This window comes from Salvelinus sp. IW2-2015, linkage group LG4q.1:29, assembly GCF_002910315.2.
Source record: "Salvelinus sp. IW2-2015 linkage group LG4q.1:29, ASM291031v2, whole genome shotgun sequence".
Lineage (NCBI taxonomy): Eukaryota > Metazoa > Chordata > Actinopteri > Salmoniformes > Salmonidae > Salvelinus > Salvelinus sp. IW2-2015.
The window spans coordinates 55,858,345-55,930,433 of record NC_036842.1 but is presented as its reverse complement, the minus strand read 5'-3'; the positions used below and the strand labels follow the sequence as shown (position 1 = coordinate 55,930,433).

The following is a 72,089-nucleotide window of genomic DNA, read 5'->3' as shown; positions in this document are numbered from 1 at the left end:
ACTTTGGGTAGTAATTGAGAGAAAAGAGGGAAAGAAATGGCTAAAGCAGCAACTGGAGGAATGCAGAGGTAAAAAGATGTGGTTTAGCTTTCCATGACGGAATAGGGATTCATTTTTTCTGACCAGATCTTTGAGGTCTGTATAACAACACAGGGCGAGACCCAGATGCAGACACAGGAAGCAGATGGTTCGAGTCTCTGATATTTATTAAAATACTTTGTAATTGGCAGGCAATAGGCAGGTGGAGGACAGGCAGAAGTTCATTAACCAGGTCCGAGTCTGAAAGGTCAGGCAGGCGGGATCAGTGTCAGGGCAGGCAGAACAGGTCGGAACCGGGAGGGCTAAAAAACAGAGATTAGGAAAAACAAGAGCACAGAAAACACCCTGGTAGGCTCCAACACCATCATTAAGATTGCCGATTACACAACAGCGGTAGGCCTGATCACTGACAACGACGAGACAGCCTATAGGGAGGAGGTCAGAGACCTGACCGTGTGGTGCAAGGACAACAACCTCTCCCTCAATGTGATCAAGACAAAGGAGATGATTGTGGACTACAGGAAAAGGCGGACCGAGCACGCCCCCATTCTCATCGACGGGGCTGTAGTGGAGCATGTTGAGAGCTTCAAGTTCCTTGGCGTCCACATCACCAACAAACTAACATGGTCCAAGCACACCAAGACAGTCATGAAGAGGGCACAACAAAACTTATTCCCCTCAGGAGACTCGAAAGATTTGGCATTAGTCCTCAGATCGTCAAAAGGTTATACAGCTGCACCATCGAGAGCATCCTGACGGGTTGCTTCACCGCCTGGTATGGCAACTGCTCGGTCTCCGACTGCAAGGCACTACAGAGGGTAATGAGTATGGCCCAGTACATCACTGGGGCCAAGCTTCCTGTCATCCAGGACCTCTATACCAAGCGGTGTCAAAGGAAGGCCCTAAAAATTGTCAAAGACTCCAGCCAGTCTAGTCTTAGACTGTTCTCTCTGCTACCACACGGCAAGAGGTACACGAGCGCCAAGTCTAGGTCCAAGAGGCTTCTAAACAGCTTTTACCCCCAAGCCATAAGACTCATGAACATCTAACATCTAATCAAATGGTTACCCAACTATTTGCATTGCACCCCCCCCCCCTCTTTTACGCTGCTGCTACGCTCTGTTATTATCTATGCATAGTCACTTTAATAACTCTAACTACATGTACATATTACCTCAATTACCTTGACTAACCGGTGCCCCCGCACATTGACTCTGTACCGGTATCCCCTGTATATAGCCTCGCTATTGTTATTTTACTGCTGCTCTTGAATTATTTGTAACTTTGTTTTCTTTTTTTTTGTTGGTATTTTTCTTAAAACTGCATTGTTGGTTAAGGGCTTGTAAGTAAGCATTTCACTGTAAGGTCTACACCTGTTGTATTCGGCGCATGTGACAAATACAATTTGATTTGATTTGAAATACACTGGGGATAGTGTGGAAGATGAGCGACACCTGGAGTGGGGTGGAGACAAGCACAAAGGCAGATGAAACAGATCAGGGTGGAGATGAGTCAAGCACAAAGACAGGTGAAACCGATCAAGGTGTGACAGTCTGTTGCCCTCAAAGTCTTCACTAAACTACCAATGCATAGTTCCACGAGTCTCCACGCATACATGTTACTTTTATCTCTTATTCTTATCCATATTTTCTGAAACTGCATTGTCGGTTAGGGGCTCGTCAGTAAGCATTTCACTGTAAGGTTTACTACACCTGTTGTATTCGGCGCATGTGACTAATAAAATTTGATTTGATTTGATTTGACATACCTCTAAATAGCCAAAGGAAAACATAAGAGGTGTTTGCTACCAACGCTAATTGCTACAACCAAGAACAATCAACATCTCCTCCACCAACTCCTCTTTCTTGATAACCACTACATTAGCACACTGACGGTGCGTTAGGCTGTGGTCAAATGAAGTAACATGTTTGCTATTCTGTGTCAATTACTTCTCTTCACCATTATGTCATAATTCTGACTCTGATGGCATACGATGGACAGAATGAATCTCCGCAGTAAAAGTGAAGAGGTCATGGAATGTTATCCCATGAGCCTCTTTTCCACAATATTGACAAGAACAAGTACATTGTGTCAAATGGAACCCGCTTATGTGTTGGTACAGGCAGCTGATTTCTTAGGACTGAAAACAAACCTATTGGATGCCTTCACCATTTGCATGTAAAACAAAATGAAGCAAAGTGGAGTGGACCACCAGGACAGACAAAGAAAGCAAGGAGCGAGACAAACAGGAGACTTTAACTACCACCACCACCTCAGAGATGTTTTTAGTAGCCGCCAGCTTGGGCCCAACCTTTTTATCTCTTATGCTATATTTGGCTCTAGGGTTAGGGCTCTGTGTCCTTGCAGTTCTCACCTCCTGGCCCTGTCGGCCCGATGAGGCTCCAGGTGCCTCTTGTCTTGTCGGTGTGTCTCTCTGCTCTGTGTGTGTTCCTCTGCTATCCTAACCCTGCCGTGGGAGAGAGACGACACAAGAAGATCAAACACTAGAGCATCTTAGGAAAATATTGTGCTGCTGTGATCTTAGCTGAGGTCTGTCGTTCTGCTCACCCAGCCAGAAGCTGACCAGGGCCACCACTGTTGGGGACAGGGCTCTGCTTGACGAGAGCCACCTCTGTTGGGAAGGGAACCCTGCCGGTCGGTCGGGACCAATGGACTGGAGGGTTTCCGATGGGTTGTTCAACATGGATGGTCGCTGGGCATGCTTGATTAATGTAAAGTTGAGGCTGCAAATAAATAAAAGGTTGTATCAGGAATTTGGTGTCGAATTGAGACTGGAATCATCAGAGATGTATCACAAGATGGAAAAAGAGTAGAGCTGTGTCAATAATGGATTGTGGGTTCRATTCCCGTGTCCACCCATACGTAAAAGGTATGCATGCTTTGGATAAAAGTATCTGCYMAATCTAATCTAATCAAAYTTTATTTGTCCAATGCGCCGAATACAGGTGTAGACCTTACCGTGAAATGCTTACTTACAAGCCCTTAACCAACAATGCAGTTTTAAGAAAATATTTACTAAATAAACTAAAGTAAAAAATATATAATAATAACAATAACGAGGCTATATACAGGGGGTACCGGTTCCGAGACAATGTTCTTTTTATTTTATTTTATTATTTAGCCTTTATTTAACTAGGCAAGTCAGTTATGAACAAATTCTTATTTACAATGATGGCCTACCAAATGTGCGGGGGTACACGTTAGTTGAGGTAATTTTTACATGTAGGTAGGGGTAAAGTGACTATGCTTAGATAATAAACAGCGAGTAGCTGCAGTGTAAAAACAAAGGGGGGAGAGGTGTSAATGCAAATAGTCCGGGTGGCCATTTGATTAATTGTTCAGCAGTCTTATGGCTTGGGGGTAGAAGTTCCACTTAAGGAGCCTTTTGGACTCAGACTTGGTGCTCCGGTACCGTTTGCCGTGCGGTAGCAGAGTGAACAGTCTATGACTTGGGTGACTTGAGTATTTGACCATTTTTTGGAYCGCGCATGATGTGAATACATGTCCTGGTAATCCGTCTGGCCCCGCGGCCTTGTGAATGTTGACCTGTTTAAAGGTCTTGATTACATCGGCAACGGAAAGTGTGATCACACAGTTGTCCAGAACAGCGGGTGCTCTCAAGCATTCTTGAGTGTTTCTTGCCTCGAAGCGAGCATAAAAGGCATTTAGCCTGCCTGATAGGCGTGCGTCACAGGGCAGCTCGCAGCTGGGTTTCCCTTTGTAGTCCGTAATAGTTTGCATGGCGTGTAAATGGTGTGAATTTATATTATTGTATAATAATAGCATGACAACAATAATCAGGAGTTTCTCATGGTTAGATGAAGCTCCTGTTTTGATCATGAATTCACAATATTTCTGAAAAATGGTGTGTTATCCAACTGACACATGACTTTGGGACGTTTGACCCACACATCGTGTTGACGGTTGTGGCTGTTGGTGTCAYATGTGCTCCCTCTCCGGCCACTAGGTCACCAGGCTGCTCGTTATGGTGCACATCTGTCACCATCGTTACGTGCACCTGCCCATCATCAGACTCACCTGGACTCCATCACCTCCCTGATTACCTTCCCTATATATGTCCCTCCCTTTGGTTCCTTCTCCAAGCGTTATTGTTTCTGTTTCTGTTTCATGTCTGTGCRCTGTTCGTGTGTTCTTGTTTAGTATTATGTTACATTTATTTATTAAAACACTCACTCCCTGACCTTGCTTCCCGACTCTCAGCGCACTCGTGACAGTTGGGTCACCGCTGACTCTTGTTTTAAGGGGTTAGCATAGGTAGGACCACATAGGGAGTCTGGCTTATCATCACACRCACACACACAATTATTTTAGATGGCTCTGTCCCTAAGATGCAGGGTAATATGACTCACATGAGAATTGATCAGTCAGTCACTGCCAATAGGGAATGAGTTCTGAGTGAATGTTTGGTATGTGTTCATCTACCCATGTCATGAACTCAAGAACACCACATTCTCACCCGCTCGCATGCACGCACCGCACCCTGTCACGCACATACACGTATGCACACACACACACACACACACACACACCACACACACACACCACACACACACACACACCACACACACACACACACACACACACACACACACACACACACACACACACACACACACACACACACACACACACACACACACACACACACCACACACATACTTAGCTAGATAGTAGCAGCCTCTGGAGGTCATGTCTGGGTGGGCTGCTGCTGCAAAAGGTGTGCTCTCGTAACGTCTTATTTTTAGAGGGGCTCCTCTTCAAAGAAAGTGTTTACAGGAGGTGCAGCACGAGACACCCCAGGGACAGCAGAACACACACACACACAAACACGCTGGGGGTTTAGACAGTGCCCAGAGTCCAGTGAGACAGCCGCTCACCACTGAGAGAGGAGCTCTTAAGCAGGGTTTGGTTTCACACCAGTATCTCATAGAGTTACACTGCCCTTTAAAAGGCTAGATGACCTCTGACTCCCCTCTTATACCTGACACTCGCCAGGACACAGCGAATTATCCCAATACCCCATGTTGTCTCACAAGACGTCTTCATGTCCTTGCTGAGCGTCAGCTGAAAGACACAATTCCCCTATAGGACAAATCAAGACAATGATGTGTTCCACACAAATTGTGTCTATAAGTTTCAAGTCACAGTAGAGACCTGGTGGGTGAAATCCCAATTCATTCATAGTAAGTCCATTGGTAGGCCATGGACTCAATGCTAAAGATGATCTTTGTGTTTCTGGAAGTCACCCCTGGTTGATAAATTACCGAAGTCCTCATCATCAAATCAAATCACATTGTATTTGTCACATGTGCCGTGAAATGCAGTTCAAGAAATAGAGTTAAGAAAATATTTACTACTAAATAAGCTAAAGTAAAAAAGAAAAGAAAAAGTAACACATCAAAATAACAATGACGAAGCCATATACAGGGGTACCGATACTGAGTCAATGTGCGGGGGTACAGGTTAGTCGAGGTAATTTGTACATGTAGGTAGGGGTAAAGTGACTATGCATAGATAACAAACAGCGAGTAGCAGCTGYGTAAAAACAAGTTGGGGGGGTCAATGTAAATAGTCCAGGTGGCCATTTGAATAATTGTTCAGCAGTCTTATGGTTTGGGGGTAGATGTTGTTAAGGAGCCTTTTGGACCTAGACTTGGCGCTCCAGTACTGTGTGCCATACGGTAGCAGAGAGAACAGTCTATGACTAGGGTGGCTAGAGTCTTTGACAATTTTTGGGGCCTTCCTCTGGCACCGCCTAGTATATAGGTCCTGGATGGCAGGAAGCTTGGCCCCAGTGATGTAGTGGGCCGCACGTACTAMCCTCTGTAGCGCCTTRTGGTCGGATCCCGAGCAGTTGCCATACCAGGCGGTGATGCAACCAGTCAGGATGCTCTCGATGGTGCAGCTGTATAACTTTTTGAGGATCTGGGGACCCATGCCAAATCTTTTCAGGGGAAAAGGTATTGTCGTGCACTCTTCACGACTGTCTTGGTGTGCTTGGATCKTGATAGTTTGTTGGTGATGTGGACACCGAGGAACTTGAAACTCTCGACCCGCTCCACTACAGCCCCGTTGATGTGAATGGTGGCGTGTTCGGTCATCATGCTGTGGCAGATATGACTGCAACAGTACACTGMTGTACCAGTGATGAAGGGTGTGGATGGAGAACACCTAATATATCACTGGTACACGCAGGCCATCTGATAACCTTTACACATGACACCTAGGTCATCATCACTATCCACTGAATGTGTGTGTGACAGAGACACAGAGAGAGAGAGATTGAGAGAGAGATGAAACTTCATCTACAGAGAGGGTCTGCCAAATAAAAGCCCAACACACTACAGCTTACCACAGGCCTCATCAGGTGATGATGACGCATATCATTAAAACAAATGGCTAAGGCAGGGTTCTTGATATGTCTCCTTTGATCACATAGGCATGTCCTGATGGTGTGGCCAGTGGCCACTCATGCCGGTTATCTGCTGTAAACATCTCTCTACAAAACTGAAGTGAGACACTGGAGTGAGAGACATCAAGTGATACACATAAATACATACTGTCACACCCTGATCTGTTTCACCTGTCTTTGTGCTTGTCTCCACCCCCCTCCAGGTGTCGCCCATCTTCCCCATTATCCCCAGTGTATTTATACCTGTGGTCTCTGTTTGTCTGTTGCCAGTTAGTTTTGTTCTTCAAGCCTACCAGCATTTTCGCCTTGCTCCTGTCTTTTTCTAGTTCCTGTTTTCTAGTTTTCCCAATTTTGACCATTCTGCTTGCCCTGACCCTGAGTCTGCCAACTGTTCTGAACCTTGTCACACCACCCTGGATTATTGACCTCTGCCTGCCCTGACCCCGAAACTGCCTGTCGTTCTGTACCTTAAGGACTCTGATCTGGATTACTGACCTCTGCCTGCCCTTGACCTGTCGTTTTGCCTGSCCCCTGTTCTAATAATAAACGTTTGTTACTTCGACACAGTCTGCATCTGGGTCTTCTCCTGAAACGTAATAAATACACTATGTCCACTCCTGGGGGTCTGTCTTTACATAGAATTTCATACTGACCTGTTCCGTTGATTTTTCCACAAAAAATAACCACCATGTCACTAAACCACCCTAAATGTAACTCTGCATCATCATCATTCATTACAGTTGAATTCGTGCAGAAGGGGGGGATGCTCTCTAGCTACAGTATGTTCGGTGCTTCATTGCTTTCATTACCCTTCATTACCCTCACAGGACCAAAAGTACCACACTGGGCTATATCTGTCTCCCTAATGAGGGGAGAGCATTCCAGGGGCTTTCTGGGTAATCATAGTGTCTGGCACAAAGCCATCCGTCCGGCGTCCCACTAGGCTCTTTGCACCCCTCCATAGACCTATCTCCTTACCACACTTTGAGCAACAACATTTTTCAAGACTGAGTGGAATGCATCGGTCGTGTCAGTCGAACTGACAACCTCAACCAGCAAAAACTACAAAAGCCCCATGAAAGTTTGAAGACTACTCTGCAAAAACAGTTCAAGTGCACATAACGATAGCCTGTTTGAGGCAGGTACTGGGATCAGGTACCTGCAATGAAATAAGGGCTCCAACAAAAAGCTCAGATTTCCTGTGTTTCATGATCATTCATTGTATTTACCTTGTCTCTGTCTCCCCTCCATCTACAGACATCAATTAGCGTAGAAGTGACCTGAGATGAGGGGAGGGCTGTTGATTACGATGCATAGTATGGTTATTAGACAGCTGCTGGCCCTGGTAAAAAAAAACATGCCTTCTTTATCTGTTTCCCAGATGTGTACTGCCCACTGAAATTACTGTAGCTAGAGAGCCCCCCTCTCTCTCTCTGCCTTACCAATGTGCTCAGTAAATGAAACATGGCAACATGTCCAGGCATAGTCTGGTCTCAGATCTGTTTGGGCTGTCTTGCCAGTGACCGTAGGTGTTTGCAAGACATTAGAAACAGATATGGGACCAGGCTGCCAAGGCATTCTAACTTTCATAATATGGTAGGTAGAGAAAGAGCAATATATGGCAAAATAGTTAAATAGACTTGCCATAGCTTTGCTGTCTTATTATGAAAACTGCACTGGAACTACAGTATACCTTAGGTATKAGGCAAGTGCTTGACCATTGTTATATTTTGAGTCTTGTGATGAGAGACAGGAATTCAAATTGAAATACTAAATTTCAGCAAAGGTTCTGGCGTCGATGATGAGTGTTAACCCTGGATTGCTGATGCTGTGTATTGGCCAATGAGAGGCTTTGAAGCCACCAGTCGACCATATTGGCACTCCCCAGAAGAAGCAGTCCTCCATAGGAATGAATGGAATTCTACAATATTTCAATAAGTTGATTCAAGCACAAAATGTCATGTATTTTAAGTATTGTTTTGTTGTCATGGGGACAGTAACATTATATATWTTTTWTTWTTTTATTAAACTTTAAGGAAAATGTTTGTATATACTGTTTTTTTGTCATTTAAAAATGTAATGTTTAGCTCACATAATATAATTTAAAGTATGCATGAAGGTGCCTGTAATAGAATAAACATTTAATAAATGCATTTCTATAGCTTCCAAAATATTTTTTACAACGGTGGAGGAGTGCCAAGATGGAGGCGTGGTGGCTTCAAAACAGTGCCCCCTGTCAGTTRTCTAGTGTATATATAAATGATTGGCTAATGCATTGAGACTGAACCTGGGCCATTAGACCCTTATTCTCCATGACACTGTGGATCAACAACAACATCGCCCTCCCTCAGCCACTTCATGTGCTCTTAGCAAATTGTCTGACCTGCTGTATAACTATGCTAAATCCGAATTATTAATAGTGGGTGATCTTAATCTGGATTGGTTGATGCCAGTATCTGATAGGTTGAAAGATGTGTACTGAGCTAAATCTAACTAATCTGATAACTAAATAAACTCRCCCCAACTTTAAACACCCTGAAAAATAGACCGTTTTAGATATTATTCTAACAAATGCCCCTCATAAGTTTACAGACAATGGCACATTTTCTAATGAGTTCAGTGACCATTGTCCCATTGCCTGCATAAGAGATGTTAAGCTACTTAAATCTAACTCACGCATTATTATAAGAGACATTTTAGGAATTTTAATGAGCAACATATTTTGTCTAAACTGCGGTTGAGTGACTGGTGGGTTGCATCAACCATCACTGACTCGGATCAGGCCGTTCATTATTTTATTTCCCTGTTTAACTCTGTTGCAGATAAACTTGTGCCATTCAAAAGGCAAAGTGTAAAAGACAGATGTAATCCTTGGTTCACACATTGTCTGRGAAATTATAGGAAATAGATGTAGCTTGGGTTAAAAGGCTGACCGACTGATTCTACGTCTGATTGGCAGTCCTTCAGATGTTTGAGAAATAGATTTCTATCTCTGGTTAGAAAAGCKAAATAAAAAAAATTCTTGACTTGTGTGTCAGAGATTGGCGGTAATCCAGCAAATATCAGGAACGTAGTCAAATCTTTTAAACAAAACTCCACCCCCTATTTGCCCCAGATGGTTTTGGCARCCTCTAGCCCCATACTAGACAAAATTGACATTTGTGGTACTTTTAATAATAAGTTTGCTAGCCACCTGTTTGAAAGGATAGTCTCTGAAAATGCATCTAATTCCACTAGAGGGAGTACTTTAGTCACCTCAGAACAGATTACAGAGAATGATGCACTAACAGACTCACATACTTTATTTTAATTTCAACCATGTCTATGATGTACTAAGTGCTTTGCTAAAGATTGATATAAAAAAATTCATAGGGGCTGAATCACTTGATCCCTTGTTACTACAGCTCTCTGCCCTACTTATTGCAGAACTATTTACCTATATTTTTTTCTTGACAATTGTTTCTGGTGTTTTCCCTAAGATCTGGAAAGTGGCACATCCTCCCCCTAGTTAAAGGAGGAGATCTTTCTGACTTAGATAACTACCATCCAATTTGCCTTTCTAAAGTTTTTGAATCCCTAGCCAACTCTCAGCCAATAACTGTTTTAACTTCTCACTCTATTCTTAATGTGCACCAATCTGGTTTCAGACATGAACACCGTTTCAGCTGCTACACTTGTTTTAGATTATGTGTTAAATTGCTTAGATCTAAAAATCATTGTGCTGCCTTATTTATAGACCTTTCCAAGGCCTTCGACACTGTAGGACCATCACATTCTCATTCAAAGGTTGACTGAAATAGGCYTGGATCAGGCTTCTTGCAAGTGGTTTGAGAATTATCTGTCTGACAGGACAAAATGTTGTGATTGAAGTATTTTCCTGGATATTACAAAACGTGTGCCACAAGGGTCAGTATTAGGACCTGTCCTCTTTACTTGTTTATGTAAATAATATTGGCATATCTGTTAAAACTTGTAATATTTATCTGTATGCAGACAACACTGTTTGCCATTGCCATTGCCAATGTATGCCACTGCCCCAACTATTGACCAGGCTGTGTTAGAGCTGCAATCTGACCTTGTTGCCTTACATGAAGCTCAAGACTAAATAAACGCATGTTGTTCTTTAATTCTCGCAAAAATGTTTAAAGTGGACTACATATTTATTAATTGGATGGTTCTCACATCGATCAGGTTCCCACCTATAAATATCTGGGCCTGAGCTAGTTAAAAAAATTCAGATTTAAAGTGGGCTTCTTTAAAAGAAATATATCTTGCCTCTGCCTAAATAGCAGGAAGCAGATTGTAGTGTCAACTTTCCTGCCAGTTCTTGACTATGATGACACCATTTACCAGATTGCAGCAGCCACTACTCTCAAAACTTTGGATGCTGTCTACCATAGCATCTTTCGCTTTATCACAGGTGACAGTTTTAATACTCACCACTGCATCCTGTATCGAAAAGTTGRCTGGTCCTCATTGAAGTGGTGGCACTAGGGCAGTTTAGGACTCTGGTGTTACATGAATTTTTTGAGGTTTGCAGTTTTTTTGATTGCTTGTGATGCTTTATTTGTTCAATTTTTTTTGTTGTAAATGTAACTTTTTATTCTTCTTGTTTATTTGTGAATGTTCATTTTTCTTGATTGTGAAAATGTTTTTACTCAGGGTAYCATTATAAATGAGACCATGGTCTCAATTGGGCTCCCCTGAATAAATACAGTAAAAGTTAAATACAAAATATAAATAGTCCACTGGCAACAGTGAATGAGCAATAGAGCAGGACTAGAAAAAATCTGCAAAATGTATGATCATATAATCTACAATTATAGGCATATGGCAAAACATATCAAGATTTGTTGCTGTTACTTTCATTATGAAGACAAAAAAGCACAGCCATTTTCATAAACTTCAGACAGTTTTAATGTAGTGCTTATTCCACTGCTATAAACAAAAGTGATAAGAGCGTGATATCATATTGCCAACCTCTGTTCAGCAATACAAGATGACAAGCATTACACACATGCGTTAGGCCTGTTGTTGTTGTACCTAGGCCCCCCCACCCCCCAAGCCACAGTGTTCAGTCAGTCCAGGCCAGCTCTGCTCTGGGCTGTTTGGATAACTTAATGAAGGGGGAGGGAGTTGTCTAGCCACACTGCGCCATCCCAGACAATAAGTATTATGGACAATCCTGTCAATCCGAGGGAAAGCCAGGCAACTACATCACTAGACCCTCTCCATTGCCAGACTACCAGACTTTAGAGCAGAGGTTAACTAAGACAAACATAACATAGAGTGGCTCCTGGTTGGCACCTCTATAAATTGTAGATTTCAGGAGGTAATCCCCATGCTGCTGCAACACACCCAGGACACCTGGGCTCTTATGTCCAGGGCTATGACCCATGTGTGTGTGTGTGTGTGTGTGTGTGTGTGTGTGTGTGTGTGTGTGGTGTGTGTGTGTGTGTGTGTGTGTTGTGTGTGTGGTGTGTGTGGTGTGTGTGTGTGTGTGTGTGTGTGTGTGGTGGTGTGTGTGGGTGTGTGTGTGTGTGTGTGTGGTGTGTGCCTTCCCACACCACCATTGTCCAAGGTGAGTGGGATCGGGTTGGTTGCCCTGACTGCAGTTTAAATGGTAATCTATGTGTAATGCAATCTGTGGTCAGGGCTTCCTAGGCACAATGCTGCTGTTGTAGTGGTGGCCCAACAGGGTAACCCGCCCAGCAGTCTTTATGGCAGGCAACAGGTGTGAGGACAGACACCCGCCTGTCAGTCTAGCCAAACACTAGGTCAGCACTCCTGTCCTGACTGTGTTTATAGTGTTTGTTGTAGGACAGTGTGTGTGAGCGGGGATGTACACAACATGGTCAAAAGTATGTGGACATCCCTTTAAATKAGTGGATTTGTCTATTTCAGCCACACCCATTGCTGACAGGTGTATAAAATTGAGCACACCGCCAAGCAATCTCCATAGACAAACATTGGCATTAGAATGGCCCGTACTGAAGAGCTCAGTGACTTGCAACATGGTACCGTCATAGGATGCCACTTTCCTGGTAGCCTAGTGGTTAGAGCATTGGGCCAGTAACCGAAAGGTTGCTGGATCAAATCCCCGAGCTGACAAGGTCAAAATCTGTCGTTCTGTCCCTGAGCAAGGCAGTTAACCACTGTTCCCCGCGTGCAGCCCCCTGCACCTCTCTGAGTCAGAGGGGTTGGGTTAAATGCGGAAGACATATTTCAGTTGAAGGTATTCAGTTGTACAACTGACTAGTATCCCCCTTTCCAACAAGTCAGTTTGTCACATTCTGCCCTGCTAGAGTTGCCCCTGTCAACAGTAAGTGCTGTTATTGTGAAGTGGAAACAAAATTGTCTGTCCTAGGTTGCAACACTCACTATCGAATTCCAAACTGCCTATGGAAGCAACGTCAGCACAATAACTGTTAGTCGGGAGCTTCATGAAATGGGTTTCCATGGTCAAGTAGCCGCACACAAGCCTAAGATCACAATGTGCAATGCCAAGTGTCGGCTGGAGTGGTGTATAGCTCACTGCCATTGGACTCTGGAGTAGTGGAAACGTGTTCTCTGGAGTGATGAATCACGTTTCACCATCTGGCAGTCCGATGGACGAATCTGGGTTTGGCGGTCGCCAGGAGAACGCTACCTGCCCTAATGCATAGTGCCAACTGTAAAGTTTGGTGGAGGAGGAATAATGGTCTGGGGTTGTTTTTCATGGTTCGGGCTAGGCCCCTGAGTTCCAAGATCTAGTGGAAAGCCTTCCCAGAAGAGTGGAGGCTGTTATAGCAGCAAAGGGGACTCCATATTAATGCACATGATTTTGGAATGAGATGTTTGATGAGCAGGTGTCCACAACGTTTGGCCAGTCTGGTGTGTGTGTTGTGTGGTGGTGTGTGGTGGTGTGTGTGTGTGTGTGTTGTGTGTTGTGTGTGTTGTTGTGTGTGTGTGTGGTGGTGTGTGTGTGTGTGTGTGTGTGTGTGCCCCCACACAATCTGCATTGGAAAATATGTACAGCATTAGTCTTTCTGTAACATTACTTTGAGGTTAGAGTAACCAACTTAAAGCGATCGATAAGAAACAGTAAAGTTAGAGTAAGCAGAGATGAATGACAGATTACAAATAGGATGATGTATAGGAATGGTAAAATGGCTATTGGATACAGTGGAGAACTACAAATTGTAAATCTGGTGAGGTATGGGAAGTGTCATTGTTTTTGAGTACGGCCCTGTGTTTGTACACAGAGTTCAGCTGGACATGAATAATGACACAAGTGTCCACATAGTGCCCTTGAGTGTCTGTCAACAGCTGCGTTCCAAACCAGTGTGTGARCAGACCAAATAAACAGTGACAAAGAGGGGTGGGGGGACCCTGCCGGGATGTAGGTTAAAGGACAATCCCCAGCGGGGTCTGTAACAATAGAACATCGCCATAGGAACGATTAATGCAGTAGTTAAAACACGTAAATTAAACAATTCCTTTTTAGTTTTTTAGTAYATCAGCACATATTGTAAAGCGTATTGTACCCTTTAATCAAAATCATGCCATTCTATCTTTTTCATTCTATTCTTTCAGATTGATATAATTTACACTGATTCAAAGTATTTCCTGGAGGCCTTGGAGACTGTATGTCCAAATGGCACCCTATTCCATATATAGTGCTCTACTTATAACCAGACCCCTATGGGGAATGGTCAAAAGAATAGTGCAGTACATAGGGAATAGGAGGCCATTTGGGACAGCCCCTTGTCTCTTTCCTGGAGCGTGGCTGTAATTTGTTACACTTAAGTCCAGCCGTGGTGATTATCTGTGTGTTTGTGGGCCGTAGGGGTCATGGTCCTGTTGACCTCAAACCAGCCCTGAGACTGGGTGTTCCTCTTTCTTCCCTACTGGCCGAGCAGGTCCCCGAGGAGCGACTAGCCCCACAAGTCACTCATCTGTGAGAGGCAGCGGTGGCACAGGGCGCTGCTGAAACACGAGATGGGGGAAGGAGATGAGGAGGAGGGGTGAAGAGGGGTAGAGAGGAGAGAAAAGGAGAGAAGGGGAGTTGAAGGAAATGAGGGAGATGCAGTAGAAGGGAGAAGAGGGGCAGGGGAGTCCCAGATGAAAAATTATCTCTGTAACATGGAAGATATGAATGCAGTCACAGTCACTACTTGTGGATCAACATACATGAAAGCGTAAAGTAAATAGTATGGGGATCAAATTTAAATTTGGCCAGTGTCCAGKGGGTAGGGYCCTGGCACAACTGGCTGATTATGAGTTGCTTCTACCATTGTCATAAAATCCAGTAACAACACAGCACTTAAAACAAAACATTTACATTGATGTTTTTGACTATTTGTCTGTCAAGAAAAGGCTACCTGTCATTTATTCATTTAAAGGGATAGTTCTCTCAAATTACAAAATAACATATTGGTTTCCTTACCCCATAAGCAGTCTATGGACAAGGCATGATGACATGCTTTGGTTTAGTTTACCTGGCACTGTTTTCTAATGTTAATGTTTTAGCATTAGTGGMACAAATCCCATGCAAGTCATGGTACCTATAAAAAAAAATGCGSATCATGTCCAAAGCATCCTAAAGTATCTGAAGTTGACTGTGTAGCTCAACAAAGTCAGTTATAGGTCATTTGGATATTATGCACAAAAAATGATCATATACAGTTGAAGTCGGAAGTTTACATACACTTAGGTTGGAGTCATTAAAACTCGTTTTTCAACCACTCCACAAATTTCTTGTTAACAAACTATAATTTTGGGCAAGTTGGTTAGGACATCTACTTTGTGCATGACACAAGTAATTTTTCCAACAATTGTTTACAGACAGATTATTTCACTTAAATTCACTGCATCACAATTCCAGTGGGTCAGAAGTTTACATAACTAAGTTGACTGTGCCTTTAAACAGCTTGGAAAATTCCAGAAAATGATGTCATGGCTTTAGAAGCTTCTGATAGGCTAATTGCATCAGTTGAGTCAATTGGAGGTGTACCTGTGGATGTATTTCAAGGCCTACCTTCAAACTCAGTGCCTCTGTGCTTGACATCATGGGAAAATCAAAAGAAATCAGCCAAGACCTCAGAAAAAAATTTGTAGACCTCCACAAGTCTGGTTCATCCTTGGGAGCAATTTCCAAACGCCTGAAGGTACCACGTTCATCTGTACAAACAATAGTATGCAAGTTCAAACACGGTTGCAACTGCACATGGGGCCAAAGATGTACTTTTTGGAGAAATGTCCTCTGGTCTGATTAAACAAAAATAGAACTGTTTGGCCATAATGACCATCATTATGTTTGGAGAAAAAAAGGGAGGATTGCAAGCCGAAGAACACAATCAAACCGTGAAGCACGGGGGTGGCAGCGTCATGTTGTGGGGGTGCTTTGCTGCAGGAGGGACTGGTGCACTTCACAAAATAGATGGCTTCATGAGAAAGGAAAATTGTGGATATATTGAAGTCAACATCTCAAGACATCAGTCAGGAAGTTAAAGCTTGGTCACAAATGAGTCTTCCAAATGGAAATGAACCCAAGCATACTTCCAAAGTTGTGGCAAAATGGCTTTTAAGGTCAACAAAGTCAAGGTATTGGAGTTGCCATCACAAAGCCCTGACCTCAATCCCATAGAGAATTTGTGGCAGAACTGAAAAAGGTTTGTAGGCCTATCTCGTACAGCTGACTCACACCAGCTCTGTCAGGAGGAATGGGCCAAAATTCACCCAACTATTTGTGGGAAGCTTGTTGAAGGCTACCTGAAATGTTTGACCCAAGTAAAAACATTTAAAGGCAATGCTAACAAATACGATTTGAGTGTATGTAACTTCTGACCCACTGGGAATGTGATGAAAGAAATAAAAGCTGAAATAAATCGTTCTCTCAACTATTATTCTGACATTTCACATTCTTAAAATAAAGTGGTGATCCTAACTGACCCTAAGACAGGGAATTTTTACTAGGATTAAAATGTCAGGAATTGTGACAAACTGAGTTTCCAAATTCAACTGTAGGTACCATGACATTAGGAAACAGTGCCAGGAAACTTAACCAAAGCATGGATTGCTGTCATACCWTGTCAATAGAATTACAGGTTAAGGAATCCAATAATGCCCTTTTGTAATTATYCCTAAGCAAGTGATTCTGTTCAATGCAAATTGTACTATTTTATTCTCTATTCTGTTCTATTTTATTGTGACTAGCAGAAATTATTTTTTGACACCCAATTGTGACGCACTGACCAACAGCCCATCCCTTGAATCAAAATGAAGGATTTCGATAGTATGATCACAGTTGGCTTGAGCTACAATTCATGTTCATGCATTAGTCACTGTTCTTGCTGACATGCTCTCTTTCTAACAATGTTCACTCATCGTTGTTTMATTGTAGCCTACTATTCGTAATTGACGTCGCTCTTCACTTTGATATAGGGCGGTGTGTCGTTCACGCGCACCGGATGAACTTGAGAGGCTGAACGGGAAACGATTTCTCCGTTTCTATTATCCTACACCCCCGCAACCAAAGACTGTATACAACACTTATAGTGTAAGTAGTTGTTTATATTAGGATATATTAATTAAGTATTACACATGCTATCACAAGTGTATGTGAAGGTTTGGGGAGCAGAAAGTGTGTCGTTCAATCGAGATCAGTAGCGATCTACTTTATTTCAGTTGCGCAACAACGGTTGTTGTTACAATCTAACCACCGTCGGGACTTTTTGAACATGGCTGAACCAAGCGGCAAAAGATTGAAGACCAACCTGCCTAACTGTAAAACTCACCGAGCTTTTCTCGGGAGCAGAGTGAAACAGAATCTCCCAGCGGTCGTTGAGGAGAGTTTGTGCGGAGTATCTACATTTATTATGGAGGTCGCTTACATACTTGATGCACTGGTAAGGGCGACCCGACCATCTAGCAATAGGCTGCAACTGCAACTTACTTTTTTACAAAATTCTATCAGGGTAAATTGAGATGGAGAGACAGGGGAGTAGGAAGGGAGATGGAGAGACAGGGTAGAGGTGGAGGGAAGATGGAGACAGGGGAGTAGGATGGAAAACGGGAGATGTAGGGAAGATGGAGAGACACGGGGAAGAAAGAAAGAGGAGGGAGAGGAAAACAAATGGACATCATGAGTTGATTACGTTTACCAAGTAGCCTATGAGAGTCACAATATAAATAAAGTTGTATGCCCTCCAATACAGCAATATATGTCAATAACCGATTTGTACGTGGATCACTCTTACTGGAGGTATTCTGTATTGACTCTTCCAGGCCAAGATATTTGAGCAGGATGACATTGCCTTGCCAAGAGTGGCAGCGTTCTTCCACGAGCAGTCTGTGCACGAGCAGGCGAAGGCTGAGGCCATGCTGGACTACCTGTCAGACAGAGGGGGACAGTACTGCAGTAAAGACATCCAGGTAAAGCTGCCCACTCATAGAAATATAATGAACCTCCAGTACACCCATTATAGCATAATTGACCCAAATGGAGACGCCCATTCTACATATTCTAATTCTGTGTGCCCACTGCCAGCGGAGAGGTGATGGGCTCCTAACTCTAGGCACTAAAGCAGGGTTTCCACTAGTTTCCCCAGCCACAAAGTCAAAATTATATTGGAAAACTTTTTGGTCTCAATTTAAGGTTAGGCATAAGTTTAGCAATGTGGTGAGAGTTGAGGTTAGGGTGGAGAATCAGATTTTAAGAAGAAAATGGTAGAAATAGGCAGGGTTTATGACTTTGTGTCTGTGGTAACTAGTGATGACCCTAAAGCAGGGCATGGAGTGTTGGCATGTTTAGACCATGATAGAACGTTAGTGATATGGACACCAAGGAACTTTCTAACTTAGCTGGTTCATTGTTGCCCATGCAAGGAAGTTAGGCTAGCAAGCATTTTAGCCAGCTAGCTTAGTCTAGGACATCAAAAACTACAAGCGTGTGTAGCCTACTATTCGTAATTGACGTCATAGACTGTTTTGCCAACATGAAAGAGAGATGGATGGCATTGGCGTTCATCTACTCTACAAGTAGGGTGAGTCAAAAACATGTTTTTTCCTAATTGCGCACGCACACAGAAATCAGTACCATGGAGAGCCACATGATATTTATTTCATGTTGCTTGGACTGAATTGTTTTTGGTATCTTTTAAGTTTGTTTTCACTGTATTAGACAAAGCATATACTGTATAATCTAGTTGATTTGAGGATGTTTAAGTTGAAATAGTGCTGGAATAGCGGAGGCAGTGCTCCTGTTTCTTTGTGCTGACTTGCTGTGGTTCTAAATCAGTAGTTGCTTAGTAAACTGTCAAACATTAACTTGCTTGAGCATGTTGTTAACAACAGGTGAAAATGTTTGTTACATACAATATTTGCTTTGTCTACTTCACCGGATGTTGCTTTCCGGTTTTGTGATGAATCAAAACACCTATGTGAGAATGCTGACTAGAGCTCCATGTTCAACACCATAGTGCCCTGATGTATTCGGCGTATGTGACAAATACAATTTGGATTGAATCAAATGTGTGTGTGGTTGAATTTATTCCTGCAAGTTTCTGGACATTTCTGGGGGGAATGGCCCTAGCCCTCACCCTCTGATCCAACAGGTCCCAGACGTGCTCAATGGGATTGAGATCCGGGCTCTTCGCTGGCCATGGCAGAACACTGACATTCCTGTCATGCAGGAAATCACGCACAGAATGAGCAGTATGGCTGGTGGCATTGTCATGCTGGAGGGTCATGTCAGAATGAGCCTGCAGGAAGGGTACCACATGAGGGAGGAGGATGTCTTCCCTGTAACGCACAGCGTTGAGATTGCCTGCAATGACAACAAGCTCTGTCCAATTGTGCGTTCCTGGTGTAACTCGGCAGTGGTTATTGCCATCCTGTACCTGTCCCGCAGGTGTGATGTTCGGTTGTACCAATCCTGTGCAGGTGTTGTTACATGTGTTTTGCCACGATCAGCTGTCCGTCCTGTCTCCCTGAAGCGCTGTCTTAGGCGTCTCACAGTACGGACATTGCAACTTATTGCCCTGGCCACATCTGCAGTCCTCATGCCTCCTTGCAGCATGCTTAAGGCACGTTCACGCAGATGAGCAGGGACCCTGGACATCTTTTTTTTTTTTTTTTTTCAGAGTCAGTAGAAAGGCCTCTTTAGTGTTCTAAGTTTTCATAACTGTGACCTTAATTGCCTACCGTCTGTAAGCTGTTAGTGTCTTATCGACTGTTCCACAGGTGCATGTTCATTAATTGTTTATGGTTAATTTAACAAGCATGGGAAACAGTGTTTAAACCCTTTACAATGAAGATCTGTGAAGTTATTTGGATTTTTACAAATTATCTTTGAAAGACAGGGTCCTGAAAAAGGGACGTTTCTTTTTTTGCTGAGTTTATGAACTAGGGCTGATAGAGTTAATGTGTTTTTAAAATTTCTGTGCATCAATTTTTTGCATTCAAAATCCAGAAAATATCCAAAATACATAATAAATTGTGCTTCATCAATCTACCTGATTTTGATGACTGTTGGACAAAATCAAGATGTCAATTTTCTTGTAATGCTTTTTGTAGAAAAATCTTAATTTACAGCTCAATTTTAGCAAWTTCAAAATTTGCGATTAATCGTGATTAATCATGGCAAATCCTGTGATTAACTCAATGTTTTGAGTGTGATACAATTACTGTAGTAACTCTGAGCAAATACATAGATCAGGATCTACAAGTCCCTACTCTGCACTAATGCAACATGCAACTATACAGTATATGAATGGTTTAAAGCATCAAACACACCAAGGATACTGTTCTTAGCAGCTCTGCCGAAAGTGTCTGCAGTCAACTTTTTGTTGTTGACATAGCACAGCTCAACTGGCGATATGCCTTGTTAAAATACTCCAGACCACAAGTTGGCAGTACCTTTCTTAAGATATGTTTGGCTTGTGCCTGTTGTAGATAACTAAGGTTAGGTAACTAGCAAGCTCATTTCCAATGGGAACAAATGAGTCATAGTGGGCAAAACAAGCAAGTAGGGGGGGCAGAGCCAACCATGAGCTAGCAAGAGCCTATTGGTGTGTTCTGGCATGTATTTTAGTAAAGTCTACAAAACTTAGTCCACTCTGTTCGTAACAGATTCTAGTTTTGGGAACTGAAAACTGTATTGAGAACATTTGCATAATGTCGGGCAAAATCCATCTCGTTCCATCTTCCCCCATTGCCGGGCACTGGACTTCCTCTCACCACCATATTTGGTAGTGAGTGGAAATGCCAAGCAGATGCATCACATTTATACATCTAGTGAAATATCTGTATCATTGTTCTATCTGTGCTAATGTTGTTGCTAGCTAGCCAGATGGCCACAACTAGATAACTAGCATAGCTAGCAACATTATAATTCAATCACAATGGATTCATTTTTTAATTAAGCAGCTGCCTGTTAGCTGCTGAGAGTCAGTGGAGCAGCTAGCAAGCTATGTTGTGCTAACTGGCAAATGTCGATGCTAACTGTTTAGCACATCATCAAACCTAAAACTCAAGCTATATGTAAAATATGTAAAGACTTGCTATAGAAAACAAAAAGTATAATGCAGCCTTATTGTTTTAGTTGGAACAATTCTGATGAAAAGGCTGTGGACTACACCGGGAAAATTGCTTTCTGATTCTGGCTCACAGCCAAGTAGAAATGGAAGGTTCTTCGGTACCAGGTCGGTACGTAGCAGGTACGTATTGTGTTTTTGCAAGAGAAGGAACGGCCTCCTATTGTGCTATGAACCTATTGGTCGTCAGTTTTCTCAGTGTGTCTGACCTTTAACAATTAATGGCACGCTGCCTGTCAAGATTAGCGGCAACCTTAATGTAAACTCACTCACTTTTGTACATCGCCTTGGTCCGTACAATTGACCTTATTTTTGCGGCCCCAAAAAATTAATACTTCCAGATCAACTGTAATATCAATACCAATGTCAAGCACAATTTCTCCCCTTTCCAACAAAATTAATGACGATACCTTCATGATGCCCATCTCTGCATAATTCAACAAGGCAATGAGCTCCGTCGGGTCTTTTTTTAAAATGTTGGGTGGGGAGCGAAGGCTACGAAGTGATCTTGAAAGGGGGAAATATGCTGTGTGAAGAAACAGGTTTTTTCACCCGATTTGTCCAACTAATCTACTTTAAAATGTAAATAAAACATAGAGTTTATGTAATGTCTCATCACATACCTGTTTGAAGGTTTGTGTCGAATTTGAAGAGGGGTTTAGGGCTGCGCTAACGTTAGCCTGACAAGTGAACTGCAGCTGTTCCGGCTTTTGAGTGTCATGATGGCTCGCAGTAATGACGTGCAACGAAATGCAATTGGCACCCTAGTCATTAAATATTAGTTTAATATTAGCAATAATTATATTAATTTAGACAAAAATCATGAATAATGAAGTTGTCTTACAAGTATATATGGTTAAGCATGATTTTAATCTGCGAGAGAAGGGCTACCCCTGGTGGAAAGAGGCTGTACGGCACAAAATGAGTTGCAAGTGACACGTCACGATGTAACGTACAGCGTCAGAGGGGTCAGTTTTTTTATATTTTCTCCAATACTGTTAGACCATTACCATGTCAATCAATGCTGACTCGAAACGTAGTTCACACCCTGGATTTTGATGCCAACACAGTCACTACAGTCCCATTCGTTTTCATTGCAGTCTCGTTTGAATGTCGCGGTTACGCACATTTGTACGGAATGGGGTGAGTTTATGTTAATTATTCCTAAAGTCCTTGTGTTGCAACGTAATACCTATAGGATCTGCTACATACCTTTCAGAGATGGTGTTTTGGTTGGTGTTGGGGCTCCTTGGGGCTAGAGATAAGGGGTTGTGAGTGGACTGGACAGGATAGGGAAATCTGAGGCCAAGGGGGATGGGGGGGTTAAACCCTAACCTTGGGGCTTTGCCTGGGGCTCAGGCCTAATGCCTGTCAGGGTGTACATTTCCCCTGAATTCCGGAAAATTGGGGAGATTAATGCGCAGGCGGAAGGACAGTGCATTAATTGTGTTTCCAGATGTACGGGGTGATGTTGCCACTTTAGTTTTTCTTTCTGCCTCCTCTAGTTTTACGAGTCATGTAAAATAGAACCTGTGTGGGACTGCTAAGGGGTCCATCATCAGCAATTTGGGACACCTTGTTATCCATTTGATCAGTGAGGGCAAATGATATGTCCTGAACAAGTCTATTTGTCAGTTCTAATATTATTAAGATGTGTATTCAATTCTGCAATAATAGATGACTTTGGTTGGAGTTTGGGAAAAAACAGTAGGCCATTTTTTTTTTTTTTTTTTTTTTTTTACAGTTTGGACAGATTCATTTTCATAAAGATTATAGCTAAAATAGGTTTAAGAAACGATTAAAGTTACAATATGTAACTTTTTGGCCGACCCGACCAAATTCACATGGAAATGTGTGTTATACAGTGGCATTTTTCCTATTTTGTTGCCTAACAACCTGGAATTAAAATAGATTTTTKGGGGGTTTGTATAATTTGATTTACACAACATGCGTACCACTTTGAAGATGCAAAATGTTTTTTATTGGGAAACAAACAAGAAATAAGACAAAAAAACAGAAAACTTGAGCGTGCATAACTATTCACCCCCCCAAAGTCAATACTTTGCAGAGCCACATTTTGCAGTAATTACAGCTGCAAGTCTCTTGGGGTATGTCTCTAAGCTTGGCACATCTAGCCACTGGGATGTTTGCCCATTCTTCAAGGCAAAACTGCTCCAGCTCCTTCAAGTTGGATGGGTTCTGCCGGTGTACAGCAATCTATAAATCATACCACAGATTCTCAATTGGATTGAGGTCTGGGACATCCATCATTCCTTCAATTCTGGCCAGTTTCCCAGTTCCTGCTGATGGAAAAACATCCCCACAGCATGGCGCTGCCACCACCATGCTTCACTGTGGGGATGGTGTTCTCAGGGTGATGAGAGGTGGTTGGGTTTGCGCCAGACATAGCGTTTTCCTTGATGGCCAAAAAGCAACATTTTTGTCTCATCTGACCAGAGTACCTTCTTCCTTATGGGGAGTCTCCCACATGCCTTTTGGCGAACACCAAATGTGTTTGCTTATTTTTTTCTTTAAGCAATGTTTTTTTTCTGGACACTCTTCTGTAAAGCCCAGCTCTGTGGAGTGTACGGCTGAAAGTGGTCCTATGGACAGATACTCCAATCTCCGCTGTGGAGCTTTGCAGCTCCTTCAGGGTTATCTTTGGTCTCTTTGTTGCCTCTCTGATTAATGCTCTCCTTGCCTGGTCCGTGAGTTTTGGTGGGCGGCCCTCTCTTGGCAGGTTTGTTGTGGTGCCATATTCTTTCAATTTTTTTTATAATGGATTTAATGGTACTCCGTGTGATGTTCAAAGTTTCTGACATTTTTTTATAACCCAACCCTGATCTGTACTTCTGCACAACTTTGTCCCTGACCTGTTTGGAGAGCTCCTTGGTATTCATGGTGCCGCTTGCTTGGTGGTGCCGCTTGCTTGGTGGTGTTGCAGATGACTCGGGGGGCCTTTCAGAACAGGTGTATATATACTGAGATCATGTGACAGATCATGTGACACTTAGATTGCACACAGGTGGACTTTATTTAACTAATAATGTGATTTCTGAAGGTAATTGGTTGCACCAGATCTTATTTAGGGGCTTTATAGCAAAGGAGGTGAGTACATACTGTATGCACGCACCACTTTTCTTTTTTTCTTTTTTGTAGAATTTTTTTAAACATGTCATTTTTTTYCATTTCACTTCACCAATTTGGACTATTTTGTGTATGTCCAATAAATGAAATCCAAATAAAAATCMATTTAAATTACAGGTTGTTATGCAACAAAATAGGAAAAATGCCAAGGGGGATTAATACTTTTGCAAGGCACTGTACATCTGTCATTCTCATTAAAAGCAAGCCTGAGAAACGGTAGATCTGTTCAAAGTGMGCTATTTCTATGCTTCCCGTTCATAAGTTTCGTTTTTGCATCTTTTACTTTTGGTTTTGTACACCAGCTTCAAACAACTGAAAATACAATATATATATATATTTTTTTAAATATATTTCACAGCAGTTTAGATAATAATTGTACTATCTACACTGTACATTGCTTGTTTTGTCACAAAAACTGAAATTAGGCAAACTATTAGAATTTTATGAAAAGGTGGAAYGATTTTAAAGTACTATTTATTACAAGTTAAAAAAATAATGTTATCCTTCAATGCTGTCTATGTAACATTTAGGTTATTTAGCAGATGTTTTATCCAGAGCGACTTAGTCAGTGCATTCTAATGGCGGTCTTTGTGTGTGTGTGTGCTGTCTTTGTCCCCCAGAGGCCTAGCTGTGAGGTGTGTGCGGTGATCCCCGCCCTGGAGCTGATGCTGGGCCAGTGGAAGGAGGAGATGGCCGTGATGGTGGAGCTCAGCCAGTTGTCCAAGGAGCACAGCGACTCGCACTCCGCCAGTGTGGTCAAGAGCCGCTTCCTGGGGCCGCTGGTGCCCCGTGTCAAACTGCTGGGAGACCTGCTGACCAACGCACGTAGGGTGGGCTGCACCAGCGACCGCTCGGGGGGCTTCGGGGAGTACCTCATCGACCAGCTGCAGGAGGAGTTGACCAACGTCTCCAGTAGATAAATCACTCAGTAGTTTATATTAAAGAAAACTACTTTGCGAGTTCGACTCTCAAAACAAGCCTCTCCTGTCAGTGTTTTATGGCCACCTATATTCTATTATTGCTCGTCTGTAAGGCCAATGTATTGTAGAAGACACTCCCTAGTCCTACATAACTTGCTAGCTCCTCAATAGAAATGATTGAAACTGAAAAAACAAGGGGAATAATTTGAGGCGTATGGCTTAGTTACAACTAGGTTTATTCTGAACCAAGCTGTAGCACTTCTTCTTAATTCCTGTTTGCATTTCTGCACAATTTGTTTAAATGTTTGGTGTGTTCGAGAGAGGGCAACATCTTGAATCCAGTATTTTAAGTTCTAAAATACATGTATTCAAAAAGAATGAATACATATATTATGCACTAGATTTGGGCATTTAAAAGGGCACAGCCTCATTGTATCATGTACAGTTCCTTCGGAAAGTACCCCTTTACTTTTTCAACATTTTGTTGTGTTACAGCCTTATTCTAAAATGTATTAAATCGTTGTTTTCCCTCAATCTACACACAATACACCATAATGACAAAGCAAAAACAGTTTTTTTACATTTTTGCTAATTTATTCAAAATAAAAAATGGAAATATCACATTTACATAAGTATTCAGACCCTTTACTCAGTACTTTGTTTAAGCACCTTTGGCAGCGATTACAGCCCCGACTCTTCTTGGGTATGACGCTACAAGCTTGGCACAGCTATATTTGGGTAGTTTCTCCATTTCTTCTCTGACGATCCTCTGAAGCTCTGTCAGGTTGCATGGGGAGCTTTGCTGCACAGCTATTTTCAGTTCTCTCCAGAGATGTTCGATCGGGTTAAAGTCCGGGCTCTGGCTGGGACACTCAAGGACATTCAGAGACTTGTGCTGAAGCAACTCCTGCATTGTCTTGGCTGTGTGCTTAGGGTCATTGTCCGGTTGGAAGGTGAACCTTYACCCCAGTCTGAGGTCCTGAGCACTCTGGAGCAGGTTTTCATTAAGGATTTCTGTGCTTTGCTCTCTTCATCTTTGCCTCGATCCTGACTAGTCTCCCAGTCCCTCCYGCTGAAAACCATCCCCAAAGCATGATGCTGCCACCACCATGCTTCACCACAGGGATAGTTCCATGTTTCCTCCAGATGTGATGATTGGCATTCAGGCCAAAGACTTAAATCTTGGTTTCATCAGACCAGAGAATCTTCTTTCTCATGATCTGAGACTCTTTAGGTGCCTTTTTGGCAAACTCCAAGCGGGCTGTCATGTAACTTTTACTGAGGAGTGGCTTCCGTCTGGTCACTCTACCATAAAGGCCTGATTGGTGGAGTGCTGCAGAGATGGTTGTCCTTCTGGAAGGTTCTCCCATCCCCACAGAGGAGCTCTAGAGCTTTGTCAGAGTGACCATCGGGTTCTTAGTCACCTCCCTAACCAAGACCCTTATCCTCGGATTGCTCAGTTTGGCCGGGCGGCCAGCTCTAGGAAGAGTCTTGGTGGTTCCAAACCTCTCACATTTAAGAATGATGGAGGCCACTGTGTTCTTGGGGACCTTCAATGCTGCAGAAATGTTTTGGTACCCTTCCCCAGATCTGTGCCTCGACACAATCCTGTCCCGGAGCTCTACGGACAATTCCTTCGACGTCATGGTTTGGTTTTTGCTCTGACATGCACTGTAAACTGTGGGACCTCATATAGAAATCATGTCCAATCAGTTGAATTTACCACAGGTCGACTTCAATCAAGTTGTAGAAACATCTCAAGGATGATCAATGGAAACAGGATGCACCTGATTTCAATTTTGAGTCACATAGCAAAGGGTCTGAATACTTATTTAAAAATATATTTTTTAGTGGAATAAATTTGCAAACATTTCTAAAAACCTGTGTTCCCTCTGTCATTATGGGGTGTTTTGTGTAGATTGCTGAGGAAATATTTGTATTTAATCCATTTCAGAGTACGGCTGTAAAATTACAAAATGTAGAAAAAGTCAAGGGGTCTGAATACTTCCCGAAGGCACTGTATGTATTCCATAAGCAAAGTTGTTGTGGTGTTGCATGAATTGAGTGATAACAATGTGACAATCAAAGCTGAAAGCAAAGTACTTGAAATACTGTAAATATCTGRATTGACACACCTCGCTATGTTATATGGCTTATAATGGTATTTCTGTATTCAGTATTTTACAAAGAGGTTACTCTCATAAGAAATTATGGGTTGATGTATAATGGGATATTGTTTGGGAATGGTCTCATCTGTACACTTTGTTTCTAAAAAACCTATTGCCTTTACCTACTATACAGATTAAATATACACTGTCCCTCTTCATCACATACAGTACAATGTTACAACAATATGTCTACCTTTTGAAATAAAGTTTTATAAAAATTTCTGAGCAGTCTCTTTTTCTCTATGGCTGAGTGTTTGATTTAACACTTTCAAGTAATATTTGTGTTCATAGTGACTTCAGTGTCCTGATTGTCAAAAGATTCTTATTGATTMGCTGATCCTCAACACAGGGGCCCCACAAGGGTGTGTGCTCAGCCCCCTCCAGTACTCCCTGTTCACCCAGGACTGCGTGGCCACGCACAACTCCAACTCAATCATCAAGTTTGTAGACGACACAACAGTAGTAGGCCTGATTACCAATAATGACAAGACAGCCTACGGGGAGGAGGTGAGGGCCCTGGGAGAGTGGTGCCAGGAAAAATAATCTCTCACTCAAAGTCAACAAAACAAAGGAGATGATCGTGGACTTCAGAAAACAGAGGGAGCACTCCCCTATCCACATCGATGTTACCGCAGTGGAGAATGTGGAAAGCTTCAAGATCCACGGTATCCACATCACTGACAATCTGAAATTGTTAATCAAGGACGTCAACCACCCGAGCTATGGCCTGTTCACCCCTCTATCATCCAGAAGGCGAGGTCAGTACAGGTGCATCAAAGCTGGGACCGAGAGACTGAAAAACAGCTTCTATCTTAAGGGCCATCAGACTGTTAAATAACCATCACTAGCCTGGCTTCCACCCGGTTACGCTACCCTGCACCTTAGAGGCTGCTGCCCTATATACATAGACTTGGAATCACTGGCCACTTTAATAATGGAACACGAGTCACTTTAGTAATGTTTGAATAATGTTTACATACTGCTTTATTCATCTCATATGCACAGTTGAAGTCGGAAGTTTACATACACTTAGGTTGGAGTCAATTAAACTCGTTTTTCAACCAATCCACAAATTTCTTGTTAACGATCTATAGTTTTGGCAAGTCGGTTAGTAGATCTACTTTGTGCATGATACAAGTAATTTTTCTAACAATTGTTTACAGACAGATTATTTCACTTATAATTCACTGTATCACAATTCCAGTGGGTCAGAAGTCGTTCCATAACTCTAAGTTGACTGTGCCTTTAAACAGCTCTGGAAAATTCCAGAAATATGTCATGACTTTAGAAGCTTCTGATAGGCTAATTGACATCATTTGAGTCAATTGAAGGTGTACCTGTGGATGTATTTCAAAGCCTACCTTCAACTCAGTGCCTCTTTGCTTGACATCATGGAGAAATCAAAGGACATCAGCCAAGACCTCAGAAAAAAAATTGTAGACCTCCACAAGCTGGTTCATCGTTGGGAGCAATTTCCAAACGCCCTGAAGGTCCACGTTCATCTGTACAAACAATTAGAACGCAAGTAATAAAACACCATGGGACCACGCAGCCGTCATACCGCTCAGGAAGGAGACGCGTTCTGTCTCCTAGAGATTAACTACTCCCAGCAGTAAAACGAGTCCTATATCAACACTAATCTGAAATGTCCTGCTCCAAAAACCGCAATGAAAGCCAGACCTACGTTTGCAACTGCACATGGGGACACAAAGATCGTATTACTTTTTGGAGAAAGTTCCTCTGGTCTGATGAAATAAAATAGAACTGTTTGGCCATTATGTTAGTAGGAAAAAGGGGATGCTTGAAAGCCGAAGAACACAATCCTAACCGTGATGCACGGGGTGGCTGCATTATGTTTTGGGCGTGCTTTGCTGCAGGAGGGACTGGTGCACTTCACAAAATAGATGGCATCATGAGAAAGGAAAATTGTGGATAATATTGAAGCAACATCTCAAGACATCAGTCAGGAAGTTAAAGCTTGGTCGCAAATGGGTCTTGCAAATGGACAATGACCCCAAGCATACTTCCAAATTTGTGGCAAATTGGCTTAAGGACAACAAAGTCAAGGTATTAGAGGTGGCCATCACAAAGCCCTGACCTCAATCCCAATAGAACATGTGTGGCAGAACTGAAAAAGTGTGTGCGAGCAAGGAGGCCTAACAAACCTGACTCAGTTACACCAGCTCTGTCAGGAGGAATGGGCCAAAATTCACCCAACTATTGTGGGAAAAGCTGGTGGTGGAAGGCTACCCGAAAACGTTTGACCCAAGTTAAACAATTATAAGGCAATGCTACCAAATACTAAATTGAGTGTATGTTAAACTTCTGACCCACTGGAAATGTGATGAAAGAAATAAAAGCTGAAATAAATCATTCTTTCTACTATTATATTACTTTCACATTCTTCAAATAAATTGGTGATCCTTAACTTGAACCTAAGACAGGGAAATTTTTCCTATGATTAAATGTCATGAATTGTGAAAAACTGAGTTAAATGTATTTGGCTAAAGTGTAATGTAAACTTCTGACCTTCAACTTTATTTTTATTTTTTCTTTCTCAGTTTCCCCGGAATTTCAGCCGCAGGCTCTGGACATTTGCAGCTCTAGCTAGCTGCCAAAACCGTGTGACTATTGGCTTACGTCGATTCCCGGAGCAAAACTCAAAATCATTCCGGAGCTAGCCAGCTGAGGAGTTCCATCAGCCATTCCTGGGCTACAGTCACCTAATCCGGACCCGTTTTTGTTGTTTTGTTGTTGCTGCAGATACGGAGCCCCCACCGGGCCTTCACGACTGACTGCCGACGTTATCTGCCCGAGGGAGTTATCCAACTGGCACCTCCGTCCCGACGTTACCTGAACGCTTCATCTGGGCCCGCTAACCGTTAGCTGTCTTATCGGCGGCTGCTATCTGAATAAGTATATCGACATATTATTATTATTTATTTATTGTTTTTTTTTTTGTTCTAGGTCACTATATCTATTTTTGCCAATTTGGATTGATCCCTCTACCACACGGAACCCCACTAACCTACCGACGGAAAAACGCACGAGGTATCTACAAATAGACTTCCATACTATGCTATCTGTTACCGATAGCCATTCTACCCGGCCAGCTGTCTGGATCGCCGTGACCCCAACACAACCTCTACTCACTTGGACCCTTATTATCACTCGATTAAGCATGCCTCTCCTTAATGTAAATATGCCTTGTCCATTGCTGTTCTGGTTATGTTTATTGGCTTATTCACTGTAGAGCCTCTAGCCCCTGCCCACTATACCAATATCCAACCTCACAGTTCCACCACCCACAATAGCGGATGACATCACCTGTTTCAATGATGTTTTAGAAGTTATCTCTCTCCATCACTCAATACCTAGGTTTACCTCCACTGTAATTCACATCCTACCATACCTTTGTCTGTACATTATTCCTTTAAGCTATTTTATCGCCCCCAGAAACTTCCTTTTACTCTCTGCTCTAGAAGTTCTAGACGACCAATTCTCATAGCTTTTAGCCGTACCCTTATCCTACTCCTCCTCTGTTCCTCTGGTGATGTAGAGGTGAATCCAGCCCTGCATGTACCTAGCTCCACTCCTATTCCCCAGGCGCTGCTCTTTTGATGACTTCTGTAACCGTAATAAGCCTTGGCTTCATGCATGTTAACATTAGAAGGCCTCCTCCCTAAGTTTGTTTTGTTCACTGCTTTAGCACACTCTGCCAACCCGGATGTTTTAGCCGTGTCTGAATCCTGGCTTAGAAAGACCACCAAAAATTCTGACATTTTCATCCCCAACTACAAGATTTTCAGAACAGATAGAACGGCCAAAGGGGGCGGTGTTGCAATCTTCATTGCAAAGATTGCCTGCAGAGTTCTGTTTTACTATCCAGGTCTGGTTCCCAAACAATTTGAACTTCTACTTTTAAAAATCCACCTCTCTAAAAACAAGTCTCTCACGTGCCGCCTGCTATAGACCACCCTCTGCCCCAGCTGTGCTCTGGCACTATATGTGAACTGATTGCCCCCCATCTATCTTCAGAGCTCGTGGCTGCTAGGCGACTAAATTTTAACATGCTTAACACCCCAGCCACCCTACAATCTAAGCTTGATGCCCTCAATCTCACACAAATTATCAATGAACCTACCAGGATAACCCCCAATTCCGTAAAACACGGGTACCCTCATAGATATCATCCTAACAAACTTCCCTCCAAAATACACCTCTGCTGTTTTCAAACCAAAGATCTCAGCGATCACTGCCTCATTGCCTGCATCCGTAATGGGTCAGCGGTCAAACGACCTCCACTCATCACTGTCAAACGCTCCCTGAAACACTTCAGCGAGCAGGCCTTTCTAATCGACCTGGCCGAGGTATCCTGGAAGGATATGATCTCATCCCGTCAGTAGAGGATGCCTGGACATTTTTTTAAAAATTGCCTTCTCTCACCATCTTCGAATAAGCATGCCCATTCAAGAAATTTAGAACCAGGAACAGATATAGCCCTTGGTTCTCTCCCTGACCTGACTGCCCTTAACCAACAGAAAAAAACCATCTATGCGTTCTGCATTCAGCATCGAACAGCCCCCGTGATATGCAACTTTTCAGGGAAGCTAGAAACCAGTATACACAGGCAGTTAGAAAAGCCAAGCTAGCTTTTTCAAGCAGAAATTTCTTCCTGCAACACAAATCAAAAAAGTTCTGGGACACTGTAAAGTCCATGGAGAAAAGAACACCTCCTCCCAGCTTCCAACTGCTCTGAAGATAGGAAACACTGTCACCACGACAAACCACTTAATTGAATTTCAATAAGCATTTTTCTACGGGCTGGCCATGCTTTCCACCTGCTACCCCTACCCCGGACAACAGCACTGCCCTCCCTCTGCTACTCGCCCAAGCCTTCCCCATTCTCTTTCTCCCAAAACAGGTCAGCTGATGTTCTAAAAAGAGCTGCCAAAATCTGGACCCTTACAAATCAGCCGGCTAGATAATCTGGACCTTTCTTTCTAAAACTATCTGCTGAAATTGTTGCCAACCCCTATTCTGCCTTTTCAACCTCTCTTTCGTGTCATCTGAGATTCCCAAAGATTGGGAAAGCAGCTGCGGTTATCCCCCTCTTCAAAGGGGGGACACTCTTGACCCTAACAGCTACAGACCTATATCTATCCTACCCTGCCTTTCTAAGGTCTTCGAAAGCCAAGTCAACAAAACAGATTACCGACCATTTCGAATCCCACCAATACCTTCTCCGCTATGCAATCTGGTTTCAGAGCTGTCATGGGTGCACCTCAGCCACGCTCAAGGTCATAAACGATTATCTTAACCGCCATCGATAGAAACAATACTGTGCAGCCGTATTCATTGACCTGGCCAAGGCTTTTGACTCTGTCAATCACCACATCCTCATCGGCAGACTCGACAGCCTTGTTTTCTCTAATGATTGCTCGCCTGGTTCACCAACTACTTTCTCTGATCGAGTTCAGTGTGTCAAATCGGAGGTCTGTTGTCCGGGCTCTGGCAGTCTCCATGGGGGTGCCACAGGGTTCAATTCTTGGACCGACTCTCTTCTCTGTATATATCAATGATGTCGCTCTTGCTGCTGGTGATTCTCTGATCCACCTCTACGCAGACGACACTATTCTGTATACTTCTGGCCCTTCTTTGACACTTGTTAACAACCCTCCAGGCGAGCTTCAATGCCATACAACTCTCCTTCCGTGGCCTCCAATTGCTCTTAAATACAAGTAAAACTAAATGCATGCTCTTCAACCGATCGCTGCCTGCACCTGCCCGCCTGTCCAACATCACTACTCTGGACGGCTCTGACCTAGAATATGTGGACAACTACAAATACCTAGGTGTCTGGTTAGACTGTAAACTCTCCTTCCAGACTCACATCAACACATCTCCAATCCAAATTAATCTAGAATTGGCTTTCTATTCCGCAACAAAGCATCCTTCACTCATGCTGCCAAACATACCCTTGTAAAACTGACCATCCTACCAATCCTCGACTTCGGTGATGTCATTTACAAAATAGCCTCCAAAACCCTACTCAATAAATTGGATGCAGTCTATCACAGTGCCATCCGTTTTGTCACCCAAGCCCCATATACTACCCACCACTGCGACCTGTACACTCTCGTTGGCTGGCCCTCGCTTCTACTCGTCGCCAAACCCACTGGTTCCAGGTCATCTACAAGACCCTGCTAGGTTAAAGTCCCCCTTATCTCAGCTCGCTGGTCACCATAGCAACACCTACCTGTAGCACGCGCTCCAGCAGGTTTATCTCTCTGGTCACCCCCAAAACCAATTCTTCCTTTGGCGCCCTCTCCTTCCAGTTCTCTGCTGCCAATGACTGGAACGAACTACAACAATCTCTGAAACTGGGAACACTTATCTCCCTCACTAGCTTTAAGCACCAGCTGTCAAGAGCAGCTCATAGATTACTGCACCTGTACATAGCCCATCTATAATTTAGCCCAAACAATACCTCTTTACCTACTGTTATATATTATTTATTTTGCCCTTTGCACCCCATTATTCTGTCTCTACTTTGCGCTTCTCTCCACTGCAAACCAACCATTCCAGTGTTTTTAGTTTTATTTTACTTGCTGTGTTGTATTTACTTCGCCACCATGGCCTTTTTATATTTTTATTTATTTATACATATATTTGTTTGCCTTCACCTCCCTTATCTCACCTCACTTGCTCACATTGTATATAGACTTATTTTTTTTTCACTGTATCATTGACTATATGTTTGTTTTACTCCATGTGTAACTATGTGTTGTTGTATGTGTCGAACTGCTTTGCTTTATCTTGGCCAGGTCGCAATTGTAAATGAGAACGTGTTCTCAATTTGCCTACCTGGTTAAATAAAGGTTAAATAAAAAAATAAAAAAAACTGTATATATTGTATTCTATTCTACTGTAGTTTAGTCAWTGCCACTCCAACATTGCTTTACTAATTGATATATTTTATATGTTTTTATATATTTATATATTTCTTAATTATATTATTTTACTTTTAGATGTGTCTCTATTGTTGTGAATCATTTTTAGATACTACTGCACTTTTGGAGCTAGGAACATAACCATTTCACTACACCCGCAATAACATATGCTAAATAGGTGTATGCGACCAATACAATTTGATTTGATTTGATTGTTGGAGGAGTTTTGCATGGGATGCCAACACTGGTTTAATCAACTCACTATCGCCATCTAGTGATTCTCACCTATAACATAATATTGTCAGGTTTTCAAGAAGTAGGCGTGTAGTGGCCTCATATTCTCCAATCGACCTACCTGTCTAAAAAATTTACACTTTAGGTAGCAGCAGCATTTACAGCCAAGAGAGCATTTTGTTGTTAGAAAAGTACATTGCGTTTAAAACAAACTGGTCTGCCTGATTATTTCTAAAGCAGCATGCACATTGGATAATGAATATATCTGAGGGCTATAGATTAGAATAATAATTTGGTGGATGCTTATATTTGCCCTGTTTCACACGTGAATTAAAAAATATATATAATATCCCAACTCCCCCTGAGACACCCGGGGTCACGGCCAGGGTCAGCCATTATCAACAGCAGCCCTGGAGATATTAGGGTTAAGTGCCTTGCTCAAGGGCACATCAACATATGTATTTATTTATTTTTTGGCTTGGGTATTCGAACTAACAACATTTTGGCTACTTGCCTAATGCTGCAACCGCTATAGGCTAACTGCCACTGCCGAAGGTAATAGCGTGTGCAAGAGAATAAGTACTGATATCATTAGGCCAACTTGGGTTCAGAAACTCTTAGAAACAAATTGTTGTGACATCCGTTTGAGCCGATAGGCTATAGGGACATTAGAGAAACTTGTGCATAACAGAATGATATTTTTAGACAGGTTATGGCTATATGAAAGGGAATAGAATAGAATAGAATTAGCCTATTTGATTTATTCCAGAAGGAACTTCAGTAACAGCATAACATTCTAGTAACAGGACTACATAGAATCATACCGATAATACAGCTAAGCACCAAAATATAAAAATGTAATCTGTAAATTATATTTATGAAAAACGAATGAAAAGTGAATTGATTGCGGTGATTTATTTTTCTCTAGTGTCAGAGCTTTTAAAAATATCAGTATGACTGTTTTCAAACGAATAATAGGCCTCGATCTCTATGTTATTATAGGGACAGTTATGAGAAATTGTTCACTAATTAGCGTGAAGTTGTAAACCCCTCCCTAAGCACCCATTCCGCGCGATCATTGGCCAATCCAGGGAGCTGTCAGAAATGCAGAGCACTCCCCTAACTCTAACACCAAGGATAAAAGCTTGTTCGATCCACAGCATCAGCAACAGTTTGCAGGGTGCATTAGGATAGAGGTTGGGGAAAGATAACCACATTCCTACACTAAAACCTAACCATAATTTTAAGGATACTTTTACTTTTTTGCCCAAAGTTTCTGGTAACCTAGAACGTTTGTAACAAATACAGAGCCAGGAGAACAATTGTTACAAAGTTGGTCTTGGAATTTGACAGTTAGATAGAGATGGAGTTGTCGGATATTTCGTTCCCTGTCACCTCCGCTGATGACTTTTATGACGACCCGTGCTTCAACACCAGCGACATGCATTTCTTCGAAGACATGGACCCCCGGTTAGTTCATGTTGGTCTCCTCAAGCCAGACGACCATCATCATAACGAAGACGAGCACATCAGGGCCCCAAGCGGGCACCACCAAGCCGGTAGGTGCCTCCTCTGGGCATGCAAAGCCTGCAAGAGGAAAACCACCAACACCGACCGGAGGAAGGCTGCTACCATGCGGGAGAGGAGGAGACTGGGCAAGGTCAACGACGCCTTCGAGAACCTCAAGAGATGTACGTCGAACAACCCCAATCAGAGGCTTCCAAAGGTGGAGATCCTGAGAAATGCCATCAGCTACATCGAGTCTCTGCAGTCTCTGCTCAGGGGCCAGGACGGCGAAAACTACTACCCTTCGCTGGAGCACTACAACGGGGACTCTGACGCATCCAGCCCACGGTCCAACTGCTCTGATGGAATGGTGAGTTGGTGCATCTTGACCTCAGTGTCTATGGGCATGTCCACTGGATTTCGGTCGTTCTTTATTACGTAAAACGTATACATACATTTAGTAGACCTATTCCATTTTATTTGTATATATCATTTTGGATTGAGGTCTATAGTATGATATGTTGATTTATAGGTCTTTGGTTTGACATATCATTCCAAAAGTTGACAGAACACAAAATGTGATATTGTATTGCTCGAATTCTTAATAATGTCATCTTTTTTTTTTTATCCAGATGGACTATAATGGCCCGGCGTGCACGTCCGCAAGACGAAGCAGCTATGAAAGCTCTTATTTCGCGGAGACTCCAAATGGTAAGTTTCTATTTAGTGTTATATTATTGTGACTTGTTATAGGCCCAGACCTTTATTATACGGTTTTAAAAGAACGTTTTATACAGCAGCAGCTCTTCTTCAGTAGCCCAAAGTTCAAGACTCAAGACAGACAGTATTTGACATTTAGACAACGCTACTAGTTCATTGTTGTCTCTGATGTTTTCTTCACCTTTGTTACAGCTGATGCCAGAAGCAAAAAGAACGCAGTCATCTCCAGCTTGGATTGTCTATCCAGCATCGTGGAGAGAATCTCAACAGACACGTCCGCGTGCACTATGTTATCAGTTCAGGAGGGTAGCCCCTGCTCTCCCCAAGAGGGATCTATCCTGAGCGAGACAGGGGCAACCGTGCCGTCACCGACCAAGTGCCCACAGCCCTCCCATGACCCCATCTACCAAGTRCTATGAAAAGACAGTGATAGTATATGGCTACATTCATGAAAATGAATCGATTCATGTAAAATGAAGAAAACAACGAACGAACAGGGTTGCAGAATGTTGCTGTACTATAAGAATAGGATGGCAAAGTTGCCTTTCCTTCCTTTAATAGAACGTTTTAAATTCTTTGAAATTCAATCATTGGCATCCCATGGGTCACGTTTTATAAGATATAATTTACCGATTTATTTATGTAAATGTAATCGTATTTGAAATATTTGACCACTTTCTTTCCCTTGCCATTTTAATTGTTGATGACAATAGAGGACCATTTTTGTATAGGTCTATGTGTAAATAAGAGGTGAAACGAAAAAAGCTTTTTAATGTATTTAATGTTGCCTGTTTATATTCAGGGGCGCGTGGTTTGTTTGTTGTGAGAAATGTTTAACTTTATATTTATACATCTTAAAATTTGTGAAAGTCGTTCGATGTTATTATAAATAAATGACTATGACTATTTATACAAAACATGATTCATCATTTACTCTATTGCTTTGCCAAGATAACTGAATGTGTTTTGCCTGGTATATTTAACCTGAGGAACAAAGATTATAATGACATATTGACATTCTAAAATATCTTCAAAATACTGAAGCATATTATACTGTATTAAGCACATTATATTATAATATTAAGCCTATTGTAAATTTGATCATTTCTCGCGATTTATACTGGATGCACATAATTTAAAATATATATATAATAATTCACATCCATTTGATTGCAAAATAAAACGAAATAAAGAACACAATAGCATATGATCAGACATAAATTATTTGTATACTTACTCCATGTCATATGTAACGTCTCAACGCATTAACTATGATGGAAAGATGATGGTTTCTAAAGTATTCATGTTTCTTCCAAGCAGAAGACAACTGCATTGGAGCAGATTTATAAAAAAAAATCCCCGTAGGCCTATATATTAAGAAACACCTAACTTTACAAGACACACACTACTCCTTTCCACAACAGCAGCAATTACAAATTCCAAGGGTACATCGTGAGGTTGGAGTAAGATCTTTCAGATACAAAGGCCCAGCTGGGCTCCCGAGTGGCGCAGAGGTCTAAGGCACTGCATCTCAGTGCTAGAGGCGTCACTACAGACACTACAGGCTGTATCACAACCGGTCGTGATTGGGAGTCCCATAGTGCGGCGCACAATTGGCTCAGCGTCGTCCGCCTTTGGCCGGAGTAGGCCGTCATTGTAAATAATAATTTGTTCTCAACTGACTTGCCAAGTTACATACAATTTTTTTTTTGTAAAAACTAACTGGAACAATTTAACCTATAGAAATCAGGGCATTACACAGTGAATTTAACTAATAAATACATCTGCATGTGAAGATGTATATATATTATAGGTACTTCGTTTTATTAGTTGTATTAGTAGATGTAGCAGTATTTTTTATTAGTAGGACTAGTAGTAATTGTAAAACTTTGTTTTATGCTGTTAATGTACGTTTTTATTATTATTGTTGTTATTATTTATTGTTATTATTTATTGTTATTTATAATTCGGACACTTGAAAACGAGATGGTGCATCTCAAGAGATTTGATACGCTAAATGAAACACATCTAATGACCCAAATTACTTACCAATTAGACATGAACTGTTGCCATAAAATAATCGGTCTAAAACCTTATTTTATAGGAGAGGTTAATTTAAGCGATATTAGGCCTATCAACTCAGGGCCGAATACTTACTAGCGTATGTGCAACTCGAACTGTAGCATGTTTCATTAAAAAAAATGGTGTATAGCAGTAACACACCATTTTTAATTATCACGAGGGGTTTCACTTTTGCAATTCACAAAAATAAATAGATATATAAATAGTACATGCCTAGTCTATAGCCTAAAAACACTATTTTAACACATGCATGTTTTTCTGTGTCTGACATTTAACTTTACAAATATAAATAAGTCCACAAAGCACAAATAACATTGGGCCCGATATGGCCTATATTTTTTACATTATAGCCAATTAGGATAAATATAATTTGATGGGAAACTATTATGAGCTGTGTGAACAGTTGTTTTTGCCTTTTTGTTGTTATTGTTATTTGTTGTCTTGTTCAAAAGTGAACGACAGTAAACATCTTGAACAGAAGTGAAAGGGACAATGAGTCTCTTTTTTAGCTGACAAGTGTGCAAAGTGAGTTGCTTGCTTCATGGGTCTAGAAGCCTACCAATAGTATTATTATTAGTAATTATATTTCTATGAGTACAGTAGATCTACAGTCAGGACAGAAAATATCCCTTGAACWTTGAGAGGGCAACAGCGTCATCACGAGTTCACATTGTGTACTGCAGTGCAGAAGCCCGGAATTTTTGAAGCTACAGAAATGAATTTATTAACGTCTACATTCGTTTTTGTCACATGTATTCGATTACAGACACATTAATACACACTTTTAAATTATATTAGGTGAGCTAAAGATAAAATAAAAATAAGTAAAGATTACTAATGTACTGTCCCCACTACAACAACAACACAAATACTTAAACACATTTACTTTTGTTCTTGAAACATTTAATTGAAATCGTGTTGAATTCCATTCATCACTATGAAGGACTGCTACTACTCGGGAGTGCCAATATGGCCGACCGGTGGCTTCAAAGCCTATCAATAGCAGTGGTGTAAAGTACTTTAAAGTACTACTTAAGTAGGTTTTTAGGTTATCTGTACTTTTCTTTAACATTTATATTTTTGACTACTTTTGCTTTTACTTCACTACCTTCCTAAAGAAAATAACGTACTTTTTTCCTCCATACATTTTCCCTGACACCCAAAAGTGTCCAATTCACACACTTACCAAGAGAACAACCCTAGTACTGCCTCTGATATTTACTTTTAATACTTAAGTATATTTTAGCAATTACATTTACTTTTGATACTTTAGTATATTTAAAACCAAATACCTTTACATTTTACTCAATTATTATTTTACTGGGTGACTTTCACTTTTACTTCAGTCATTTTCTATTAAGGTATCTTTACTTTTACTCAAGTATGACAATTGGATACTTTTTCCACCACTGCTCATTGGCCAATAAATAGTAGCATCAGCAATGCAGGCTTTAAACCATTGGATTTAACCTAATCGAGCATGGGCATGAAGGTATTGGCTGTCTGAGCCAAGCCCCTTCGATTTCTGGCGGTGAGTAGGCACTTGTAGTTGTGTAGAGTAATGTCTACCTAAAATATCTGTAATTAAATACAAATGGTGTTAAAAGCTCTGTTTGTAAGCCAGGCTACACCGAATGCACCACAATGTCGCCCACACCATAAGGATAGGTTACTGGACCAGGGCAAGGGGTTCGCAAACTTTTTCGGCCCACGAACTCATTTTGATATTTGAAAATTCTCGCATCCTCAACCATGTGAAAAAACATATGTAGCCCAAGGAACAGCCAATGCTCACTTTTTTATTTGCGGCTATGGCAGTCAATTGAAAAACATTCTAACAGTTTGTGATTGTCTTCTCAACTCACCATCACATACTTTTAATGTAGMATAATGTATCTTATCTTACCACCACCAATGAGATGGGTGTGCTTGACGCATGTCGCGTAGCTTCTCAACAGTGGTCGACAGTGCGCACCTCATCTCTGCTGTCACATCCAACCTGGATCGATATTTGGTTTTAATGCAGACAAGAGCACTGAATCCAGCTTCACACAGATATGGGTTGGCGAAGGGTACCATGAGTTTTATGGTGCTTTCAATACAACAGGGCAGTGGCATAAAGTACTTAAGTAAAAATAATTTAAAGTACTACTTAAGTCGGTTTTGGGGATATTTCTACTTTAGTTCGCTATTTATAGTTTTTTATAATTTTACGACGCTACATTCTTAAGGAAAATAATGTTATTTTTACTCCATACATTTTCCCTGACACCCAAAAGTATTCGCTACTTTTTGAATGCTTAGCAGGGCAGAAAAAATGTCAAATTCACTTATCAAGAGAGAACATCCCTGGTCATCCCGACTGCCTCTGATTTGTTGGACTAACTAAACACAAATGCTTCCCTTGTAAATTATGTCTGAGTGTTGGAGTGTGCCCCTGGCTATCCTTAAATTAAAAAAACAAGAAAATTGTGCCATCGGGTTTGCTTAATATAAGGAATGTGAAAATACTTTTACTTTTGATACTTAAATATTTAGCAATGACATTTACTTTTGATACTTAAGTATATGTAAAGCCAAATACTTTTCGATTTTTAATCAAGTAGTATTTTACTGGGTGACTTTCCCTTTTATTTGAGTAATTTTCTATTAAAATATCTTTACTTTTATTCCAGTATGACAATGTAGTCCTTTTTCCACTACTGCAACTGGGAACTAGGAAAAATATGAGGTCAAATCATGACGTCAAGGATCTTCAGTTCGGAAAGTCGGAGCTCTAGAAAGAGGCCCGAGTTCCTGAGTTTGAATTCCGAGTTGGATGACCGTTCAAAACGATTTTTCCCAGTCGGCGCTTGTTTTTTTCCTGAGTTCCCAGTTGTCTTGAACGCGACATTAATGCTCAGAGGAAAATGGCAGGGTATTCTATGGAACGCCGTTTGGGTCTTAAAGCACGTGGTCAAAACGCAATCTTTTTAATGCTACGTGTGTAAAGTAAACAGGTGCAGGCCTAAATAACGCGTGTACGCTTTAAATTAACGTCTTCACTCGCTAWATGAACGGCAAATGTGCTTGCAGGCTGTGCAACATTTGCTAAATAAACGGCTGCAAGCGGTCCTGCACACTTCAAATTAATGCCTACAGCTGCTAAATATACACTTACACACGCTAATTGAACACATTCTTTAATATGCTAATTTTACTAGCCAATTTCCCTAGCTCCTCCTTTCAACCAGATTTCACAGTTTGAAGGAACTTAATTTCCCACTGCATTGCAAGCGGAGTCTGAACCTTTACCACATAATGGTTTTGTCTTTGAAAATTGTTGTTACTGAATCATAAAGTTTATCAGCTAGTTTACAGTGGAAGGATCTGTTTCTCATCACTGGCTGTAACATTCAGCTAACGTTAATCTAGCACCAGGATCAGCAGTGCTTAGCACAAGCTAAATCAGATACTTGATAGATAATTTAGCTAACCTCAAACCCCGGCCATATTATATCATATAGTTAGCCTCAAACTGCCCGGTCATACTGCTAGCCTTGTGTTTTATTAAAAGCCTTGCTGAAAAAACATGTCAACTATAACAGCCACGGAAACACATTTAACTATGTTAATACTATGAAGGTAAATTACATACTAGCCAGATTGTTGCTTGAATGCAGGGTTAGGCATACATAGATTAGACAACGGAGATGCTCAACATCCTGGTAGTTCTCGATTTTTGGGCTATTGTCTTTATTTTGCTTTATCATTGATTAAAGGAAGACAAGCTACCTAAATGTGACTTTTTGGCTAGTACTGAAGCAGGCCCAAAACCTTGTATTTAAGCAAAACAACAGCTGAAGGTAGGCAACTTCTTCAGCTTGACTGTCTGTCATTTCAATACTAGCGTTAACCGCGCTAGCTCGCGATTAGCATGAAGACACTGAAAAGCTCACATAAAGCAAATTTGGCTAGTGACAACTTTGTAAAACCCTTGCAAACATCTACATGTCAGCTCTCAAACAGAGTAGACTTTAATGTGCACTTTCACTTCGTTTTTTGAATGATTCTCACCTGGTTGGCATGCACAACACAAGGTATGCAACATTAAGCCCAATCAAATATACATTGTTATTAAAACATGTATCCCAATTTACAGTCAAGCAACGTTTGTCAGTTGTGTTAATGTTATGAACTACAAACAATCTATGGTTCTTGGAGTCAATGAATCAATTGAAAGTGACTGCAATTAGACATTTTAAAACTGTGCCAGTAAAGATGACAAAGTAATCTGCTCTTATGGTTCTGTTTACATTTTTCCAGACACTTCAATCCGACACTCTTGTTAATGTTTGACGTCAGGCAAAACGTCTTCCGTCACCGTAGGAAGGAGCCGCTGGTTGGCATTTTTGACTGCAGTGTCTGTGGGTGTACCAGGAAACGACGTTAGAAGTTAGGTCCCCATGATAACGAAGCTTCTTACCATCTCCACTGCAGCCCAGTCAATATCGATTTTAAAAACTGGAACAATAGATATCGTGTTGCACATAGTAGCAATCATTTCACTGGAACAACTCCAGTTTGCCTATTGTCCCAACAAATGTCAATTATAAATTTTTTACAAACGTCAGAGTGCATTTTCTTTTATAGCTCTGCTTTCAACGCCATCCTGACCCACAAACTGGTTAGTAGACTCAGGGCTCTGGGTGTAAACCCTGTAATAACAAATTACATTTTTATACATTATCACAAGAATGTGTGTCCCCAGAATGGACTCGACACTACCATGGTACACCTGATCACCAGTGATCATGAGTACATGAAGGAGCTGTGGGACCTGACATAATGCTGATAGGACAACAGTCTCAGCGTAAGCAAAACAAAGTAGATGGTGATACTTGACCGTTCTCCCATCTACTGTACATTGACATGGAGATGATCAGCAGCTTCCAGTTCCTGGGCACCCTGATATCCTTTTCTGCCCTCAGTTACTTCACTCAAAAAGCTCCCACTTGTGCTTTCTCCACTACCCTCAAACTTGCTGCACCACGACCTATGTACCATCTACGGTGTCTGTTTTTATTGCCATAACACATGTAAAATGGAATGTCCATATTTACTGTAAGATTTATTTATGGTAATATTGCACATATTGTAACATATCCTTGACATACATGACTGAACTACTTTGCATAATGCTCAGTTTACCCACTCTACTAAGAAATCATACATTTATTAAAAATTCAAGCTGCATTATGTATTACTGTGTCCAATTGATTCTGGTTGGTTGTAATGTTTTGGAAAACTTTCTCCACACAACTTTATTTTGCTGATGGACAATCCTGTCGGAAACTTTCATAATATCAATTCTTATGGACACATCACCAATTAACATTGGCTGCAGTATTCCGAATTTACTAGGTAGTCATGCAATAAACATGTTGGATAATTCCCCTTAAAGGAATTGTTTTTAAATCAAATCAAATTGTATTTGTCACATGTGCCAAATACAACAGGTATTTCACCTTACAGTGAAATGCTTACTTACAAGCCCCTAACCAACAATGCAGGTTTTTTTTAAACGACAAAAAAAGAAAAGTAAATAATTAAAGAGTATCAGTAAAATAACAATAGCGAGGCTATATTAAGGGGATACCGTACAGCGGATGTGCGGGGCACCGGTTAGTCGAGTTAATATACACTGCTCAAAAAAATAAAGGCAACACTAAATAACACATCCTAGATCTGAATGAATGAAATATTTCTTATTAAATACTTTTTTCTTTACATAGTTGAATGTGCTGACAACAAAATCACACAAAAATTATCAATGGAAATCAAATTATATCAACCCATGGAGTCTGGATTTGGAGTCACACTCAAAATTAAAGTGGAAAACCACACTGCAGGCTGATCCAACTTTGATGTAATGTCCTTAAACAAGTCAAAATGAGGCTCAGTAGTGTGTGTTGCCTCCACGTGCCTGTATGACCTCCCTACAACGCCTGGGCATGCTCCTGATGAGGTGGCGGATGGTCTCCTGAGGGATCTCCTCCAGACCTGGACTAAAGCATCCGCCAACTCCTGGACAGTCTGTGGTGCAACGTTGGCGTTGGTGGATGGAGCGAGACATGATGTCCCAGATCTGCTCAATTGGATTCAGGTCTGGGGAACGGGCGGGCCAGTCCATAGCATCAATGCCTTCCTCTTGCAGGAACTGCTGGACACACTCCAGCCACATGAGGTTAGCAATGTCTTGCATTAGGAGGAACCCAGGGCCAACCGCACCAGCATATGGTCTCACAAGGGGTCTGAGTATCTCATCTCCGTACCTAATGGCAGTCAGGCTACCTCTGGCGAGCACATGGAGGGCTGTGCGGCCCCCAAAGAAATGCCCCCCACACCATGACTGACCCACCGCCAAACCGGTCATGCTGGAGGATGTTGCAGGCAGACAAACGTTCTCCACAGCGTCTCCAGACTCTGTCACGTCTGTCACATGTGCTCAGTGTGAACCTGCTTTCATCTGTGAAGAGCACAGGGCGCCAGTGGCGAATTTGCCAATCTTGGTTTCTCTGCAAATGCCAAACGTCCTGCACGGTGTTGGGTTGTAAGCACAACCCCACCTGTGGACGTCGGGCCTCATACCACCCTCATGGAGTCTGTTTCTGACCGTTTGAGCAGACACATGCACATTTGTGGCCTGCTGGAGGTCATTTTGCAGGGCTCTGGCAGTGCTCCTCCTGCACAAAGGCGGAGGTAGCGGTCCTGCTGCTGGGTTGTTGCCCTCCTACGGCCTCCTCCACGTCTCCTGATGTACTGGCCTGTCTCCTGGTAGCGCCTCCATGCTTGGACACTACGCTGACAGAACAGCAAACCTTCTTGCCACAGCTCGCATTGATGTGCCATCCTGGATGAGCTGCACTACCTGAGCCACTTGTGTGGTTGTAGACTCCGTCTCATGCTACCACTGGAGTGAAAGCACCGCCAGCATTCCAAAGTGACCAAAACATCAGCCAGGAAGCATAGGAACTGAGAAGTGGTCTGTGGTCACCACCTGCAGAACCACTCCTTATTGGGGGTGTCTTGCTAATTGCCTATAATTTCCACTGTTGTCTATTCCATTTGCACAACAGCATGTGAAATTTATTGTCAATCAGTGTTGCTTCCTAAGTGGACAGTTTGATTTCACAGAAGTGTGATTGACTTGGAGTTACATTGTGTTGTTTAAGTGTTCCCTTTATTTTTTTTAGCAGTGTATATATGTAGGTAAGTTTAAAAGGACTTATCATAGATAGAGTAGCAGCAAATAGTCTGGGTAGCCATTTGATTAGATGTTCAGTAGTCTTATGGCTTGGGGGTAGAATCTGTTTAGAAGCCTCTTGGACCTAGACTTGGCGCTCCGGTACCGCTTGCCGTGCGGTAGCAGAGAGAACTCTAGCTGTGGCTCCACTGTCAATCCCAGCCTAGAAATGCTGAAAACCCCGAAGTGAAAATGAAACCTTCTCCATGGTTAAAGGGTATGTGTTCCCCCCTGAAAAAAATTGAAGGGGGGGACATTAAAGTCCATAAGTAATGCTTATTGGAGAACACAATACTCTAAGTGAAAGTAGTTTGGGATTTAATATATTACATTCTTAGGGGGCCCATGGAAGAATAAGGCTATAAAATGCTGTACCACAGTTGTGAGAGTGATTAAGTGATATTTTACTGATGTGGGCTGTATTACTTCAATGATCATGGTTTTGCATCTAACCTTCCACCTCCAGCAGCCTGTCCCTCCAGAAACATATGACTCTTCTCTCGATTGCTCTTTGATTGGTACCAGGTGGGCAGCGCTCTGCTTTGAAGAGAGAAGCTATGTCTTTGGCCAAAAGAGGTTTCTCAGCGTAGATGGAAGCCTCTCTGAAGAGGCTTGAGTGTCTATTCATGTAAGGCAGGAGACCTAGAAACTCCAGACTCTCTTTGAATCTATAAAGTAAAAAAAGTCAATGAATTTTCCCTGAAGAATTTAACTAAACTTGAGATACCTTAGATATATGGAAACTCACCGCTCAAGAGCATCCCGTATCCTGCTTTCTAAGTAGAACTTTGTGGCTGACTCCACCAGGGCATCCCTCTCCAATTTACGAATGTATCGCACTGGACCCAACATGACCGCTTCCTGTGCCTCGTCAACAGTTTGTGCTAACTGGATCTTAGATTGTTTATTGTACTGTGTTTTGGGACAAATTAGCAAAACAATAAACTGATTATCACTACCTTTAAAAATGATTGACTGCCAACAAAAGGAAACCAAATCCATGTGGAAAAGCATTCATGAACTACAACCCAAATTGTTTTCAAACTTAGTGCAAATTAACAGTAACATAACATCCATCACAGTATAAAGTACTTACCTTCTCCAACTTCTCTCTGAAGTCATATTCCGCAATTTCTTTCAGTTCTGGCACAGGAGGTTGTAGGCCACACACTTGCCTGTATAGCCTCTGAAAAAATGTGGCTCTACACCCCCATGTACCAGACAGACAGCAAATCATGCGGCCCACCTACTTCTTTACACCATCATAGTGCTGTCACACAGAAGACAAACTGTAAATAAAGGACACATTACATTCAAAAATCGAATGTCTTACACAAGTCATATATATTGCCATAAACAAACGTGTCTTTGTTGGTGTAAAAGTGTAACTCGCCTTGAGAGTTGCAAGAAAGGCATTTTTGCCAAACAGGTCCCTCAAAAATTGCAGAGGAATGGATTGCACTCATTAGCAGCTGGAGAAATTCTCTTGAGGGGTCCACCCTCATCAGCTGCCCCTTTTCCGTCAGCGTGCCTAAAAACCATGTCTATTTTTGCCTCCGGATTAAAGCGGGCTCTCTTAAGCCTGTCCTTGCACAATCATAAACATTGTCCCTCATCACGTTAATTTGGTTGGCATCTCATTAACTTCAGCAGTGTTTGGAGGTCAACACTAAAAAAAGAGACATTCAGAATAGCAAAGCTCAGATACTTCCCACAATTCATCTGTAATAACAAGACATTGAATTATTTACAGGGATGACTTGCTCATTGTCATCACCAACATCAACAGAAGAGTGTGGTGAAGGTGGACGATAAGCCTCAGGGAATGGTGGAGGGGAGGCCACAGGAAGTGGTATAGTTGGAGGGGGGCCACAAGAAGTTGTGCAGAAGATGGGGGGCCACAGGAATAGGTGCTGCCACAAGTGTAGCCTCGTTTGTAGAAGTAGTCTGTAAAAGGTCATTTAAAGGCTTATACATTTCAAAAACATGGAGAAAGCAATAAAGCTGTCAAACATAATGTGATTGCATTCTGAAAATGATTTACAGAAAGAAAATGTAGCCGCATGCATCACTCACTATAGAATGTAATCAATGTGTAGGTCAAGAAGACATTTTAAGGATGCATGTAGCTCTATTTTTGAAATAATATTTTCAATATGTATTACATTCAACAAGCAGACAGACAGTGTTGTTTTTTCCTCCATGGTCCTTCCTAACAACGAAGGGAACACCATATCTGGAGACAGCATTCATGAAGCAATCCATTACAGTACTGCTGCGATTGTTGCTGGAAGCACAGAGAAACAATGAGCCGGCTGTACCCATCAATGCCACCATGTATGACTATCCTCCACCTAAATCAGAAAATACAGCACTGGTTGATACAAAAGCTGAAGACACATTAAATATACAAACCTCACCATCCTCCTTTACCACTTAAATGTTGTATCAAGTTCCTGCAGTAAATAACAAAGCCGCATACCAAATATTTAAATTAACATCCAAAAWGTTGAACAATGTTAATGAACAGTCTACCACGGATCACAACTTTAAGTACTTCCGTTATAGCCCTCTAAATGTTACCAAAAGGGTTTGTTCTAGACTGTTTCCTGCAGCGGAAGATGTGTGATTACAATATCTACTTCAATTGGAAAAATAACCACGTTAATCTTGATGAGTCAAGAGGACAGACTCTCCTGCTGTTCAGGGCGAGGTGCAGGGCGGTCCGGACGGAGACGGTGGAACTCCCGCAGCATTGCAGGGTCCAAGACGTCCTCCACCGGAACCCAGCATCTCTCCTCCGGACCGTACCCCTCCCACTCCACGAGGTACTGAAAGCCCCTCGCCCGACGCCTCGAATCCAGTATGGAGCGAACGTCATACACCAGGGCCCCCTCGCTGTCCATCGAGGGGGCGGAGGAACCTCCCGCACCTCAGACTCCTGGAGCGGGCCAGCCACCACCGGCCTGAGGCGAGACACATGGAATGAGGGGTTAATACGGTAATCGGGGGGGAGCTGTAACCTGTAACACACCTCGTTCAGTCTCCTCAGGACTTTGAATGGCCCCACAAACGGCGGACCCAGCTTCCGGCAGGGCAGGCGAAGGGGCAGGTTTCGGGTCGAGAGCCAGACCCGGTTCACACCGGGGCCTCACTGCGGTGACGGTCTGTGCTGGCTTTCTGGCGCAGCACGGCACGCTGAGGGTGAACATGGGCGGCATCCCATGTCTCCTCCGCGCGCCGGAACCAGTCGTTCACGGCAGGAGCTTCGGTCTGACTCTGATGCCAAGGAGCCAGAACCGGCTGGTACCCCAGTACGCACTGGAAGGGGGAGAGGTTAGTGGAGGATTGGCGAAGCGAGTTCTGGGCCATCTCTGCCCAGGGCACGAACGCCGCCCACTCCCCTGGCCGGTCCTGGCAATAAGACCACAGAAACCTACCCACATCCTGGTTAACTCTCTCCACCTGCCCGTTACTCTCAGGGTGAAAACCCGAGGTAAGCGCACTGTCTGACCAATGCCTGGATGACCAGAGGAAGTGACGTGTGGGCCCAATAGATCAGCCGGTCACGGACAGCAGACGGAACGTACAGACGCCCAGCGGGACACTGGAGGGGAGCGGGCTACTGGAGGGGAGCGGGCTCTGCACGTAACGCCTGCTCAATGTCCGCGTCCAGCTTCCACACTACCGGTGCCACCAGGCAGAAGGCCGGGAGTATGGGGGTGGGATCCATGGGCCGCCCCTCTGTGTCATACAGCAGGGACAGTGCGTCTGCCTTCACGTTCTGGGAACCTGGTCTGTACGAAAGGGTGAAAACAAAACGGGTGAAAAACATGGCCGACCTTGCCTGGCGAGGGTTCAGTCTCCTCGCTGCCTGGATGTACTCCAGATTGCGGTGGTCAGTCCAGATGAGAAAAGGATGTTTAGCCCCCTCAAGCCAATGTCTCCACGCCTTCAGAGCCTTGACGACAGCCAACAGCTCCCGGTCCCCCACGTCATAGTTTCGCTCCGCCGGGCTGAGCTTCCTCGAGAAGAAGGCACAGGGGCGGAGCTTCGGTGGCGTACCCGAGTGCTGAGAAAGCACGGCTCCTATCCCAGCCTCGGATGCGTCCACCTCCACTATGAACGCCAAAGAGGGATCCGGATGGGCCAGCACGGGAGCCAAGGTAAACAGAGCCCTCAGGTGACCAAAAGCCCTGTCCGCCTCAGCCGACCACTGCAAACGTACCGGTCCCCCCTTCAGCAGTGAGGTAATGGGAGCCGCTACCTGACCAAAACCCCGGAAAAACCTCCGGTAGTAATTGGCAAACCCTAGAAACCGCTGCACCTCCTTTACCGTGGTGGGAGTCGGCTAATTACTCASGGCTGAAATGCTGTCACTCTCCATCTCCACCCCCGAGGTGGAAATGCGGTACCCTAGGAAGGAGACGAACTGTTGGAAGAACAGGCATTTCTCAGCCTTGACGTACAGGTCATGCTCCAACAGTCGACCAAGCACCCTGCCAAACAGGGACACATGCTCGGCGCGTGTAGCGGAGTATTTCAGAATGTCATCAATATACACCACTACACCCTGCCCGTGCAGGTCCCTGAAAATCTTGTCTACAAAGGCTTGGAAGACTGATGGAGCATTCATCAACCCGTACGGCATGACGAGGTACTCATAATGCCCTGAGGTCATACTGAACGCCGTCTTCCACTCGTCTCCCTCCCGGATACGCACCAGATTGTAAGCTCTCCTGAGATCTAGTTTGGTGAAGAAGCGCGCCCCGTGCATTGACTCAATCGCAGTGGCGATAAGAGGTAGCGGGTAACTGTACCTCACAGTGATCTGATTTAGGCCTCGGTAGTCAACACACGGGCGCAGACCTCCCTCCTTCTTCTTCACAAAAAAGAAACTCGAGGAGGCGGGTGAAGTGGATGACCGAATATACCCCTGATGCAGGGATTCGGAGACATATGTTTCCATAGCCGCCGTCTCCGCCTGTGACAGGGGATACACGTGACTCTTGGGAAGTGCGGCGTCTACCAGGAGATTTATTGCACAATCCCACCGTCGATGGGGTGGTAATTGAGTCGCCTTCTTTTTGCACAAGGCGAGAGCCAAATCGGCATATTCGGGGGGAATGCGCATGGTAGAGACCTGGTCTGCACTTTCCACCGTAGTAGCACCAACGGAAACCCCTAAACACCTCCCTGAGCACTCTCGCGACCACCCCGTGAGAGCCCTCTGTTGCCATGAAATGGTGGGGTCATGACGAGCTAACCAGGGAAGGCCTAGTACCACGGGAAACGCAGGAGAGTCAATGAGGAAGAGACTGATTCTCTCTTTGTGACCCCCCTGCATCACCATGCCCAGGGGAATGGTAGCCTCCCTAATCAACCCGGACCCTAATGGTCGACTGTCCAGAGCGTGAACTGGGAAAGGCCTAACCACTGGAACAATAGGGATCCCTAACCTATGGGTGAATGCTCTGTCGATAAAATTCACAGCTGCGCCTGAATCGACGAGCGCCTTATGCTGGGAATGCGGGGAAAACTCAGGAAAGTAAACATGCACAAACAGGTGTACAACAGAGGGCTCTGGATGAGAGTGGTGCAGGCTCACTTGGGGCGACGCCAGAGTGCACTGCCTGCTGCCTCGACCCCTAAAGGAACCATCCTGGCACCGACCAGCAGTGTGACCTCTGCGACCACAGATGGTACACAGATGGTACACGTGAAGGCCCCTCCTCCTGCCTCCCTGAGCGCAGCACCTCCCAGCTCCATAGGCACCGGAGTGGTGGTGCTGGGAGGGGGAATCGATTATCCAACCGAATGGACAGGTCCACCAGCTGGTCGAAGGTGAGGGTGGTATCCCTGCAGGCCAACTCCCGACGGACATCCTCGTGCAGGCTGCAGCGGCAGTGGTCGATAAGGGCCCTGTCGTTCCATCCCCCACCCAGAAAGTAAATTAAGTCTGTTTTTTTACATCCATTGTGAATGACAACAGTTCTTTTCTCAACGTGAAAAATCTTTCCAACACTCCCCCTCCACAACCACCAAGCCTCGGTGTGAAATATAACTTTGTCATACTCTGATCCCATATTCTCCACATTGTATTGTGAACAAGTTTACGCTCAAAGTTACCTGCTGCAGTATATCTCCGAGTTCTGTGCTCAGCTCTTTTGCCGCCAGTTGCTCTCAGTGTATCATACAATGCGTCCATATGCCAGAGGAGGACATATTCATAACTAGAGTGCAGAGGCCTGCTCGCCATCCCGCCATAGATATAGCCAATCAGCACACTGAACATCCCTGTGCAGTTTCATGCTCGGGAATTGTGAGACAGAACAATTTGTCCTCGTAAATAGCGTCCCTCTACATGTATAGCCAACCTGGTCTCAGAGCATTTCATATTATTCTGTACGTAAATGTGAGACACTCCATATAGTTTGGATATGTTACGTTTGTTATGGTTAAATAAGACAGATGGTTACTTAAGGCAAAAACGAAAGCGGAGTGGTTGGTCGGGGTGGCTGGGTTGGTGTATAACACTAATGTCTAGCAACCCAAAGGTTGTGAGTTTGAATATTATCATACAAAGGGAGTGTCTCATACAGAATAATACGAAATGCTCGGAGACCAGGTTGCAGCCGCAAACAAAAGTCAATGCATGGGCATCTGGGCCCTCACAGCTAATGTCCATTTGGAGAGCATAAGCTGAGGAGTTAAAGATGTTCAGTGAGAGTCTCCTCTTGATTGCTAGCAATAGCATAAATTATAGACACATGCACATTTGTGGCCTGCTGGAGGTCATTTTGCAGGGCTCTGGCAGTGCTCCTCCTTGCACAAAGGCAGAGGTAGCGGTCCTGCTGCTGGGTTGTTGCCCTCCTACGGCCTCCTCCACGTCTCCTGATGTACTGGCCTGTCTCCTGGTAGCGCCTCCATGCTCTGGACACTACGCTGACAGACACAGCAAACCTTCTTGCCACAGCTCGCATTGATGTGCCATCCTGGATGAGCTGCACTACCTGAGCCACTTGTGTGGGTTGTAGACTCCGTCTCATGCTACCACTAGAGTGAAAGCACCGCCAGCATTCAAAAGTGACCAAAACATCAGCCAGGAAGCATAGGAACTGAGAAGTGGTCTGTGGTCACCACCTGCAGAACCACTCCTTTATTGGGGGTGTCTTGCTAATTGCCTATAATTTCCACCTTTTGTCTATTCCATTTGCACAACAGCATGTGAAATGTATTGTCAATCAGTGTTGCTTCCTAAGTGGACAGTTTGATTTCACAGAAGTGTGATTGACTTGGAGTTACATTGTGTTGTTTAAGTGTTCCCTTTATTTTTTTGAGCAGTGTATTTAACCAGGTAGGCCAGTTGAGAACAAGTTCTCATTTACAACTGCGACCTGGCCAAGATAAAGCAAAGCAGTGTGACAAAAACACAAAGTTACACATAAACAAACGTACAGTCAAATAACACAATAGAAAAAAATCTATGTACAGTGTCTGCAAATGTAGAAGAGTAGGGAGGTAGGCAATAAATAGGCCATAAAGGTGAAATAATTACACTTTTCCATTCACACTGGAGTGATAGATGTGCAGGTAGAGATACTTGGGTGCAAAAGAGCAAGAGGGTAAGTAATAATATGGGGATGTGCTATTTACAGATTGACTGTGTACAGGTACTGTGATCGTAAGCTGCTCTGACAGCTGATGCTTAAAGTTAGAGAGGGAGATATAAGACTCCAGCTTCAGTGATTTTTGCAATTCGTTCCAGTCATTGGCAGCAGAGAACTGGAAGGAAAGGCAGCCAAAGGAAGTGTTGGCTTTGGGGATGACCAGTGAAATATACCTGCTGGAGCGCGTGCTACGGGTGGGTGTTGCTGACCAGTGAGCTGAGATAAGGCGGGGCTTTACCTAGCAAAGCCTTATAGATGACCTGGAGCCAGTGGGTTTGGCGATGAATATGTAGTGAGGGCCAGCCAACGAGAGCATACAGGTCGCAGTTGTGGGTAGTATATGGGGCTTTGGTGACAAAACAGATGGCACTGTGATAGACTACATCCAGTTTGCTGAGTAGAGTGTTGAAGGCTATTTTGTAGATGACATGGCCGAAGTCAAGGATCGGTAGGATAGTCAGTTTTACGAGGGTATGTTTGGCAGCATGAGTGAAGGAGGCTTTGTTGCGAAATAGGATGCCGATTCTAGATGAAATTAGATTAAATTATAATTTAACTACAGCGACAGTGAGAGACTAGGCCTACTCGAAAGAATAGATAGACTACACAAAGACCTACCACTTTCAAAGACTGTGGCTACTTCAAAGTTATTTGTTCAGTTCAGTTTGCTGATTCTTGTACTGGTCTATAGCCTAGATTTGTTTACTCGGCACTGTAGGCAGCCATGTTCCCTCCAAAATACAGATTTTTCAAGAAGACACGTGATGTGTTACAGCTGGTAAACTGGGCAGCTAGGTCTGTGGACACATGCATTGTTACCTTCTGTTGTGCTTTGTCACTTCATAGTATTGACATAGGCTAGGCCAGTGGTTTCCAACCCGTTGTCTGGCCTACTGCAGTAGGTCTGCGGTTATTTAAAAAAATATATATTATAAGATTTTTGTAAAGATTTCGATCACACACTATTTGGATAGTTCGGATAGTCCAGCTCTACAGATAGTCATACTATTAACAAACAATCTATTGACAAGCAAATGCTTGCTAAGGTTACGGGTTAGGGTTAGGTTTAGAATAAGGGTTAAAGTTAGGTTATAGGGCTAGGGTTAGGGTTAAGTTTAGGGTTAGGATAAGGGTTGAGGTTAGAGTTAGGGCTAGAGTTAGGTTTAGTAGATAGTTAGTTGAAATGTTACTGATAGAGCATCTACAGATTGACTATCCAAATAAATTGTTACCAAGATTTATTTAAAAAATGTTTCTCACAAAAATAATAACAGTTGGAAGTATTAGGTCTAATGGTATCGTAAGCGATTTTACATGACTTTCCACAAGGCAATTTGTTTATAATAATAATAATACTCCTTTAATTTGTTACACTCACGGCTGAAATTAACTCAATTTGACTGCCAAGATATTTTATGTGTAAAAGCGCAGTGCAGTAAAAAAAAGAAGATATTTCCACACTATGAGATAAAAAATAACGAAATTAGATTGAAATTGAAATAACACATAACAGAAAATTATGATAATGTCCTTTTCACCAGAAGCAGGCGTGCGGAGAAAGCAGAGCGAGGCTGGTGTAAAGGATGGATCAGGCAAAGTAGTGACTGTATGCTAGCAGGATAGTCCATCTCTCCAATCATCTTTGCTTTTAGTGATGTTGTGTTTCCATAAGTGGATGAATTGGTCTAATTTAGCATGCAAATGAGCTAGAAAAAAGTGAACAATGAAAACATTTTTATTGTTTTGTGTGACTACAGCGCAAGCAATAAAACGCAAAAATAGAGACATTCTAATTGAGCCAGGCGTTAAAGCGGACAACCCGCCCACCCCTGGCTTCAGTTGGGTCATTATAATTCAAAACAATGCATTCTAAAATATATCACAAACGCCTCACACACTCGCCTTTGGTGAGTTTAGGCCATAACAGCTGTTTGAAAAACTTATGCTGGCATTTCAGCCTGTTCAGGTCGGATGGAAGTTTTGGCCCACATCATGACGTCACAATGTGATTGGATTACAATAGACCAATGACTGTTCATCTGGGTAAGGGTGTGTGCTCTAGACCATCCTATCAGCTAATCAGGGCTGTTTATTACATCAATATCTTCAAATGTGTTTCCTAACGCCCACATGATCAGACGGAACATTTCAAGGGCGAAAGGAGGCTCAGGGAAACAAATGATAAAAAATATATGTTGAAGTTATTTTAATTAAATAAACAGACAGTGATTTATTAGACATCTTTAAAAAATAAAACTACAAAGACTGTATGTGCCTTAAAAATATCATGCCATTCTACAAATTGTAAGAACCGACGCTGATGATGAGAAGCAGGTACGGAGAGTTGAACATTTAATTTAGCACAGACATGGAACAGGACAGGAACAGCGTCAGAACCGGGTGATACAAAGACATACGACAATTAAAGCTGAAGCGGGGAACAGAGATGGGGAACAGACAGATATAGGGGAGGAAATAACACAAGTGATTGAGTCCCGGTGAGTGCAATGAATCGCTGATGAGCGTGACGAGGGAAGCAGGTGTGCGTAATGATGGTGGCAGGAGTGCGTGAAGCTGGGCAGAGAGCGGAGAGCGGGAGCAGGCGTGACACAAATTGTGGTCCTTGAGATTTTGATAGTGATTTGGTTGTCCCCCGCAACAGAAAAGGTTTGGAACGGCTGTGCTACGCTACTGTAGTGAACCACTTACGTTACTATCTGTTACACACCAGAACATTTCACTCTAGGTTTACAGTCTAACTCAATCTAATTGTGATGGCAATTCAAATGCTTACATTTTTCCTCAAAATAGGACAGAACACCTCATTTGGATGACTCTGATATTCAGTGTTTGTGATGGAATGGTATGTTGAAGAAACCTTAATTATAATGCAATATTTATTCTGCTCTAACATAGGCATAAATCATTCCACAAGCTAATCTTGGTCTATTTTTGCAAACACAACAACATTATGCCTCTTATTAAAGTGGATATATTTATTAATATGAACAAATTGCTTTTGAAATTACACAGCAAAAAATATATGTATTTTTTGAGGGTTTGGTTAATAACAGATCTACAGACAAGGTTGAAGAGTCACTTTATTTACAAAAATACTGAGAACCAAACAGTCCAGGGAGAGAAAGCGTGAGGGATAATTCCTACAACAGCAGCTAATGACTCCGTTCTACGTCTGTAGACCGTAGCACATCTTGTGTGAATATGCAAACATTAAGACATAGTGTTAGTCGTGTCTGAGCCATGATCTTAGCGTAAGTGTGTGTTGTTGTTGCTGCATTATGCTTGTGTCCGGTAGTACGGTGGCAGTCTGGGCTCCAAGCAGCAGAACAGTATCGTTTACTTTCTGCGGACCGTTTTACCCTTCTTGGAGCTATAAAACGTCAGAAAGACAGAGAAACAGAGTGAGACATCCCATGAAGAGACAATTAATGCACATTTTAATCTATAAATAAAGACTTACATTGACTTTAAGTTAYTGAATTGACGTCCAAATTACTTTAGATATGGATGCAAATGTGTGAGTTATGCTGTTCTAATGTTAATATTATAACATTGGTCTAACTAACAATCATCAATCACAACAGACCACTCAAAACAAATCATGGAGTTGTCATGCTTATCCTTTTCACACACCATGCAGCACTTACCATGGACTGGAGGTGATGATGGAATGATTGAAAGCAAAGGAAATATTACATGATTCTCTCACTGACCCGGGTGTTCTATACCACTGTGCACGTGAGGATTCATGGAGTATTTTCTGTCTTTATGGAGGAAATTATCTCTTTTCACATCCTATGGCTATCAGGCTAACAGCCAGTCCTTGGTGGCAGTAAAACACATGATAGCTTCGAGAAATTAGAATGCAACACTGAGAGAGCAAAGAAACAGCAGTCCAAAGCTCAACGTTGAAAGCACACTATTTAGTAATTGGACAGCCATTTCATTGACTTCACAATGAAGAAATTTAAAGTTACCTCAGGATCAGATTTGATGCTTTCATATATTTTCTTTGCTTTTGAATCATTTGACAATGTGACAATACCCACAACGTAGAACACATGGACCAAAGAGAACCAGAGCCTTATACAGTACATTCGGGAAGTATTCAGATCCCTTGACTATTTCCACATTTTGTTACGTTACAGCCTTATTCCAAAATTGATTAAATAAATGTTTTCTCTATCACAGTGCCATCCGTTTTTATGGTAGAGTGGCCAGACGGGAGCCACTCCTCAGTAAAAGGCACATGACAGCCTGCTTGGAGTTTGCCAAAAGGCATCTAAAGACTCTCAGATCATGAGAAACAAGATTCTCTGTTCTGATGAAACCAAGATTTAAGTCTTTGGCCTGAATGGCAAGCATCACGTCTGGAGAAAACCTGGCACCATCCCTACGGTGAGGCATTGTGGTGGCAGCATCATGCTGTGGGGATGTTTTTCAGCGGCAGGGACTGGGAGACTAGTCAGGATCGAGGGAAAGATGAACGGAGCAAAGTACAGAGAGATCCTTGATGAAAATCTGCTCTAGAGCGCTCAGGACCTCAGACTGGGGCGAAGGTTCACCTTCCAACAGGACAATGACCCTAAGCACACAGCCCAGACAATGCAGGAGTGGCTTCGGGACAAGTCTCTGAATGTCCTTGAGTGGCCCAGCCAGAGCCCGGACTTGAACCCGATCGAACATCTCTGGAGAGACCTGAAAGTAGCTGTGCAGCGACGCTCCTCATCCAACCTGACAGAGCTTGAGACGATCTGCATAGAAGAATGGGAGAAACTCCCAAAATACAGGTGTGCCAAGCTTGTAGCGTCATACCCAAGAAGACTCGAGGGTGTAATCGCTGCCAAAGGTGCTTCAACAAAGTACTGAGTAAAAAGGGTCTGAATACTTTTGTAAATGCGATATTTCAGAGTTTATTCTCAATAAAAAACATGTTTCTTCTTTGTCATTATGGGATATTGTGTGAGAATTGATGAGGGAAAAAAACGATTTCATCAATTTTAGAATAAGGCTGTAACGTACCAACGTTTTGAAAAAGTCAAGGGGTCTGAATAGATTTCAAATGCTCTGTATATTCCAAAAAATAAGGTTTGAGACTTACATTACTTACATTACAGCTCAGGAACGTGATGCACAAGAACTTGGCTTTCTTTGTTGACATCCAATAAGTCTGTCATCTTGAACCTGGTTGTCTATATCCTTTGCGATTTGGATTGTCAGTGTCTACTGTATATGTGTTTTGCCAAAGGTATAAGAGTAGTGCTTGTGTTTATGTCCAAAGGGCCAAGAGTATTAAATAAGTCATGTCATAGCAAATTCAGAATGAATGGCTGGCTATGTTTGCCAATACAGTAACATGAATGTCAATCTTGTTCTATAGCAAACTGGTTTCTTCTGTCAGATAGTGAAGGGAGAGATAAACTCAATAGCATTTCATCTCATTGGTGGATTCTAAACTGTAATGTTTTCAGCCATGAACTTACATGAACTGTCCTAAAAACAGTTTTGGCAGAATGATATAGGGGTGGAAGCTACATTACTTACTGTTTCTGTAACATGTCATTGCGGTTCCTGGGAGTGATAACCTGGAAATGACACATTTAACAGCACATTTTACAGGAGACTGACTGACTGACTGATTGACTGAGGCTTTACCTTGGGACTGAGGAGCCCCAATGCTCTCCTTTCTGTGGACTGAATGTCCTGTGGCCAGGGGTTGCCTGCTGTATATGGCAGTATAGGGAAGACCGGACACACACCTAGCCTACCAGACACTCTTACTGAGGACGGGACACCCTAAACTAGACCCTTGCAGACTGCTGCTGTATGAGAAGATTGATCTTGTCTTGGGTTTCTGCACTTAGCCTAATCAAAGAGGGAGAATAAAAAATGAATAGGTTTTTATTGATAAAAAAAATAGGACACTGAGAGCATGTGAATAGTTAGACTAGTTGTCTGTGTGTATGTGTCAGTATTAACTCCCCAAATTGCCAAGAATAGAGAGTTTAAGGGAGGAGGACATGCTAGACATGATTAGCCAGACACTACCACTACTGAGTTTYTGTCACTTCTTTCAGTGGGAATGAAATCCAGACAGAATCACTTACCTGTGAATCACACCATTTCTTAAGACGTGACTAGTGACTGGCTTTTAGCTCAGCAGTTCTCTATGGGTCTATGATGGGGTCTCAGTCTAAAGTGCTCGCACATAGACACACTCTAATACCTCTGTAGCATGTCTCAGAATGACATGGTACAGTATGCCATGTGTCATAACCTGTCTGTAACATGGAGTGTTCAACCTGAACACTCCAATTTGATGTCTTCCATGGTGTCTCCTCGATCGATCATTGAGCCTTTTGCTCTGTTTCAGTCGCCACTGTGTTAAGTTTCACATGCAACTTTCTCATTAAGTTTCAGACCATGCACCGCAGTGGCGCTGCAGAGCCCCCTGAGCTGTGACAAYTGTCCAGCTATACTTACAATTTACTCAGCTCCTCCACTCTCTTACGCAGGGTTGTGACCTGGAGGAGATATCAAAGCAGAGTTGCGTTCATATCTGAGAGGCCGTGACTGAGGCCACCAAGCAGATGGTGAGACTTGGTGGCCCACTGTCACCCTTGATTTTACTCAGGTAAGACTTGGAATTTTCCAGGGTATCTAAAGATACAATATCTTACAGGGTGTCTTACATGACCCATGTCTGTAACAACCTAAGGAAAAACTGATAATGTGGTGACTGAGCTAGACGTTTTATCAGGTGACGGTTAATAACAGTACCGTCCGTACTGCCACAGGGGATTGCGGTCGTGTCCAAAGGTATATGCTCTAAGAACGGAGCCAGTCATATTATCAGCTTAGCTCTTGTTTAGAGCGAGTGAAATGAAAAGATTAAGTCATTTACTTGAATGTAATGTGTCTTTAAAATATATCACAAGGCGCCCCACAATTCTTTCAGATGTGCATATTGCTGTATGTATGTATGTATGTATGTATGTATGTATGTATGTATGTATGTATGTATGTATGTATGTATGTATGTATGTATGTATGTATGTATGTATGTATGTATGTATGTATGTATGTATGTATGTATGCATCACTGGGATAACTTACAGTATATTTCTCTTTTCTTTAACCAGGTCATCGGATACATACCTCATACTTCTGCCTCTTCAGCCTCTCGATGTGGTCAAACTTCTCAGACTCCAGTGTCTGCATCCATTCATGCAGCTCCTTTGCCTTCTCCCTAGAGCAGAGSAAGCAAGAAGACTCTGTGAGTTCAAACTCTCTGTGGAGATTCCATATTTACACCTGAGGTTGAATACTTGATTGTGATTGGCTGAAGGTTGTTCTTAAAGTGCATTCATTTCAGATAMCGAGACAGTTGCAAAAGCTATTGTACTTGTACCTGACTTTTCCYGTTGTAGGCCTGATTCTCCTTGCCAAAACAAAACACTACGCACACCGTACTGTACAAAAAKCCCAAGTCGGTTACTTGAACTGTTTCTTACTTCAGTTTCTCTTCATTCAGATGGTCGATGTTCAGGGCCTTGCGTCTGCCTGCCAGGATCTTCTTCTTCTTCTCTCTCTCAGTTTCCTTCTTCCCACCTCTCTTTGAGTCAGCCTGTTACAAATGAATGGCAGTGGTTACAAGGGGCAAGTCCATCGATCACACACGTACACACATAACTCATTGTTTTTTTTCATGTTTTTTTTCTGAATTACATGTTATATACAAGTACGTGATATTTGTTCTATTCATAACATATGGTTCTGTGAAGACTGGCTGGTCGCTAGGTCACCTTCTGCAGATGGCTGCTGTAGTTGGAGCCCATGCTGGACAGGGCAGACTTCTTCTTTGCGTCCTCATCAGCCTTCTTCTTGGTATCTGCCTCCTCCCTCTTCAGCCTCTCCTCCTGTATGAGAGATCACAGCACAAAGTCAGTGCGTTGTAGTTGTAGGTCACATGTTGACAGAACRCTGATAGTTGAAGAAAACTCGGAGGGGTCGATAGTGGTCCCCGGCGGAGGACACAAACCTCACGTCTCGCCGCGCGCTCCTTCTCCTTCTCGCTACGGATCCTGTTCTGCTCGGCCCTCTCAGCCCTACGCTTCTCCTGCAGACGGACACACAGATACACATGGTTGGTTGTATTACCTTTGGTCACCAGTGGGCACTGCAGTGTCTTATCATTTTGTCATGGTTGTATTCCCCAGGAACTAAATGTTAGCAAGCAGGAGTGAACTACCTGAACTTGTCCAATAAGAAAACCTTGATTTTATTTACGACCTTGTATTAATTTTCAAATTTGACCCATGTGTATGCAGAGTGATGTCATTTACTCATTCTTACTCACAATTCTTTCTTTGAGGGCGATGAGCTCTTCCTCCTCCTTCTTTCTGTGCTCAAAGTGAGCATCGATCAGGCCCTGCAGCTCAACAAGATCCTTGTTCTGACGTTTTTTCTGCATGTCCTGTAAGGTTAGGAAGTAGAGCCATGTGTTAAGTACATGTCGTCAACTCTGACATTAGCCCTGGTATTATCCAGCCAGCTGTCTCCAGATGGTCATGATGTATGGAGGGCTACTTACGTCAAAGTCCACTTTATCGCCATCAGGAATCTTTGGTACCCTGAGAAGTGTCAATATAAAAATACAGTGAATCTATGGGTAGTAAAATAATATAAATAAATAACATTTAATTTTTACGCACGTAATAAAAAATGTATAATGTTAGGGGTAATGCAACACTGTAAGACAGCAGAAAATTTCAAATATTTTTATTTTTTTATTTTTTACTGTCACTGTTTTGTTTTCTGTTGCTTTTGTTATGTTTTATGTCATCTTGTTTGTAATGAAATATTGATGTGATGTTGACCTGAAATAAGGACAATGCAATAATAACAAAAATATATATATGTGTCGGGGGGCTAGGGTCAGTTTGTTATATCTGGAGTACYTCTCCTGTCTTATCCGGTGTCCTGTGTGAATTTAAGTATGCTCTCTCTAATTCTCTCTTTCTCTCTTTCTTTCTCTCTCTCGGAGGACCTGAGCCCTAGGACCATGCCTCAGGACTACCTGGCATGATGACTCCTTGCTGTCCCCAGTCCACCTGGCCGTGCTGCTGCTCCAGTTTCAACGGTTCTGCCTGCGGCTATGGAACCCTGACCTGTTCACCGGACGTGCTACCTGTCCCAGACCTGCTGTTTTCAACTCTCTAGAGACAGCAGGAGCAGTAGAGATACTCTGAATGATCGGCTATGAAAAGCCAACTGACATTTCTCCTGGGACAACTACTGTGATTATTATTATTTGACCATGCTGGTCATTTATGAAAATTTGAACATCTTGGCCATGTTCTGTTATAATCTCCACCCGGCACGGCCAGAAGAGGACTGGCCACCCCTCATAGCCTGGTTCCTCTCTAGGTTTCTTCCTAGGTTTTGGCCTTTCTAGGGATTTTTTCCTAGCCATCGTGCTTCTACACCTGCATTGCTTGCTGTTTGGGGTTTTAGGCAGGGTTTCTGTACAGCACTTTGAGATATCAGCGGATRTAAGAAGGGATATATAAATACATTTGATTTGATTTGATATCTAAAAAAAGAAAGAAACATTCATATTTGGTGCGTTAGGCCTATATAGAATAAGACAGCTGGAGGCTTTGACTACCACAGTTAAGAATGTAGTATTTGTTTTATGAGAGATTGAAATGGAAATGGAAATATGAAGGCAGTCATTTCTATGTARTAATCCTACACATCTAGAAATGTGTACAAACAAATGAGGGGTTACATGAAATGATGACTTACTTGAAYTGTGGCTTTTGGGCTGTTTATTAAGAAATGAAGAGGAGGACAAGTACATGTTATTGGGTTAGATATGTACAAATCAGCATAAAGCAAATGAGTAATTATCAGGCAAAAAAGATTCAGGCATTACTTGAATGAATATTTGATTGTTTCTACATTAAATGGAGGAAAAAAATGGATCTGCGGTAGATACTGCAGAAATGCCTGGCTTTCAATTTGAGGTGGTGGATGTTTGTTAGTGCTATGAAAATCAGCAGAGAAATAACCACCAAAAGAAAAATCAAAATCTCAGCTATTGACTTTACATAAACAGCTTTGCACACACAATTGAAGAATGTGAACATGTGTTACGTGTGCTTGATTTCATTCTAGTGTGATCATATTTGAGAATAATTCAAGTCTACTTATATTACAGGAAAATAGTATAATAACAAATATTCCTGCTGAAAGACAAGCAAAGGGTTTAACTTTAAAAGAGAAATGTTATAACTGTGTAATGTTTATCGTTTGACCCGCACACCATTTTTCACGAGCAAGACAACAGCGATTTCATTGTTAGAAGAGCATGTTCTTTCTCTTGTTATGTGTTTGGTACATGCCGTGCTAATAATGAGTAGGCACAGCAGGGAGGGTTGAACAGTGGGGTCACTGCGCGGTTAAGCAAATGTTAGCATTTCATATTCTTCCATCCTTTTTCTTATTTCTTTCCCAAAATACACCATTTAAAAATGGATTTGATTAACTGATGTGTAGTTTTTCTTTGTCCTACCAGTCAGCCAATTTCACGGTAATTCTAGATCTGACAAACAGGTATGACAGAGCAGACATTCCCCCAATACAGCGAGACCTCAGACCTGGGACATGGACAATATATACATACGCATTCCTATATACCAACCAGAGTGACACAGATAATTAATCTTTAATCAACATACCTTCCTCTTCAACGACCTCTGCATGCAGCAAGCAATGAAAATAAAAGCAAAATGAACAGCGTTAGCAATGGCAACAAGGGTTGACTAATAAGCCATAGGCTGCATACTCTACCTAAGCTTCAGCATTTTTAATATTTCAACTGGAAATTACACTTTGTCGGGCTAAGCACTATGATTTACTTTAGCGCAACACTTCAGCAGTTTGTGGAAGTACAATAATGAATTTGTGAACGTGTCTCACACAAAAGCGCCTCAAAGTATCGTTCAGTTAAAACTAGAATCCTTAGTTGAAACAAAAAGAGAGTGGCACCCAGCCTCTGTTTGGGTAAAAGCTGAGGGATGGGACTGGAGAAATGTAACCACTCTCAGATTCATAGACAGTGCTATTGATTCAACGACTGACCATCCATGATATAAAAATTACAGTTTTAACCATGTTTGGAAGCTATACAGTCTCTTTACATTTACATTGTTTACAAACATTGGAGTAAAAGCTTATATTTTGGGTTCTGATGAGGTACAACAGTTGAACTAAGCTCAAGCATAAGTTATATTCTTCAAGAATCAATGGGTATACACTGAGTATACCAAAAATAAGGAACACCTTTGACAAGGTGTCAAAAGCATTCCACATGGATGCTGGCCCATGTTGATTCCAATGCTTCCCACAGTTGTGTCAAGTTGGCTGGATGTCCTTTGGGTGGTGGACCATTCTTGATATACACGGGAAAGTGTTGAGAGTGAAAAACCCAGCAGCCTTGCTGGCACCTACTACCGTACCCCTTTCAAAGGCACTTCAATATTTTCTCTCGCCCATTCACCCTCTGAATGGYACACATACACAATCCATGTCTCAATTGTCTCAAGGCTTAGAAATCCTTCTTTAACCTGTCTCCTCCCTTTTATCTACACAAATTGAAGTGGATTTAACAAGTGACATTAATAAGGGATCATAGCTTTCACCTGTATTTACCTGGTCAGTCTGTAATGGAAAGAGCAGGTGTTCTTAATGTTTTGTACACTCAGTGTATATCATTAATTTATACCTCCAAAAAATGTAGCAACTAAGGATTCTAACTTTAAGAAGGGACTGTCACAACAAACAAATGTTCAGAGTGCATGTACAGTATAATCAGGATTATGCCTTTTCAGGCTCATAGTAGAAGCACAGGGGTATTTTTGCTCCTTTTAGAGTAACGAGAATAAACAGTGCAGGATATCTACTATATTTTGATACACTGATGTTGACTTACATTAGTGATCATAGCTTAGAGTTGGAAGTCTAATGCGTATATACATATAGACAACAATTGTATTGCTGTATACTAAAAAAAATGCTGRGTTGTTTGGTTGACCCAACTGCTTGGTTGCAGGCAGTTTGGCTGTTTTCTTTAAAAAGAGCCAGATTGGATTGTTGATTCTGGGTTATTGGTGCTGGKTTATTGAGATACAATGCCTTCAGAAAGTATTCAAACCCTGTGACTTACTCCACATTTTGTTGTGTTACAGCCTGAATTCAAAATGAATTCACTGTCTTCTTGGAAAAACAACTCCATTGTAGATTTGACCTTGTGTTTTAGTTTATTGTCCTGCTGAATTAATCTTCCAGTGTCTGGTGGAAAGCAGACTGAACCAGGTTTTCCTCTAGGATTTTGCCTGTGCTTAGCTCCATTCCGTTTCTTTTTATCCTGAAAAACTCCCCATTCCTTAACGATTATAAGCATACCCATAACATAAATGCAGCTACAACTATGCATGAAAATATGGATAGTGGTACTCAGTAATGGGTGTATTGAATTTGTCCCAAACAAAAAACTTTCCATTCAGGGCAAAAAGTTAATTGCGTTGCTACATATTTTGCAGTATTAATTTAGTGCAAACAGTATGCCTGTTTTGGAAAACATTTATTCTGTACTGGCTTCCTTCTTTTCACTTTTTCAATTAGGTTGGTATTGTGGAGTAACTACAATGTTGTTGATCCATCCTCAGTTTTCTCCTATCACAGCCATTAAACTCTGTAACTATTTTAAAGTCATCATGGACCTCATGGTGAAATCCCTGAAAGGTTTCCTTCCTCTCCGGCAACTGAAATAGCAAGGACATCTGTATCTTTGTAGTGGCTTGGTGTATTGATACACCCTCCAAAGTATAATTAACAACTTAACCATGCTCAAAAGGATATCCAATGTCTGCTTTTAATTTTTTTTGCCCATTTACCAATAGGTGCCCTTCTTTGCGAGCCATTGGAAAACCTAGGTCTTTGTAGTTGAATCTGTGTTTGAAAACCACTGCTTGACTGAGGGACCTTATAGATAATTGTATGTGTGGGGTACAGAGATGAGGTAGTCACTCAAAAATAATGTTAAACACTATTATTGCACACAGAGTGAGTCCATATTATGCGACTTGTTAAGCAGATTGTTACTGCTGAACTTATTTAGGCTTGCCCTAACAAAGGGGTTTAATACTAATTGACATTTCAGCTTTTCATTTTTTATTAATTTACAATTTTTTTGAAAAACACAATTCCACTTTGAATTATGGGGTATTGTGTCTAGGTCAGTGACAAAAAATCTCAATTTAGTCCATTTTAAATTCAGGCAGTAACACAACAAAATCTGGAAAAAGTTGAGTGGTGTGTATACTTTCTGAAGGCACTGTATGACCCAGCGGGTCAGAAGCGTTTAGAAGCGTACTTCAGTAGGGGCATGGCTTACAGATTTTTTTGCCAACCATGAGAGTAAATGTAATTCCTGTTAATCTGTTCTGTTGTATAGTTATCACATGTTAAGGTTGAACATTGACATGATGAACAGGAATGAGATTTACTCTCACGGGTGGCCAATAAGAGCTGTCTGAATATTCACGGCCATAATAAGCCACGCCTCCTGAAAATAATTTAAGGATTACATACAATAAGACACAGCTGCTAGGTCACCCCAGCGTGAAAGTTAAAAATTGTTAAATTAACCCTTGTTTGGATAATCCCAACAACCCAACATGTTGGGTTATTCACGCAACCCAACTGGCGCGGTCAAAATAACCCAGTGTGTGTTCTGTCCAATATTTACCCAGCGCTGGTTGTTAGGTTCTTTTTAATCCAGCATTTTTTTGTGTATCAATGAGGCAGCAGTTTGCCCTAGGCCTAAAAGCAGCGAGAACGGAACAGGGAATTGGGCATATTTATTTGCACATTCTAAATGGGAACATATAACTAATAACATACAACTAATAATACAGTGCATGCATCCATTGTCTTGGCCAGCTATGAAGGGAAGGTACTACATTAAAGTAAATGTAGAACAAGAAAGTACACTAGGGATATATCCCATTATCGACACTAGCATACCACTTAAAATATGTCCAATGTATTGGATTCTAAGGGGTATGCTACTATGGACATTGGAACACATCCCTAGCTATATTAGTCTTAGGTCTGTCTGGCTGTAACAGGTGGAGCGCACTGCTGCATCTAAAAGGATGATAGAATACCCCATGCCAACATACCTTCCGCCTCTGGTTCTGGCTCAGGCTCTGCCTCTGGCTCGGGCTCTGGCTCAGGCTCTGCCTCTGGTTCTGGGGCTGCCTCTGGGGCCACTTCTACCTCTTCCTCTACCACTTCTTCTTCTACTACCTCTTCAACTACCTCTTCAACTACTTCTTCTGCTATGGCTACACAACATGCAGTGAGTAACCAGGGAGAGGAAGGTGAATGGAGAGGTTAATGAATGGAAGCATGAGAAAGAGGGTGAGTTATTTAGAACAGAAGAGAGATATGGAGGTTAAAAGAGGAGATGAGTTTATGGGCGTAACCACCGGGTGGCGCTATATGAGGCAGAGAAAATAGCAAGCAGGAGAAAGAGTTCAGGGGTCAATGAATAGATCTATAGAGGCAATACTGGACAATGTGTTGATGCTTCCTACATACAGGGACCTGAAATTGACCTTGCTTTGCTACTTTTCTACTATACAAACACTTCTGCCAATTACGAAGGTTTGTTTGCCGACGAGGTATCTTCTAATTTGGTATATCTAGTCTGACATGAGCCTGTAGTTTCTAACTCTGCAGATCAATCTTTTCTGCAATGACCATATTGTAAGTTCAAGTTAAAGTCTGATGAAGTAAGGTGAAGTGGTAGCATTAGCATTATCCAACATGCTATGAGGATCAAGAGCGACACAGCTGACAAATTAGTATAGATGACATGAACATTTTCATTGTCTGCGCGTCATTGTTTTTTACCTTCTCCCTCGCCTCCACGGATATAAACAAAAATTTCGGAGAAAGAAAGGAGTAAAACAATAGTATTACCAAAATAATCCGGCTGCATCCAATATATCAGTATATAATATAATATTTAGTATATACTGTATATTATATACTGTAAATATGGGTATAGTAGGGATCAATTGTATGCATACACAGTACAGTCCTCCATAGCTGATCAAATGGCAGTTCACAAAGTGCTGTTAAATCAGGTCTCTTGAGAAGACTTTTGAGCAGACAAAACATGTCAAGGCCTGATAGTATAATAGGATTGATTTATCTCCCTCCATAAAGAGGAGATATGTATTTTTATTCAGACAGAATATGTACAAACTAGGAGGACAGTATAACTGTGAAAGGTCTAGATAGTTTCAGGGGCCTGTTGCTAACAGACTAGTGGATGTATGTGGTCTGACATTTAGAAAATAATTTAAAGGAATGCATTAATTCATTTTAAATGCATCATGCTCAATTTAGTTCATGGCCTGTTATCAACATTGGCTCCTGAAACCATTCATCAATAAGTCATGACTAAGTCATGGCTTTCTCTACATTTAAAGTATTGAAAATCAAGTCAATGTATGCTGTTGTGCAATAGAGGGCAGTTTTGAACACAACTTGAAACCTAAGGAGTCCAGCCAAGTTTCTCCATTGCGTCTAACTATTCTACATTGAGGATCGAAATCAGTTAGGCATTGGTTAAAAAACATACAGAATGTTTCAGCATATGATTGAACAATTACCAATTGAAAATGACTAGGATAATGAAAAGATACAATAATGATACATGGCAATAATATAGTAATAATGTAACTTACCCTCGCTGTGAAAGGATAGAAAAAGGATAGAAAAAGATATTGCAAGTTTAGTCAGGCAGTCAAAACAACTCACCAAAATGAAATCTGGATGAGGTAATCATGATGATGCAAAATAATGCTGCAAATACTTACACTTCCTCTGTGTCAGACATGGTGACAGTGGACTTTGCACCTGAGGTACGAGGTACAAGGGAAGAAAGAGAGACACTTTCACTAAGACGCCAAGGAGGCAACACTCAAGTCACTAGCATTATTTATAGCATGGGGTTATGATCGATGCCAGACTGTAAAATGTCTTCTCCCATTACCAGAACCCAACCCTAATGGGGGAACATTTTGTCGACATTTTTGAATAAATTGTGGTACAGAGAAATTTGCTGAATTTGTAAAGGGATTTCTTTTGAATCTACAAAGCTCTAAACCCGCACATTTTTATGGCTGTTTTCTAATTAGTGTTAGGAAAATATACTGAAATTCAACACGCTGCCAATTCTGCTTCTCAGACGATAAATGAGAAGGCACCCACGCAAATATTCATGGCCTTTTTTTTTACCTCCCTCCCTCCTCCCCTTCCTCCCTCCTTCCCTGGATGCTAGAGTCATGTTCCATGAGACCACAGGTCAATGTGAAGGTCAAAATCTAAGGTCCAAATTCCATGCCTCAACATAGGTGCTAGAATACATGCATCTTTAGAAACATGACGATCTAACTCTTTATCAACATTTTAAAGGGATTCGGTCCCTTTTAGACCAATTTAGTAAGCCATGGCTAGCCTTTTGCTTCTGATTTAGTTTTTATTTTGCAACTTATTGTTATCTTGTCAGACAATGTATCATTATCTGATAAATCCCCAAAGTTACACATTTTGAATTGATTAGCGTGCATTACAAGGATGTTCACAAAACATTCACCTTTGCATTTGTAAACCATAACTTCTATAACTGGGCCACCCTAGAGACCTACTCACACATTACAACTATTCCTAAACAGACAGCTGCAAATGTCTTTAAGAAATGGGTCCAGGATCCGATTTCCAAAGCACAGATCAGGTTCTTTCTCTTGGAATAGTATCAGTAATTCCCATTTAATTTCCTTATGTGGACATCTCCCTCTCACATAGGCATTACAGGCACTTTTCCATGATTCCATTATGTCATATTAACTTGTTAAAGATACAAAACAAAAATGGGGACATAGGGAATAATGAAAGAACATGAAACTGTTTGACAATGTAAAAGACTGAAAGTCAAAGGTTGTTTCTTGAAATTACAATCATATTATCATAGCTATAGATTTCTGGATTGATTTCACAAATCAGGCTATTGTTCAATGGGCCCTGTAACATTAGTAGAGTGTCTATGTGTTTATCCTATAAGAATGGAAGGTTCAACGTGCCACCACGTTCTCATAGTTCACAGGTCTCCAGAATAACAGAATGTCACACCTTTCTCTCTATTAAACTATCACTGACTTTGCTGTGACGTAAAACACGCAAACATTTCTGTCCACTAGATATGTGTCCAGCTATCTGTTTACCATATCACAAAAGACCAGTATAGTGCTAACAATACTGTTCTCAACCCTAACATTGAGGTAACATGGAGCATATCTCTAAGATTCTCTCATCTTAGCCTCCATTTTGATTTAAACCATTGGATCAGCTCCACAACATAGCTACATGTCTTAGAGGGCCATTTTTAAATCCCAGGCTTGCGATAGCCTGTTGGAGCCAGGCCTCACCCCCAGAAACCTTGTAGCACCCAAATCACCTTTAGCGCTTAATCGAACAAGAACAACAAGAACGGACTTTCACACCTATACCAGCATTTCTTGACACAAAATGTTGACACTTCATTTTACATGCCCAGTGGCTTTCAAGAATTATATTCTTGCAAAAAGAGACACCCACAATCTTGATCAAGTCAAGCTAGAAGCTTATGTAGAAACCTGTATGTTCCCTTCATCTGTCCCTATCCCCCTGGTGGGTCCTTTCACCCTTGACCTCAACATTACTATGGAGCAGCCGACTGCTTTAAAGCCTGAGTGTTCCAACACAGTGGCAGTGGTTTTGCACGTGTGGATTCAGCTGTTCTTGAAAGGAGACAGCTAGGGGGGCCCTGAGCTCTTAACGTTGCACTTGATCTGAAGCTTTTTATCTATCTATCTATCTATCTATCTATCTATCTATCTMTCTCWCTCACTCACTCACTCACTCACTCACTCACTCACTCACTCACTCACTCACTCACTCACTCACTCACTCACTCACTCACTCACTCACTCACTCACTCACTCACTCCTCTTATTCCACTCACTCTCTCTTCCTTCCAACCACTCTCACTCTTTCTCTCTTACCTCAGAATAGCGGAAAGAAGAAGTGAGCTCCCTGGTGGCCGAGACTGGCTGTAAGGTTCTGCAGAATTACAACCCTGATTATGTCCTTCTGTTATAGTGACACTTGATCCAAGGAAGGTCCCTATTGGA

The 72,089-nt window shown here is 42.2% G+C and overlaps 3 protein-coding genes and 1 long non-coding RNA gene across 5 annotated transcripts; 2 read left to right on the top strand and 2 right to left on the bottom strand.

Moving 5' to 3' along the window:
* The first annotated feature begins 16,854 nt into the window (after nt 1–16,854).
* On the top strand, nt 16,855–27,527 carry LOC111962194 (ferritin heavy chain A). Its single transcript, XM_023985084.3, has 3 exons — nt 16,855–17,382; nt 17,762–17,908; nt 24,837–27,527. The coding sequence occupies exons 1-3, from the start codon at nt 17,215–17,217 to the stop codon at nt 25,134–25,136; spliced, it is 615 nt and encodes a 204-aa protein (XP_023840852.1). The 5' UTR covers nt 16,855–17,214; the 3' UTR covers nt 25,137–27,527.
* An 8,136-nt stretch (nt 27,528–35,663) lies between these two features.
* On the top strand, nt 35,664–37,634 carry LOC111962193 (myoblast determination protein 1 homolog 2-like). The gene is made up of 3 exons (XM_023985083.1): nt 35,664–36,367; nt 36,630–36,708; nt 36,910–37,634. Exons 1-3 carry the CDS (start codon nt 35,855–35,857, stop codon nt 37,134–37,136), a joined length of 819 nt encoding a protein of 272 aa, XP_023840851.1. The 5' UTR covers nt 35,664–35,854; the 3' UTR covers nt 37,137–37,634.
* An 8,838-nt stretch (nt 37,635–46,472) lies between these two features.
* On the bottom strand, nt 46,473–47,369 carry LOC139025072 (uncharacterized). Its single transcript, XR_011476513.1, has 3 exons — nt 47,181–47,369; nt 46,833–46,996; nt 46,473–46,752 (listed from the first exon to the last, which is right to left on the bottom strand). It is a non-coding gene; the product is annotated as an uncharacterized lncRNA (long non-coding RNA).
* Nucleotides 47,370–56,837: 9,468 nt separating this feature from the next.
* On the bottom strand, nt 56,838–68,185 carry LOC111962191 (troponin T, fast skeletal muscle isoforms-like). Of its 2 annotated transcripts, none has more exons than XM_023985080.2 (10): nt 68,028–68,185; nt 63,586–63,604; nt 62,369–62,408; nt 62,135–62,251; nt 61,817–61,894; nt 61,581–61,694; nt 61,290–61,402; nt 60,934–61,024; nt 60,259–60,299; nt 56,838–57,145 (listed from the first exon to the last, which is right to left on the bottom strand). In XM_023985080.2, exons 4-10 carry the CDS (start codon nt 62,246–62,248, stop codon nt 57,112–57,114), a joined length of 585 nt encoding a protein of 194 aa, XP_023840848.2. In that variant the 5' UTR covers nt 62,249–62,251; nt 62,369–62,408; nt 63,586–63,604; nt 68,028–68,185; the 3' UTR covers nt 56,838–57,111. The 2 variants fall into 2 exon arrangements, with proteins under 2 accessions (XP_023840848.2, XP_070299060.1); XM_070442959.1 differs by lacking the exon at nt 68,028–68,185 and adding an exon at nt 64,521–64,534.
* Between the last annotated feature and the right edge of the window lie 3,904 nt (nt 68,186–72,089).

Excerpts from the sequence above, each read along its gene's own strand:
- LOC111962191 (XM_023985080.2), bottom strand. The coding sequence starts at position 62,248 with ATGCAGAAAAAACGTCAGAACAAGGATCTTGTTGAGCTGCAGGGCCTG. Across the intron at positions 61,695-61,816 it reads AGCGCGCGGCGAGACGTGAG|GAGGAGAGGCTGAAGAGGGA; the intron begins GTTTGTGTCCTC and ends TCTCTCATACAG. Across the intron at positions 60,300-60,933 it reads TGAAGAGGCAGAAGTATGAG|GTCACAACCCTGCGTAAGAG; the intron begins GTATGTATCCGA and ends TATCTCCTCCAG.
- LOC111962194 (XM_023985084.3), top strand. The coding sequence starts at position 17,215 with ATGGCTGAACCAAGCGGCAAAAGATTGAAGACCAACCTGCCTAACTGT. Across the intron at positions 17,383-17,761 it reads CTTACATACTTGATGCACTG|GCCAAGATATTTGAGCAGGA; the intron begins GTAAGGGCGACC and ends TGACTCTTCCAG. Across the intron at positions 17,909-24,836 it reads ACTGCAGTAAAGACATCCAG|AGGCCTAGCTGTGAGGTGTG; the intron begins GTAAAGCTGCCC and ends TTTGTCCCCCAG.